The 72089-nt window shown below is 36.9% G+C and overlaps 1 protein-coding gene and 1 pseudogene across 1 annotated transcript; one reads left to right on the forward strand and one right to left on the reverse strand.

Annotated features, from left to right (window-relative positions):
* Positions 1 to 3603: 3603 nt before the first annotated feature.
* On the forward strand, positions 3604 to 4551 carry LOC136157544 (olfactory receptor 5V1-like). Its single transcript, XM_065919400.1, has one exon. It carries the CDS (start codon positions 3604 to 3606, stop codon positions 4549 to 4551), a length of 948 nt encoding a protein of 315 aa, XP_065775472.1.
* A 9397-nt stretch (positions 4552 to 13948) lies between these two features.
* Positions 13949 to 17045, reverse strand: LOC136167330 (serine/threonine-protein phosphatase 4 regulatory subunit 3B pseudogene; annotated as a pseudogene).
* Positions 17046 to 72089: the final 55044 nt, after the last annotated feature.

The following is a 72089-nucleotide window of genomic DNA, read 5'->3' on the forward strand; positions in this document are numbered from 1 at the left end:
TTCAAAAGGACTTATGGCAGCATGCCACACCTCCCAGGACCACTAGTGTCAGTGCCCCGACCACCATCACCCTTGCCACTATCAACCCACGCCTCTGCCAGAGACTCCCAAACAGTCACAAGCAAGTCTGGTTCAGTCTCTTGTGGGGTCACTACTCCTTTCTCCTTGGTCTCCAAGGTTTTGTTTGTTTCCTCCAGGTGTCCATTGTTAGGTTGGTAGTAATTTAGATTATGAAGAAGAGAAGTATATGCTCTCTATTGTCCTTATTATTGTTTTTTCTCCCTAAGGAAAAAGTGGGCATAATATAAACTATAAAGGAAATTGCAATATGCACCTATGTAGGAGTGAGTAGCTTGCTTATATTTACTGAACTTTTTTTCAGCTAGTTCATTTTACTTTCTTTTTAGTGAATGTTTGGATTTGTAATGAGCCTTCTGAAACTGAAAAGGCTTGAAAATTGTACATTAAATTCTAGACTTTTTAAGCTAAGATTAATAATTGGATGTTGAGAAAATGTATACATTTAAGAAATTAGTTAAAACTAAATACCATATGAGTAAGATTAAGAGTAAAATTTCAAATATAATAGAATGAATGTCTCTATAAATACTTTAAATTAAGTCATAAAAGTTGTGCATACCCACATAAGTGTGCATCCAAACCCTCTGTATGTGAAATGCTGCTGTATCTAATCAGTGTTTCTGACTCATATACCTGAAAGAACATTCTCTAGAACTGGGTCCATGAAACCATAAGGAACAAAGATGTCATAAAGCCGGTGGAGATATTATATGTAACAAGAATATTTTTTCTTTATTATTTTGGCTATTACTTCAGGTGTTAAAAATGAAGGCTATAGAACTTATTATTTAGCAATACAGCTTTAACAAATATATTATTTTTCTTTGTAATTGATGTGCTAAATAATTTATAAATTTTGAATTTTCTTGAGCTAGCATTTTTCAGTGATTATTCCTGAATAATTAACTATTTTTTTTCTGTGTAGTTGAAACTTGAAGTGATTATTTGCTAAAGAAAAGACCTTCATATATGATGCAGTTGATTTCACCATATGCAAAAGGGTAAGCCATATACAAATAATAATAAAGATTTTTTCTAGGAAATTTCCAAAGAAGACTAATCTTATGACATACATCTTAGTTCCTGTTCTCACTATGTTTGGCTGCTTATGACAAAAATGTAATTTCAACATGTATTCTCTTCATGTACTCATATACTTATATTTACATCAATTAACTTCACAAACCAGGTGACAGATCACACTTCATGAGGATTTCTTTCTTTTTATTAAACCAATCTCCTAGATTAATACAAAATGTTACAGAACTTCATCCTCAGCAATATATTACTTAAATTTAAAAACTCACTTATTTTTCTATTTAGATATCAAACACCTAAACTTTAAATATATTTGATTTAAAAGGAGTGTATTGTTAAAATGAGCACAAGTTCCCTTCCCAAATGAACAAATTCTGCATTCTATATGCCAAGACCCTAAGCTTGACTTAACGTACTTAAATGATAAAGTGCAAAGTTTAGCAAAAATCCATTATGTTTTAATGGAAAAGGAAATGACAACCCACTCAAGTACTCTTGCCTGGAAAATCCCATGGACGGAGGAGCCTGGAGGGCTATCGTTCATGGGGTCGCAAAGAGTCGGACATGACTGAGTGACTTCACTTCACTGCACTTCATTATGTTTTAAAAGATGTATGTTGATTATGTATCCTTATGTAGAACTATCTTATGTGCTTGTCAGGATGATTTTGACTTATTTTTCACAATCCTTGCAAAAAATGAAACAAATTAGTGAGTGTGGATATAAAGAAAAATGAGTACTTAATATAGACATTAATATTTACTATCTCAAAATATTTTCTCATAAAGTTCCTTCAGAAGTTTATTGAAGTGACTATTATTTTTAGAATATTAACTGTAGACTGAAATTGAACAGCACAACAGGCTATTGAAAATTTGAGAATTTGAGAAGTGACACATTAGATGTTTTTGTTTTGACATTTTAACTCATTCATTAAATGTCATCTATAGATTGAAAATTATAGATACTTTGTGATTATCACAGTAATCTTATTTTCTAAATGTCATGATTTGAGAATTATTGATAAAAGTTTTTTTTTTTTTTTTTTTTCCCAAACATGGTATAGTTCTGGTGCTTCTTGTAGAAAGAGTAAAAATATCTCCCAAAGTGTCTCAAAGATTTTTATTTAAACATTGCATGGGGAAAAGTGGCTGAAATAAATTTCATTTAATGCATATAAATAAATCATTGTGTATAATAGTGCTATTTATATTAATATATTTTATTTCAGAAATAAATCAACAGCTTCCAGTTGGTACCATAAATGTGAAGGAGGGAGCCACCAAAAATGACTTTTTATTTTATTTTGTAATCACATTTTTCTATAATATATGCATATGATATTTTAAAAGTTTGCAAAGTGACAAAATCCACAGAGATATTGATTTGTAGATTTTCAATTAAAATAATTGTTGTAAATATCATAAACTGGATAATTATGTGGATTATTAAGATACATAGAAATGAAATTAGAAAATTAAATAAGATGGGCTTCCCTGTGGCTCAGATGGTGAAGAATCTGCCTGCAATGCAGGAGACTTGGTATTAGCAGTATGTTCAAGCATATTTAACTTTTGCAACTTCATAATTCTTTAAATACTCAGACACATGGTCAACTATTTAAACTTTAAAAGGAAAAGAAATTGAATATTAATGAATGCATTTGTTTCTTTTTTGGGTGACAGTCAGACACTATCAACCAAGTCATATTTATATTTTATAGGCTAACTTAATCATATAATGTATACTCTTTCTGGAAAATACATAGTTGCTTGTATTTAAACAATTACAACTTTGAAGTTACAAAAGTGTTTCCATATTTATTTCTTACTTATAGAAACATTTTGTCAGAGCAGGTAAAGCTCACTCGTTCTTTTATTTAAGAACCATTTAAATAAAAATTCTCATACAATACAAGTAAAACATTTATTCCTTTATTCATCAATAATTTAGATAAACATTTTTATATGATATATTTGAGGTTGGTAGCAGATATTAAATTTTACGTACCAAGGAATAATATATAGCTTCTACCCTCAAACAGTTTGTATTGAGATAGTGTATAAAATTATACACATTGAGATAATACAAGGCAAAATAAGGTAAATGCCCAAGGAGATGTGAGAAACAGAACTTTAGTGTTACTAAATTGTGAAATCTCAAGCATTCCTGAAGAATCTACAATGGTATTACTGAAGGTAAATTTTTAAAAGTATTCTTACTTTCTCAGAGGGATTCCTCTTGACAAGGATCCACTGAGGATAAATCTTTCAAGAATTATGAACACAGGAGATATATTTAACAAAATATATAATAATGAAAATCTCTAATAAGATGTTATTTTACATAATTCATGATCAACCTCACACCATGTGTTCTGCAAGAATTTCTCATTGTTTGCCTTTTTGACTTGTTTGACTTTTTGCTCTAATTCATCTTTATTTGTTACATTACTTCCAGAAAGACCGATGTGAATTGAAGAGATGGGCATCTGCAATCAAACCACAGTGACTCATTTTGTCCTCATAGGGCTTTCTGATCGCCCCGAGGTGCGCTACCCTCTCTTTGTGGTCTTTACCATCATCTATCAGGTCACCTTGATGGGAAATGGAGTTATTCTCTCGGCCATTGGAACTGAGAAAAAACTGCACACACCCATGTATTACTTTTTGGCAAATCTGTCCCTCTTAGACATATCCTGCCCATCAGTTACTGTCCCCAAGATGCTGGAGAACCTCTTGACTGAGAAGCACAGCATTTCCTATATTGGGTGTGCTTTGCAGCTTTATTTTCTGGTGGCCCTTGTGGGAACTGAAGTCTTCCTTCTCTCTGTCATGGCTTATGACAGGTATGTGGCCATCTGTTTCCCTCTTCGCTACACCCTCATCATTACCAAGGTTCGCTGTGTTCAGCTGACTGCTGGGACTTGGGTAGCAGGGTTTCTCAATTCCCTCCTTCATACAGTGTCCACATTCCGCCTTTCTTTCTGCAAGTCCAACCAAGTTAACCAGTACTACTGTGACATCCCACCAGTGGTCGCTCTCTCATGCTCATCCACCTATGTGGCAGAAATGCTTATTTTGGTGGAAGCAGGCATCCTGGGGAGCAGTGCCTTCCTGGTCATCTTTATCTCATACTTCTACATCATATCTACCATCCTAAAGATCCAGTCAGCAGAAGGGAAGCGCAAAGCCTTTTCCACATGTGCTTCCCACCTGCTGGTGGTCTGTTTATTTGGTGGCACGACAATATTTACCTATGTACGTCCCTTTTCCAGTCAACACTTCCCAGCAAGAGATAGACTCATCTCCATGTTATATGGAATTATTACACCAATGTTAAATCCCATGATCTATAGCATGAGAAACACAGAGGTGAAAGGGGCAATCAGAAGGCTCTTATATCAGAAAGTATGTTTACAGCAAGTTTAATGTTAAAAGGGAAGGACTCAGTGCTTATTTTAGAATGAATACATAGAATAATTTTTAATTGTTACATATGAAATGCATACTTGCATACACTTTGAAAATTTCACACAGGTCAAATGCATATAATCTTAGTTATACTTCTCTATGGGACTTCTCTGGTCGCTCATTTGGTAAAGAATCTGCCTGCCATGCAAGAGACCTGGGTTTGATCCCTGGGTTGGGAAGATCCCCTGCAGAAGGAAATGGCAACCCACTCCAATATTCTTGCTTGGGAAATCTCATGGACAGAGGAACCTGATGGGCTAGAGTCCATGGGGTCCCAAAAGTCAGACACGACCTAGCAACTTAACCCACCACTACCACCACCATGCTACTCTATATATGGGTATCTCTTCCTTTATTCACAGGATCTTTAAGTTCATCTTCATAAATTTGACATTTTTGAGAGGAAGCAGAGAACTGTTAGTAATTTCACTAATATAAGAGATGTAAATTGAAGTAGTCTTGAATTAACTTGGATATATGGTCTTATCCATATCCATATACCTATATTATCTGTATGTTTGCATCTATTTCTAAGTGATATTTACCTATAGATCCTCCTTACACTTCTTTCCCTTATTTGATTGACTGCTTATGCTCTTACTCCCTTTTGTTTTCATTTCATTCTTCCTCTTCAACTTTTGCTTCTACTTACTCTATATTTCTCTGTTTCTCCCTTTTCTGATAACCATATCCATTCTCAGTTCTGCTTGTCCTTGGTCACAGGAGTGCATTTAGTTCTGTGTCAGACATGACTGAGTGACTGAACTGAACTGAACAGATTTAGATCTCTATTTCAGCTCACTATATTACTATCATCATAGCCTCAACTTGGTCAAAACTGAAAGAAACATCATTTAATACACACATACACATACAAACACATCTTCTTATCTTCTACCTAGTATTTTTATGATCAGTTTTCCCCCACTCCTCAAACTAAAATTCATGAAACTAGACTCTGCTTTGTCTTAAAGTGCAGCACTTCCATTCAGTTTGCCTAGACAGGGATAGTCTCTGACTGTGGATGGGATGCCACTCCGTTCCCTCTCCTTGTCACGTAGCAGTAAAATTATTTTCTCTATGTCTTAATACTTCAAAGTCAGAAGTCATGTTTAATTTTCTTAATAATCTTCTGGGCTTCCCCAGTGGTCCAGTGGCCAAGAATCTGCCTTGAAATGCAGGGGACATTGGTTCAATCACTGGTCTAGGAAGATCCCACATGCTGTGGAGCAACTAAGCCCATGCACCTCTAATGCTGAGCCTGTGCTCTGGAGCCCAGGAGTCACAGCTACAGAGCCCGTGTGCCACAACTACTGAAAACCAAGTGCCCTGGAGCTTGTGCTCTGAAACAAGAGACATCATCTCAATGAGCAGCCCTCACATGGCAACTAGAGAAAGACTGCAGTAGCAATGAAGACCCAGTGCAGCCAATATAAATGTAAAAATAATTTTTTCCCTATCATGGACATCTAAATAGCTAAAAATTTAATCTTCAGTCTGGTGATCACAATTAATAAGTATATCCCCACTCTCTGCATTTCTGATTCTTCGTTCTCTGGCATTCAGTATCTTCTCTCTTTCTCTTATCTGCATTCTACCTTTCCATTATCACTATGTGAGGTAGTCTTATATTACTCAAAAACATCTATCAGTTCCTCCTCTGGATTGTCATTGGTCTCTTGGTCATTTTCAAAATTATCGTTTAAATTATATTTCAGGCTATCAAATGATAGGCTGATCATATGTACTTTTTGTTACATGAGTTAGAGTAAAAATACATTGAGATATCATGTTTTTGGATTAATTACATTTTGCAAAATTCAGAAAAGTCCTAATATACATCTTACACAACATACAGGGCTATTCATAGTTGTGATGAGTCATTTATATGTCACTCAATTTTCAAAAGAGTGGGAAAACTTATGCATACCTGAAGAATAAAATGAAATAATAGCATTATTATTACAGACTTGAGATTTGTTGTTTTTATTCCATTTTTTCTAAAGTTTGCATGTGGCATGAAAGAATCAAGCCTTCGTCACATAAAAACAGAATACATGGGACATGTTAATGTAGCACCATGTAAAATTGAATAAAATAATACAAGCTCAACAAACTGTTTGTTTTACATACCAGATACCAAAACATTTATTTTCTACTTCACCACTTATTTGAGTGCAATATTCTTAAAGATACTGGGATTGATATCTGTGTTAGTAAACTATTCTGAAATTTAATTCTGTCCTATTGAAAACAGTGGGTATTTCGCCAAGTTTTCCATGAATCAGACCTTGGCAAATAATGGAAAATTTTTGTAATCTTTTTTTAAAAAGGAAAAAAAAAATATGTTCTAGAATTTTCTATGCTTATTTGTTTCAATATGAAATAATACTGTCTCTCCATATCAAGTGAAGAAAACTATTTTTAAAGTACAAACAAAATTGTCAACTTTGTATTCACTCTATTAAGTTTTGAGTGAAGTGTGCAGTACAAGATCTTAAAATCATGACATATTTAAATGAGATGAAATCGCTATATTTCCTGCTTGGAAATATAGAACAGTTCAAATTTATGGCTGCTAATATTTTAATGAAGGTGTATCTCTTCTGTTGAACATATATTAAGGCTTGTTGTCCTTTAAAAGAATAAGGGATGAGTAATTTTTTTTTTAATTCTTCTTTTCTCTAAAAATTACAATCATCTGAGATGACCTAAACAAATCACTTGACAGACATCTGAGCAGTTTCTAATGGGATATAGGTGAGATTTTAGCAATAGTGTAAATGTCTAGCTAAAATGTGAATATAAATGTATATACATATGCAAAGATGGGCTCAATAAAGGACAGAAATGGTATGGACCTAACAGAAGCAGAAGATATTAAGAAGAGGTGGCAAGAATACACAGAACTGTACAAAAAAGATCTTCATGACCCAGATAGTCACGATGGTGTGATCACTCACCTAGAGCCAGAAATCCTGGAATGTGAAGTCAAGTGGGCCTTAGGAAATATCACTATGAAAAAAGCTAGTGGAGGTGATGGAATTCCAGTTGAGCTATTTCAAATCCTGAAAGATGATGCTGTGAAAGTGCTGCACTCAATATGACAGCAAATTTGGAAAACTCAGCAGGGGCCATAGGACTGGAAAAGGTCAGTTTTCATTCCAATCTCAAAGAAAGGCAATGCCAAAGAATGCTCAAACTACTGCACAACTGCACTCATCTCACATGCTAGGAAACTAATGTCAAAATTCTTCAAGCCAGGCTTCAGCAATACATGAACTGTGGACTTCCAGATGTTCAAGATGGTTTTAGAAAAGGCAGAGGAACCAGAGATCAAATTGCCAACATATGCTGGATCATCAAAAAAGCAAGAGAGTTCAAAAAAAAAAAATCTATTTCTGCTTTATTGACTATGTCAAAGCCTTTGACTGTGGGGATCACAATAAACTGTGGAAAATTCTGAAAGAGATGGGAATACCAGACCGCCTGATCTGCCTCTTGAGAAACCTGTATGCAGGTCAGGAAGCAACAGTTAGAACTGGACAGGGAACAACAGACTGGTTCCAAATAGCGAAAGGAGTATGTCAAGGCTGTATATTGTCACCCTGCTTATTTAACTTATATGCAGAGTACATCATGAGAAATGCTGGGCTGGAAGAAGCACAAGCTGTAATCAAGATTGCCGGGAGAAATATCAATAACCTCACATATGCAGATGACACCACCCTTATGGCAGAAAGCAAAGAAGCACTAAAGAGCCTCTTGATGAAAGTGAAAGAGGAGAGTGAAAAAGTTGGCTTAAAGCTCAACATTCAAAAAACTAAGATCATGGCATCTGGTCCCATCACTTCATGGGAAATAAATGGGTAAACAGTGGAAACAGTATCAGACTATTTTTTGGGGCTCCATAATCAGTGCAGATGGTGATTGCAGCCATGAAATGAAAAGACGCTTACTCCTTGGAGGAAAGTTATGACCAACCTAGATAGCATATTAAAAAGCAGAGACATTACTTTGCCAACAAAGGTTCATCTAGCCAAGGCTATTGTTTTTCCAGTGGTCATATATGGATGTGAGAGTTGGGCGGTGAAGAAAGCTGAGCACCGAAGCCTTGATGCTTTTGAACTGTGGTGTTGGAGAAGACTCTTGAGAGTTCCTTGGACTGCAAGGAGATCCAACCAGTCCATCCTAAAGGAAATCAGTCCTGAATATTCATTGGAAGGACTGATGTTGAAGCTGAAACTCCAATACTTTGGCCACCTGATGCGAAAAGCTGACTCGTTTGAAAAGACCCTGATGCTGGGAAAGATTGAGGGTAGGAGGCGAAGGGGATGATGGAGGATGATACGGTTGGATGACATCACTGACTCAATGGACATGAGTTTGGCTGAACTCCGGGCACTGCTGATGAACAGGGAGGCCTGGTGTGCTGTGGTTCACAAGGTTGCAAAGAGTCAGACACGACTGAGAGACTGAAGTGAACTGAACTGAACTACAATGAACAATGAACTTGGGGGTGCAGATATCCTACAAGATTCTGTTTTCATTTTCTTTAGATATATCCCCAAAGTGGAATGCCTGACTCATATGGTAGTTCTATTTGTAACTTTTAAGGAACTTTCATACATTTTCCCACTATCTCTAACCAATTTGCATCCTCACCAACAGTGCACAGAGTTTCAGGGAGTCATTCTATTTAGTGCATATTGAGTGTGTTTATGTTTTGCACTTATTAAATATCTGATGTTCAGTGATGTTGGTCACTTTTTCAGGTACCTGTTGCCATTAATATAACATCTTTGAGTAAAAAAGTATATTCAGTTATTCTGCACTTTAAAAATATTAGATTGGTCTTATTGCTATCAAACTATATGATATGTTTATATATTTTGGATATTAACCCTTTATCAAATATATAACTTACAAATATTTTCTCTCATTCTGTAGGCTGATTTTTCATTTTGTAGATTGTTTCTTTTGATGCATAAAGGAATCTTTCAGCTTGATGTTGTCTGCTTTTTTATTTTTGCTTGTGTTGCTTGTACCATTGGTGTCATATCTTTGAATTTGCTGCAAAGACAAATGTAAAGAAGGTTTATTTCATATTTTTCCTTCTAGGAGTTTTAAGTTCTTATGTTTAAGTATTTAATTAATTACACATTTATTTTAGTGAGTCTTATAAGATAGTTACCCAATTTCATTTCTCTGCATGTGGTTATCCATTTTTTCAACACTATTAAGTATACTGTCCTTCTCTCACTGAGTACTCTTGTTGTTGTTGTTTAGTCATCAAGTCATGTGTGACTCTTACGACCTCATGGACTGTGACCCACCAGGTTTCTCTGTCCATGGGATTTTCCAGGTAAGGATGCTGGAATGGGTTGCCATTTCCTTCTCCAGGGGATCTTCTCAAACCAGGGATTGAACTCACATCTCCTGAATTGACAGGCAGGTTCTTTACCACTCTTGGTGCCCTCCTAAATATTAGTTGAGCATATTTATGAGAGTTTATTGTGGACTCACTTTTGTTCCATTGGTCAATGTGCCTATTTTTATGCCAGTATGCTGCTGTTTTCATTACTGTAAATTTACAGTATACTTGCAATCAGGATATGTGATATCCCTAGTTTTGTTCTTCTTTCTCAGGATTACTTTGACTATTCAAGTTCTTTTTTGGCTCCTTAGACATTTCAGAATTATTTATTCTATTTCTGTGAAAAAGGGTATTGGGATTTTAATAGAGATTGCGTTGAATATTTAGATGAATTTGGGTCATATAGATAATTTAACAGTATTAATTTTTCCAATCCATGAGCACAATATATCTTTCTGTTTGCATCTTCAGATTCTTTCATCAAGGTCTTATATAATTTTCACTAGAGATCTTTTACCTCTTTGGTAAATGTTATGCCAGTATGTTATTTATTTTGATGCTACTCATGAATGGCATTATTTTCCTTATTTAATTTTCAGATTTTCTTCTAGTGTACAGAAGTGCAACTGGTTTTTGTACATTGGCAACACACTCTAGTACTCTTGCCTGAAAAATCCCATGGATTGAGGAGTGTGGTAGGTGATAGTCCATGGCGTTGCAAAGAGTCGGACATGACTGAGCAATTTCACTTTTTCACATTTTTTATTTTATAGTTTTTCTGAATTCATTGATTTGTTCTGGAAACTTATTGCAGGGATTATTCAGGATTTTATAGAAGTAAGATTATATCATGTGCTGACAAAGATAACTTTTTTTCTTATTTCTTGTTTGTATACCCTTTTTTTTTTTTCCTCATCTTATTGTTCTAGCCAGGACTTCTATTACTATGCTGGATAGGGATGGTGGCAGTGTGCACATTTATCTTGTTTCTGATCTTAAAGAAAAAGTAAGTTTTCAACCTTTCACTAATGAGTGTAATGTTGGCTGTAAGACTGTAACATAAAACCTTCATTGTGTTGAGGTATGTCACTAGGGGTGTTACACATTCTGATTGCAAGTGATACTGTAAACTATAGTAATCAAAACAGCAGGGGTCCATAAAAATAGACTTATCAACCAACGGAACAGAATTGAGAGCCCAGAATAAACTCTTATATACAAGCTCAATTAATACCTAAGAGGGTACCCAGAGTGGTAAAGAATCCACCTGCCAAGGCAGGAGATGCAGTTTCAATCCCTGGTTTGGAAAGATGCTGTGGAGAAGGAAATGGCAACCCATTCCAGTATTCTTGCCTCAGAAATCCCATAGACAGAGGAGTCTGGTGGGCTACAGTCCATGAAGTCACAAAAGAGTTGGACAGGACTCTTTGGGAGTGTTTTTGTGATGAAAAAAATGTACTTTGTCAAATATATTTTCTGCATCTATTGAGATGACCATATGATTTTCTTTCATTCTATTAATGTGGCATAACACATTTATTGACTTGTGTATTTTCACTCATCATTGAATCCCAGATATACATCCACTTAATCATGAATGAACCATTTTAATGTGCTGTTGAATTCAATAAGTCAATTTTGGAAGGAGATTTTTTAAATCTATATTCATCTTGGATATTGGCCTATATGTTTTTTTCTGTAGTGTCCTTATCTGGCTTTAGTGTTAGGGTTATGTTTGCTTCTTAAAAGTTAGTTTGGCAGGTTTTCTCTCCTTAAAAATTTTTGTTGTTGTTGTTGTTTGGTCACTCAGTCGTGTCCATCTCTTTGGGACCCCATGGACTGCAGCATGCCAGGCTTCCCTGTCCTTCACTATTTCCTGGAGTTTGCTCAAATTCGTGTTTATTGAGTTGGTGATGCCATCAAACCATGCTATCCTCTGCCGCCCCCTTCTCCTGCCTTCAATCTTTTCCCAGAATCAGTGTCTTTTCCAATGAGTCAGCTCTTTGCATCATGTGGTCAAAGTATTGGAGCTTCAGGATCAGTCCTCCCAAAGAATATTCAGAGTTGATAGGAACTCTCTAGAGTCTTCTCCAGCATAACAGTTTTGGAAGATTTTAAAAGCATTAATGCTTTAAATGTAGGATTCACCAGTAAAATCATCTGGTTCTGGGATTTTCTATGTTGGGGGGAGTGGTTATTTAAGATTAAAACTTAATATAATGACATATATAAATGAGCTAAACATTTTAAACATAATCTTTATTGAGATATACTTTACAGACCAAAATTTTCACCCTTTTAAAATATTTCAATGATTTTGAGTAAAGTTACAAAGCTCTGCAACCATTCTCACTATTTTTATTACAATATTTTTGTTACTCCAAAAAGATCTCCCATGCTAATTTAAATTATCTTACCATCCTTGTACAAAATCAGTTGAACATAAATTTAAGGGTTTACATCAGTTTGCAATTCTATTTCATTGACCTATAAGTCTACTTTCAGGCCAATGACAAAGTCTTCTTTTTTCCCTCAAATATTTTGAGATTAATTGAGACACTGTTCTGTACAAATTTAAGGTGTACAGCTTAATGATTTGACTTTCATGTATCATTAAATGATTACAACAATAATTTCAGTAAATATCTATCATGCCATATAGATGCAAAATTAAATAAATAAAAGAAACGTTATTTGTCATGAGAACTTAAGATTTAGTCTCAATAACTTTCATATATAACATAGAGTAGTGGTAATTAATTATATTTGTCACACTGTACATTACAGCTTATCTTATTACTGAAGCATTGTAATTTTTGATTACCTTCATTCAATTTCCCCTCTCTCCACTTCCTGCTTTTGGCATCTTTTTCTGAGTCTACTTACTTGCTTGTTTTTGTTTTTTGAATTACAGGGTCACATTTTAATTCCTGAATTTTACAGGTCAGCATTAATATCACCACATGTATACAAATGGTGTAAAACAAGTACAGTGGTATTTTTAATACAAAATAAACATGTTTTATGGAAAAACTATACTTCATATCTACACAACAGCCCATCCTCCAAACAATAGCCAAAATTAAAATTAACTACAAAATCTCCAAAACAGGGGAAACTGCTTCAGTTTAAGCTATTCCAGGAAAAATGGACCCATATCACATTACATGGGGGATCTGAAGACTGTAGCTGGAATTACTAATTTTAGTCATTTTTCCCCCCCAATGTATTACAGTTTGCAGGATGTTTTTCTCACTTCAGCATGATCTCAGATCAGCAAACTAACATTAAAATATTTAGTTAACTCACTGTTCTAAAAATAAAACCTCTTAACTGTTTGCCTCAGTTTATTATTTTAAATTCATTTTTGTACATGGAATGTGCTTTTATTCTTTAAAAAAAAAAGCAGCTTTCATATTACACCCTTTTTTATGGAAAAGCTTCAGGTGCTGCATACTGACTGACACTGAAGTAACTTCTTGGACCAAAATGGCCTGTAGGTATTAAATGCCACTTAATTCAGCACTATTCTTTGTATGCTAGTCTTTATAAATTACACCTTAAAACTTGCCTGCAGCTTTGCAGAGAAAACTTTACTAATGAAGTAGAAAGTGACTTTAAAGTATCTTCCACAAAAGATTGTACTGGTAGACAGTTGAAAACGTTCTGTTCAATATACTCCCGTTTCTAGAGAAAACCACTTTGGAATACTACTGTACTGATTCTTGGCATTTGTTATCTCTAAAAGTGCTGACTTTAAAGTTATAGTAATAAAACCGTCCATTTTTAATCCAGTTTTCATCAAAATACACACTGAAATTTCCTGATGGAGAAAACTCAACATGTGCTGTAACACGGGGTGTTATTTCCCTCCAACTACCAATAAAGGCTGAATTTCTGTTAGATCTTCAAAGAAATGGTCCCAACTGCTTAACTTCATTTTTTAATGATAGTTGAATGTTTTCCATAAAAGTGAAAGGCAACTGATTAAAAGAACAACATGGCCAGCACCATTATACAAGTAATGTATTGGGTTTGCAACTGAAGTTTTGTAACTGTTTCTAGATCAGAAACCCCCCTGGAGCAACCCTGCATTAATAATACCTTACCAATATTATCCCTTCCCTAAACCATCCCCAAACCTGAGAGTTTCCTTGCTGAGAAGCTACCTCCCAGGTTACTAACTTTTTTTTTAAAACATCCTGAAGGGCAAATCTCTTAATTACTAGCAAGCGATAAAGTTCCTGGGAAGCCTGTTTTTGTGTTTTTTTTTTTTACAGAACTAAACTCTCCAAGCTCATATACTGAGTGTCTTTTGCTATTCCTTGTATACTTATAAGTTCAAGTGAGAAAGCTTCCTGATTCAGATTTTCATGTCATTGAACAGTTGCAGCATTTTTGTTCAACCACATGTTGAGGGCCCCCAGTAAATATTTCATGAGCCAAGACGAGGTCTTTTCCTGGGAGATGTTTCTTCCTCTTCCTCTTCCTCTTCATCATCTGGATAATCCACTAAACCAACCAAACTTCCCTTGGTGGCTGTTACAGATGTGGCCAAGTTTGTAGTTTTGGAAGAGGATCCATTAGAACTTGCTGGTGGTGTCTGAGTCACTACAGATTTGCTGTTTGTACTGTTTGTTCCATTAGCAGCACTGGTGGAGTGGGAGAAAGTAAATTTGAAGCCACCAGAAGATGTCCTTTTTGGAAGGTTTTCCTTATCTTCATTTTCCTTTGCTTTTTTAGTCTCCATGAATTTTTCATAACTATCTGGAAAGTCATCTTTGTCTTAGATTTTTCCACTGGTGCCACAACTGTTTTTCCTTCCTCCTCATCATCTTCATTAAACCACATTGCTTCATCCTCTTCCAAGGCCTTTGCATCTCTGCGAAATCTGTTACTACGTAATATAGATGGTACACTGTTCAGTTTCTGATTTTGTCTGTCTTTTTCTTGCTCATATTTAGTCTTCAATCCTTTGAATGTCTGAACATATTCAATCGATTCAAGTGCTTTATAAAAGTTTTCAACTATATGTGCAGTAAGAGACTTGATATCTTCCACTCTTATAAATTCAAATAACTCAATAACAGGTGAGTTCAATAGATTGTACTGAGTTCCATTATCCAGAAGAGCATTTACAACTGGCTCAAAAAGATTTCCCTTGGTGATATAACGATTGTAAAATTCATCTTTAAGGCCAATTATTCGCCTCATAAAATGAAGAGCACACAAGGCCAGGAAAGTGTGCTTTGAATTCATCCAGACCAAGACTCTTCTTAGCAAGTCCTTGTTCATAATATAGTTTTTTATGTGATACGTGTGATGTTCCACACAAAATGTGAGTAGTTCTAAAATTAAGGCAAGCAGCTGTGCTGTTTGGTAATTATCAGGACAAATCGTGCTGCTTTTGGTAGATCCAACTATATTATCCTTTTCACGTCTGTCTTCTGAAGTATTGGTCAAAAGTGGTGCTGTGAGGACATGCATACAATGGTTGTAGAAGAAATTCAGAAATTCACTTTTTTCAGTTTTATTGGTTGCAGCCAGCATGTTCTCTGGATCAATTAGAGTAGGGAGAAGTCCCATTAACTGAACAGCACCTCCTAGCTCAGGATCAGTGTCACAGATCATCTGTTCAGTTACGACATTAATGTGAAGGATATCGTCATCACTCTGCTGGGCTTCTTGCATTACAAATTCTTGGACCATGGATGGACTACACTCTGCTAGATAAGAAAATATATCTGTTGCAGCTGACCCGACTTGCAAATCGTCCATGCCCATTACAATTTCAAGAGCAGGAAGAATCCCCAACTTTGCCAGAGTTTTGAAAAATGCGTCTCTGTTTTGAGGTTGTAATGTCTGAGAAAATGCACAAAATTCCTTGAAAAAATTAACCAATTCACGTCATTTATCATCATCTGTGGCCTCATCTGTTAATTGTGCAGAAACTTCAGACAAAAATTTTTAATCTTCCTGCAACATGCTGACTATTTCAACGTTGTTGAAGAAAATAAAAGACGTAAGAGTAGAAAGAAAATTCTCTTCAAAAACTGATGGTGTAGGCAAAAGATGTCCTGAATGTATTGTACCCTGTAAGTCTGATGTATTTTTTGCCTTAGTTCAGAGTCTGTTATTGGTATAACTTCCTTAAACTTTGCAGTTTTGGTCAAGAATTCTCGGTGCCTTTTTGGCTGAGCCAAAGCAGGGTCATATTCAAGACATCCCACGACATCCATGACACACTCATCAGAAAACATAACCTCAAACAGAGTTGCCTTATTTAGGAATAAGATTCCTCTAATAATTTCATACAAATGGTGTAAGCCTTCAGTGTTTTCCAGGTTCTCACAAGCTTGGAATAGCTGTAGTAGTTTTTTAATATAGCCTTCATTTTCCAAGACCAGAGCCAGCTTTTCCCTACGGATAGGTGAGGAGGGAACTGAGGTAACTAAGTTAGCAATCTCTTCAAGTTTATTGAGTTCACATGTGGGTAGGTCAATCAGATGACTGGTTTCAGGCATTTCTTCAAATCGTTCTTCTGATTCATCAATAAGGTGCTGTGTGACTTCCACTGATGGATCCTTACCTTGAACCTGACAATTTTTTCCCCAGATTTCATCACAGCCAGCTTTTTCCTGGAAACTTAGTGCCAGATCATAGTTTTCAGCTTCTGACCAAACAATTAATGTATCCTGCTGTTTTTGAAATGCAGTATTTGGATTTATCTTTGATTCCAAGAGTAGTGATCCGTCGGACTCTGCCCGAACCAGCAGCGACATTCCCTTGAGCTCCTTCACATAGGTAGAGGAGACGTGCCCGGTGCCTCGGTCGTCCCATTGCCGGTCTTCCTTCAGGGTATAGACCACTCGCCGCCGCGTATCCGACATGGAGACTGCTGTCCCCACTGTTCCAGCCGCCGCCTCCTTGCTCACCTCCTTTACGCCCCTCACTCTTGAGAGATGGTAACGGCGGTGGCGGCAGCAGCGGCGGCGGCTCCGGAGAGGCCCGAGTTCACCATGGCTCCCAGGTTCAGCCGCGGGAAAGGGCAACAGGAGCCACTGAGACCTTGCCGCCCAGATTCCCAGTTACTTCTCACTTCACCCCCAAACACACCCACCCTCCCCACCTTTTACCCCCAGAACTCGCTCGCTCTCCCGCCGCCGCCGCGGTAACTACTAAAGACCCGCCATCTTGTCACTTGCTTGTTTTTGAAGATCTGTGTTAGTTCATGATGCACACATAGTGGTACAGTATTACTATACATTTCCAGAGTGACCACCACGGTAATTCTAATTATCATTTGTCATCATATAAAGATATAATTTCATTATTGACTATATTCCTCACAGCTCATACATGTAACTCACTTACTTTGTAACTGAAGGTTTGTACTTCTTAATCTACTTCATCTCTTTACAGATGTATCCCACCTCCTCCCCTCTGACAACCAGCTATTTATTTTTTATATCTATGACTTTGTTTCTGTTACGCTTGTTTATTAGTTGTGTTCTTTAGAGTCTACATATAAGTGAAATTGTATGTTTTCCTTTTTTTGTCTGATTTATTTCACCTGTAGTAACACTTTCTAAGTCCACCCATGTTTTCACAGATGACAAAGTTTTTTTTTCTTTTTTGCAGTTGAGTAACACTCCACCATATCGATTTTCTTTATCCATATGCTTATCAATAGATACTTAGATTGCTTCTATAGCTTGTCTATAGTAAAAAAAAAAATGCTGCAAATGGGGGTTTATACATATTTTAAAACTGCGTGTGTGTGCTCAGTCGTGTCCAGTTCTTTGCAACTCCGTGGACTGTAGTCCTGCAGGGTCCTCTGTCCATGGTATTTTCCAGGCAAGAATACTAGAGTGGGCTGCCAAGCCCTCCTCCAGGGGATCTTCCCAACCCAGGGATCAAACTCTCATCTCTTGCATCTCCTGCATTGGCAGGCATATTCTTTACTACTAGCACATCCTGGGAAGCCAGGAGGATGGGGAAGATATCCTGGGATAGGAAACTGAAACCCACTCCAATATTCTTGCCTGGAAAATACCATGGACAGAGGAGCCCGGCGGACTATGATCACAAAAAAGTTAGACATGACTGAGATGCAACATATGGTAGTTTTTTTTTTTTTTTTAATTTAGTGAGATGCCTCTATTTTCTTTTAAACACTGACTGCATAATTTACATTCCCTTCAATGGTTCACAGGGTTTCCATTTTTCCACATGCTTATCATTATTTGTTATTTGCTGTCTTTTTGATAATAGACAGTCTAACAGGTATTAGGTGATATCTCATCATTGTTTTGGCTTACATTTACCTGATGATTAAGGATGTAAGCATCTTTTTATTTGCATGTTGGTCACCAATACGTGTTCATTGGGAAAATGTCTATGAAGATCCTTTGTTCAATTTTAATTGAATTGTTTGTGTTTTTGTTTGTTTGTTTGTTTTGGTTTGATGTTGAATTGTGTGAGATTTTTGTATATTTTAAATATTGAGTCCTTGTAAGATACGTTGTTAACATCTTCAGTTCAATAAGTGTTCTTTCCAGCTTCTTGATGGTTTTCCTTTTTACCATGCAAAAGGTTTTTAGTTTGATGTGAAGTGAAAGTCAGTCATTTGTGTTTAACTCTTGATGACCTCATGGACTATACAGTCCATGCAATTCTCCAGGCCAGAATACTGGAGTGGGTAGCCTTTCCCTTCTCTGGGTTTAATTTGATGTAAGCATATGAAAAATTTTTTTGAATTTTGTTCCCCTAGACATAGAACAACAGACTGGTTCCAAATAGGAAAAGAAGTATGTCAAGGCTGTATATTGTCACCCTGCTTATTTAACTTATATGCAGAGTACATCATGAGAAATCCTGGACTGAAAGAAGCACAAGCTGGAATCAAGATTGCCAGCAGAAATATCAATGACCTCAGATATGCAGATGACACCACCCTAATGGCAGAAAGTGAAGAGGAACTAAGATGCCTCTTGGTGAAAGTGAAAGAGGAGAGTGAAAAAGTTGGCTTAAAACTCAACATTCAGAAAATTAAGATCATGGCATCTGGTCCCATCACTTCATGGAAAATAGATGGGGAAACAGTGAAAACAGTGGCTGACTTAATTTTTGGGGGCTCCAAAATCAGTGCAGATGGTGATTGCAGCCATGAAATGAAAAGACGCTTACTCCTTGGAAGGAAAGTTATGACCAACCTAGATAGCATATTAAAAAGCAGAGACATTACTTTGCCAACAAAGGTCTGTCTAGTTAAGGCTATGGTTTTTCCAGTAGTCATGTATGGACTGTGAAGAAAGCTGATCGCCAAAGAATTGATGCTTTTGAACTGTGGTGTTGGAGAAGACTCTTGAGAGTCCCTTGGACTGCAAGGAGATCCAACCAGTCCATCCTAAAGGAAATCAGTCCTGGGTGTTCATTGGAAGGACTGATGTTGAAACTGAAACTCCAATACTTTGGCCACCTGATGCGTGTGATGAGTTGATTCATTGGAAAAGACCCTGATGCTGGGAGGGACTGGGGTAAGGAGGAGAAGGGGATGACAGAGGATGAGATGGTTGGATGGCATCACCAACTCGATGGACATGAGTTTGAGTAAACTCCGGGAGTTGGTGATGGACAGGGAGGCCTGGTGTGCTGTGATTCATGGAGTCATAAAGAGTCAGAGATGACTGAACGACTGAACTAAACTGAACTGATCCTGGCCTCAGGAGATATACCTTAAAAAGAAATTACTAAGTCCAATGTTTTCTTCTAGAAATTTTATGGTTTCAGGCCTTCTGTTTATGTATTATTCAATTTTGAGTTTATTTTTGTATGCAGCACAAGATGAGAGTCCAGTTTAATTCTTTTGCATGTTGCTGTCTAGTTTTCTCAATACTATCTTTTAATATTAATTTTCTTTTAAATTTTATTTTATTTTTAATTGGAGGATAGTTGCTTTTTGTTATGGTTTCTATCATACACCAACATGAGTCAACCACAGGCACACATATGTTCCCTCTGTCTTAAACTTTCTTCCCACATCCCTCCCCATCCCGTAACTTTAGGCTGTCCCAGAACATGGGCTTTGGGCTCCCTATATCATACGCTAAATCCCTAATGTCTTATCTGTTTTACATATGGTAATATATATGTTTCAATACTACTCTCTCAAGTCATCCCACCCTCTTTGCCCCCCACTGTGACCAAAAGTCTGTTTTTTACATCTGTGTCTCCTTTGCTGCCCTGCAAGGAAGATCAGTGCCATCTTTCTAGATTTCATATATATGCATTAATATATGATATTTGTGGGACTTCCCTGGTGGTTCAGACAGTAAAGAGTTTGCCTGCAATGCAAGACACCTGAGTTTGATCCCTGGACCAGGAAGATCCTCCGGAGAAGGGAATGGCAACCCACTCAGTAATCTTACCAGGAGAATTCCGTGGACAGAAGAGCCTAACAAGTTCATGGGTCTGCAAAGAGTTGGACACAGCTAAGCAACTAACACACATACACATATAATACTTGGTTTTTTCTTTCTGACTTACTTCACTCTGTATAATAGGCTCTAGGTTCATACACCTCATTAGAATTGACTTAAAGGTGTTCATTTTTACAGCTGAGTATTATTCCATTTTGTATACGTACCACAACTTCTTTATCCATTCATCTGTTGATGAACATATAGGTTGTTTCTATGTCCTGGGTATTTTAAATAGTACTTCATTGAACACTGGGGTACATATATCTTTTTGAATTATGATTTTTTGAGAGTATATGCCCAGTAGTGGATTACTTGGTCATATGGTAATTTCATTCCTCGTTTTTTAAAAAGAATCTTCATAGTGTTCTCCATAGTGGCTGTTGCAATTTGCATTCCCACCAATGGTACAATATGGTTCCCTTTGCTCCACACTGTCTCTAGCATTTATTGTTTGTAGACATTTAGATGATGGCCATTCTGACTAGTGTGAGGTGTTACTTCATTGTGGTTTTATTTTGCATTTCTCTAATAATGAGTGATGTTGAGCATCTTTTCATGTGTTTATTAGCCATCTGTATGTCTTCTTTGGAGAAACGTCTGTTTAGGTTTTCTGACCACTTTTTGATTGGTCATTTGTTTTTCTGGTATTAAGATGCATGCGCTGCATGTATATTCTGGAGATTATATCCTTTGTCAGTTATTTCATTTGCTATTATTTTCTCCTATTCTGAGGATTGTCTTTTCACCTTGTTTGTAGTTTTCTTCTTTGTGCAAAAGCTTTTAAATTTAATTGGGTGTCATCTGTCTATTTTTAAAAAATATCCATTACTCTAGGAGATGGGCCATAGAGGATCTTGCTGTGATTTATATCAAAGAGTATTTTGCCTATGTTTTCCTCTAATAGTTGAAAAGTTTCTAGTATTACATTTAGGTCTTTAAACCATTTTGAGTTTATTTTTGTGTATGATGTTAGGAAGTGTTCTAATTTCATTTTTGATGAGTAGCTGAAATTGAAAAACATTTCATTTTTTCTTCAACATTACTTATTGAAGAGACTGTCTTTTTTCCATTGCATATTCTTTCCTCCTTTGTCAAAGATTAGGTGCTCATCAGTGTGTGGGTTTATCTTTGGGCTTTCTATCTTGTTTCCTTGGTCTTTATTGCTGTGTGTGCCTGTACCATACTGTCTTGATGACTGTAGCTTTGTAGTATAGTCTGACATCAGGAAGTTTGATACCTCCAGCTCCATTCTTTTTTAAGAGTGCTTTGGCTATTCAGGGTCTTTTGTGCTTCCGTATGAATTGTGAAATTTTTTGTTCTAGTTCTGTGAAAAATACTATTTGTAGTTTGATAAGGATTCGTTGAGTCTGTAGATTGCTATGAGTAGTATAGTCATTTTCACAGTATTGGTTCTTCCAACCCAAGAACATGGTCTATCTCCCCATCTGTTTGTGTCATCTTTGATTTCTTTCGTCAGTACCTTATAGTTTTCTGCATATAGGTCTTTGTCTCTTTAGGCAGGTTTAACCCTGGGTATTATATTCTTGCAGTGGTGAGTGGGATTGCCTGCTTAATTTCTCTTTCTGGTTTTTCATTGTTAGTGTATAAGAGTGAAAGAGATTTCTGTGTATCAATTTTATAAACTGAGATTTTCCTATATTTATTGATTAGTAATTTTCTGGTGGCATCTTTAAGGTTTTCTGTGTATAGTATCATGTTGTCTTTAGTAAGAATTTTACTTATTCTTTTCCAATCTGGATTTCTTTTATTCCATTTTTTCCCCCTCTGATTGCTGTGCTTAGGCTTACAAAATTATACTGAATAATATTGGAGAAAATGGGCACCCTTGTCCTGTTCTTGATCTTAGAGGAAACTCTTTCAGTCTTTCACCACTGAGGATGTTTTCTGTGGATTTGTTGTATATGGCCTTTATTAAGTTGAGGTACATTTCTTCTATGTCAACTTTCTGGAAAGTTTTATTATTATTATTATTATTATAAATGAATGTTGACTTTTGTCAAAAACTTTCTCTGCAACTACTGAGGTGATCATATGGTTTTTGTCATTCAGTTTGTTAGTATGGTATATCAACATGGTGTATATTGAAGAATTCTTGCATTCCTGGAATAAAGCCCACTTGATCATGCTGTATAATCCTTTTAATATGCTGTTGGATTCTGTTTGCTAGAATTTTGCTGAGGATTTTTGCATCTGTGTTCATCAGTGATACTGGCCTGTAATTTTCTTTGCCCGGTTTTGGTATCAAGGTTATAGTAGCCTCATAGAACGAGTTTGGGAGTTTTCTGTGCACTTTTCTGGAAGAGTTTGAGCAGGATAAGTGTTAGGTCTTCTCTAAACTTTCAGTAGAATTTGCCTATGAAGCCATCTGGCCCAGGGCTTTTGTTTATTGGAAGATTTTTGACAATAATTTTGATTTCTGTGCTTGTGATTGGCCTGTTTATATTTTCTATTTCTTCCTGGTTCATTTTTGGAAGGTTATACACTTCTGAGACTTTGTCTATTTGTTATAGATTGTCCATTGTATTAGTGTATAGTTGTCTGTAGTAGTCACAGAACTTTTTGTATATCAGTGGTTTTGTTTGTAATTTCTCCTTTTTCATTTCTGATTTAATTGATTTGGGTGCTTTCTCTTTTTTGCCTGATGAGTCTGGCTAAAGTTTTATCAATTTTGTTTATCTTTTCGAAGAAGTAATTCTTACTTTTTTTTAATCTAAAATATTGTTTTATTCTTTAATGGTAAAAAGCCATTAACATTCAAATGAAAATATCACATTAAAAAACTTATGTAAGAAACGGCCTCCAAGTTTATTCAAGTAGCAGTGAGAGGGAGGGAAAAATGCTTCAATAGCCCATCGACTTTCTTCAAAATATTACTTGACAGAATACAATTCAGTTCAGTGGCTTTGACTATTCATATAGTTTTTCATTGTTTTCTTGAGACACAAAAGTTCACCATGCAGTGTGTGTGTGGTTTTTTAAATATATTATTTATTTTTAATTAATTGATGATTGGTTTACAATATTGGTTTGATTGCTGTCATACATCAACATGAATTAACCTTCAGTGTGCCTATGTCCCCTCCCTCTTGAATCTCCTTCCCACCTCCCACCCATTCCCACCCCTCTAGGTTATCACAGAACCCCAGTTTGATTTCCCTGACTCATAGAGCAAATTCCCATTGACTGTCTATTTACATATGTTAGTGTATATGCATCCATGCTACTCTCTCCATTCATCTCACCCTCTCCCTGTTCTCCTCCACCCTTGTCTGTAAGTCTGTTCTCTATGTCTGCATCTCCATTGCTGTTCTGAGATTAGATTCATCAGTGCCATCCTTCTAGGTTCCATATAAGATAAGATAAATCAGTTGCTCAGTCGTGTCTGACTCTTTGCGACCCCATGGACTGTAGCCTGCCATGCTCTTCCATCCATGGAAATTTCCAGGCAAGAATATTGGAGTGTGTTGCCATTTCCTTCTCCAGGGGATCTTCCTGACCCAGGGATTGAACCCAGGCCTCCAGCATTGCAGGCAGGCTTTTTAGCATCTGAGCCACCAGGGATGCATTAATATACAATATTTGTTTTTCTCTTTCTGACTTACTTCACTCTGTATAATAGGCTCTAGGTTCATCCACCTCATTAGAACTGACTCAAATGTGTTCCTTTTTATGGCTAAGTAGTATTCCATTGTATATATGTACCATGGCTTCTTTATCCATTCATCTGTCAATGAACATCTAGGTTGCTTCCATGTCCTGGCTATTGTAAATAGTGCTGCAATGTATTGTAGTGTTTTCAAATGACCAGTCAAGTGTTATTTCTCAGTTAAAAAGGCCACTGGTAGATTCCTTGGATTGGAAAAGATGTTCCTTCACTGCGGGAAAATCAACTCCCAAGAAAAGAAAACTAGTCTGTGCAGAGCCTCTCACAACTTATTTTTCTCCAGGTTGTCCAGATCCACATCACTCAGAGCAATGTCTTGTTCCATAGGAAGCTCACCATACTTGCCTTTCCAGGGCTTCCTGGTGCTGATGGCAGGGAGAGCCCCAATGATTTTCTATTGTACTTTCATCTCTATTTCATTTATTTCTCTCTGATCTTTATGAGTTCTTCTGAAACTTCTACTAAATTTGGGGTTTTTCCCCCTAGTTTCTTTAGGTGTAAGGTTAGGTTATTTGAGATTTTTCTTGTTTCCTGAAGTAAGCATATATTGCTATATATTTCCTTCTTAGAACTGCTTTTGCTACATTCCACAGATTCTAGATCATTGTGTTTGTGTCTGTTATTTCCCTCCAGGTTTTTTTTTTTTTTAATTTTTTAAAAATTTCTTCTTTGATGTCCGCAGTGACCCATTTGTTGTTTAGCAGCATATCATTTGCCTTCATGTGTCTGTGTTTTCTGAAGATTTTTTTTTTTTTTTTTTGGTAATTGATTTCTAGTATCATAGTGTTGTGTTCAGAAAATATTCTTAATACTATTTCAATTTCCTTAAATTTACAGAGACTTAATTTGTGGCTTAGCATGTGGCCTACTCTGTGCTCTTCTAAAGAATGTGTATTCTGCTGCTACCGAATGGAATGTTGTATATATAGTTTTTAGGTCTTTCTAAGTGTCATTTAAGACCAGTGCTTCCTTATTGATTTTCTGTCTGGATGATATGTCCATTGATGTATGAGGTGTTAAAATGTCTTGTTATATTTGTGTCACTCTCAATTTCTACCTTTATGTCCACAAATATTTGTCTTATGTATTTAGGTATTCCTATATTTTGGCTGTGTAAATATTATAATTTTTTAATCTTCTTATTTGATTAATAATTGTGTAATATCCTTTCCTTATCTTATAATCATCTTTATTTTAAAGCATAATTTGTCGATATAACTATTGCTATCCTCTGTTTTTTTGATTTCCACTTTCATGGCACAGCTTTTTCCATTCCCTTGCTGTCACTGTGTGTGTGTCTTTGGATTATAAGTGAGTCTCTGGTAGGCAGAATAGAACTGGGTCTTATTTTTGTATTTATTCAGCCACTTTATGTTTGTTATTGGATCATTTATTCCAATTATATTTGAAGTAATTATTTCTATGTGTGTTCTTATTGCCATTAGTAATAGTTTTACAGTCTTGTCTGTAATTCTTTTTTGTTTCTTTCTTCATCTTTTGTTCCTTTCTCTTGTAATTTGACTGATATCTTTAGTGTTATATTTCAGTTCAGTTTTCTTTGTGCATTCCTACTGCAACCAGACATGGAACAATGGACTGGTTCAAAACTGGGAAAGGAGTACATTGAGGCTGTATACTTTCACCTGCTTATTTAACTTCTATGCAGAGTACATCATGCAAAATGCTGGGCTATATGAATCACAAGCTGGAATCAAGACTGCCAGGAGACATAGCAACCTCAGACATGCAGATGATACCACTATTAACGGCAGAAAGCAAAGAGAAACTAAAAAGCCTCTTGATGAGGGTGAAAGAGGAGAGTGATTTAAAAAAACAAGATCAGGGCATCCAGTCCCATCACTTTATGGCAAATAGAAGGGAAACTGAAAACAGTGATGCACTTTATTTTGGGGGGCACCAATTTTAAAATAGGTGCTGCCAAAGCAAACACTACTTTAGCTCCAAAATCACTGTGAATGGTGACTCTAGCCATGAAATTAAAATTTCATGCTTGCTCCTTGGAAGAAAAGCTATGACAAATTTAGACAACATATTATAAAGCAGAGACATCACTTTACTGACAACAGTCTGTCCAAACTATGATTTTTCCACTAGTCATGTATGGATATGATGGTTGGACCATAAAGAAGACAGATTGCCAAAGAATTAATGTTTTTGTATGTGGGGCCAGAGAAGACTTGAGATTCCCTTTGGCAGCAAAGAGATCAAACCATCAGTCTTAATGGAAATCAACCCTGTATATTCAATGGAAGAATTGATGCTGAAACTGAAATTCCAACACTTTGGCCACCTGATGTGAAGAGCTGAAACTTGTTGGAAAAAATCTTGATGCTTCCAAAGACTGAAGGCAAGAGAAGAGGTGACAGAGGATTAGGTGGTTGGATTGCATCACTGATTCAATTGACATGAGTTTGAGCAAACTTCAGAAAATAGTGAAGGATAGGGAATCCTGGTACACTGCAGTCCATGGGGTTGCAAGGAGTCAGACTTGACTTAGCAAGGGAAAAACAGCAACAATTTCAATCTTTGGGTTGTGATTATCATGAGTTTTATATAAAGATATATAAAGGCATTTATATATGGTTGTTTAGTTGCTTAGGGCTTCCCTGGTAGCTCAGCTGGTAAAGAATCCACCTGCAATGCAGGAGACCTCTATACTCCAAGATCCCTAGAGAAGGGACAGGCTACCCACTCCAGTATTCTTGGGTTTCCTTGGAGGCTTAGATGGCAACGAATCCACCTGCAATGCAGGAGACCTAGGTTCGATTCTTGGGTTGGGAACATGCCCTGGAGGAGGGCATGGCAACCCACTCCAATATTCTTGCCTGGAGAATCCCGAAGGACAGAGAAGCCTGGCAGGCTACAGTCCATGGGGTTGCAAAGAGTCAGACATAGCTGAGCGACTAAGCACAGCACAGTATATGTGGCTGCTGCTTTTTTTTTAAGGTACTTTAAATTTGTTACATTTTTTAAAATTTATTTTTTATTGAGGGATAATTGATTTATAGAATTTCGTTGTTTTCTGTCAAACCTCAACAGAAATCAGCCATAGGTATACATATATCCCCTCTTTTTTGAAACTCCCTCCCATCTCCTTCACCATCCCACCCCTCTAAATTGTTACATAACCCCTCTTCTGAGCCATATGGCAAATTCCCATTGGCTTTCTATTTTACATATGCAATGTAAGTTTCCATGTTACTCTTTCCATACATCTCACCCTCTACCCCCTCTCACTATGTCTATAAGTCTATTCTCTATGTTTGTTTCTCCATTGTTCCCTGTAAATAAATTCTTCAGTACCATTTTTTTTTATACTCGGTGTATATGCATTAGAATATGATATTTATCTTTCTCTTTCTGACTTTCATCACTCTATATAATAGGTTCTAGGTTCATCTACCTCATTAGAACTGATTCAAATGAGTTCCTTTTTATAGCTGAGTAATAGTCCATTTTATATATATACCACAACTTCTGTATCCATTCATCTGTCAATGGACATCTAGGTTGCTTCCAAGTTCTAGCTATTGAAAATAGTGCTGCAATGAACATTGGGATACATGTGTCTTTTTCAGTTTTGGTTTCCTAAGAATATATGCCTAGGAGTGGGATTGCTGGGTCATATGGTGGTTTTATTCCTAGTTTTTTAAGGAATCTCCATATCATCTTGCATAGTGACTGTATAAATTTACATTCCTACCAACAGGGCAGGAGTGTTTCCTTTTCTCCAGCACTTACTGTTTGTAGACTTTTTGATGATGCCAATTCTGACCAGTGTGAGGTGATATCTCATTGTAGTTTTGATTTGCATTTCTCTAATAATAAGTGATGTTGAGCATCTTTTCATGTGTTTGTCAGCCATCTGTATGTCTTCTTTGGGCAAATGTCTCTTTAGGTCTCTTTCCCACTTTTTGACTGGGTTGTTTGTTTTTCTGGTATTGAGTTGTATGAGCTGCTTGTATATTTTGGAAATTAATCCTTTGTCAGTTGTTTCATTTGCTATTATTTTCTCCCGTTCTGAGGGTTGTCTTTTCACCTTGCTTTTACTCTCCTTTTCTGTGCAAAAGCTTTCAAGTTTAGTCAGGTCTCACTGGTTTACTTTTGTTTTTATTTCCATTACTCTAGGAGGTGGGTCTTAGAGGATCTTGCTTTGATTTATGTCATAGAATGGTCTGCCTATGTTTTCCTCTGAGAGTTCTATAGTTTCTCGTCTTACATTTAGGTCTTTAATCCATTTTGAGTTTATCTTTGTGTATGATGTTAGGAAGTGTTGTAATTCTTTTACATGAAGCTGTCCAGTTTTCCCAGCACCATTTATTGAAGAGGCTGTCTTTGCCCCATTTGTATATTCTTGCTTTCTTTGGCAAAAATAAGGTATCCATAGGTGCATGGGTTTATTTCTGGGCTTTCTATCTTGTTCCATTGGTCTATATTTTTGTTTCTGTGCCAGTGGCATACTGTCTTGATGACTGTAGTTTTGTAGTATAATCTGAAGTCAGGAAGGATGATTCCTCCAGCTCCATTCTTCTTACTCAAGACTGCTTTGGCTATTAGGGGTCTTTTGTGTTTCCATATGAATTGTGAAATTTTTTGTTCTATTTCTAATTTGATAGGGATCACATTGAATCTGTAGATTGTGTTTGGTAGTATATACATTTATATAGTATATGTATATATATGTATATAGTATGTGTATATATATGTATATATGTATATGTACATATATATGTATATAGTACATACATATATACATTTTCACAATATTGATTCTTCCTACCCAGGAACATGGAATATCTCTCCATCTGTTTATGTCTTTTATTTCTGTCATTAGTGTCTTATATTTTTTTGTGTACAGTTCGTTTATCTCCTTAGGTAGGTTTATTTCTTTTTGTTGTAAGGTGAATGGAATTGATTCCTTAATTTCTCTTTCTGATTTTTCATTGTTATTATATAGAAATGTAAGGGATTTCTGCATATTGATTTTATATCCTGAAACTTTGCTAAATTCACTGATTAGCTCTAGTAATTTTCTGATACTATCTTTAGGGTTTTCTATGTACAACCTCATGTCATCTGCAAATAGTGAGAGCTTTACTTCTTTTTTTTTTCCGATCTGGATTCCTTTTATTTCTTTTTCTTCTCTGATTGTTGTGGCCAGGACTTTCAGAACTATGTTGAATTATAGTGGTGAAAAAGGACACCCTTGTGTTATTTCTGATCCTAGGGGAAATGCTTTCAGTTTTTCACCATGGAGAATAATGTTTGCTGTAGGTTTATCATCTATGGTCTTTACTATGTTGAGGTAGTTTCCTTCTATGCCCATTTTTTGGAGTTTTAATCATAAATGGGTGTTGAATTTTGTCAAAGGCTTTTTCTGCATCTATTGAGATTATCCTGTGGTTTTTATCTTTCAATTTGTTAATATGGTTTATCACATTGACTGATTTGCATATGTTGAAGAATCCTTGTATCCCTGGAATACACCCAACTTGATCATGGTGTTTGAGCTTTTTGTTGTGTTGCTGAATTCTGTTTGCTAAAATTTTGTTAAGGATTTTTGCATCCATGTTCATCAGTGATATTGGCCTGTAGTTTTCTTTTTTGGTGTTGCCTTTGTCTGATTTTGGTATCAGGGAGAGAGTGGCCTTATAAATGAGTTTGGAAGTATTCCTTCCTCTGCCATTTTTTGAAAGAGTTTTAGAAGTTTAGGTATTAGGTCTTCTCTAAATGTTTGAAAATATTCTCCTGTGAAGCCATCTGGTCCTGGGCTTTTGTTTTTTGGGAGATTTTTGATCACAGCTTCAATTTCAGGGCTTGTAATTGGGTTGTTCATAATTTCTATTTCTTCATGATTCAATCTTGGAAGATTGAACTTTTTTAAGAACCTGCTGTTTCTTTCAGGCTATCTATTTTATTGCCATATAGTTGTTCATAATAATCTCTTATAATCCTTTGTATTTCTGCATTGTCTGTTGTAACCTCTCCTTTTTCATTTCTAATTTTGTTGATTTGATTCTTCTCTCTTTTTTTCTTGATAAGTCTGGCTAAAGGTTTCTGCTGAAAGATCAGCTGTTAAGCTTATGGGGTTTCCCTTGTATGTTACTTATTGCTTCTCCCTTGCTGCTTTTAATATTCTTTCTTTGTGTTTAGTCTTTGTTAATTTGATCAGTATGTATCTTGGCAAGTTTCTTCTTGGGTTTATCCTGTATGGGGCTCTTTTTGCCTCTTGGAATTGATTGACTATTTTCTTTCCCATGTTGGAGAAATTTTCAACTATAATCTCTTCAAAAAATTTCTCATACCCTTTCTTTTCCTCTTCTTTTTCTGGGACTCATATAATTCAAATGTTGGTGTGTTTGATATTGTCCCAGAGGTCTCTGAGATTATCCTCAGTTATTTTCATTTTTTTCTACTTTATTCTGCTCTTCAGAAGTTATTTCCACCATTTTATCTTCCAACTCACTGATTCATTCTTCTGCTTCAGATATTCTGCTGTTGATTCCTTCTAGAGTATTTTTAATTTCAGTAATTTTGTTGTTTGTCTCTTCATGTTTATTCTTTAATTCTTCTATGTGCTTGTTAATTGATTCTTGCATTTTCTCCATTTTGTTTTCAAGGTTTTTCATCATCTTTACTATCATTATTCTGAATTCTTCTTTAGGTAGTTTGTCTATTTCCTCTTCATTTATTTGGACTTCTGTGTTTCTAGTTTGTTCCTTCATTTGTGTACTATTTCTATGCCTTTTCATTATTTTTTTTTAAACTGATTGAGTTTGAGGTCTTTTTCCCCCAGGCTTCAAGGTTGAATTCTTTCTTCCTTTTGGTTTCTACCCTCCTCTTGAGAAACCTATATGCAGGTCTGGATGCAACAGTTAGAACTGGACATGTAACAACAGACTGGTTCCACATAGGAAAAGGAGTACATCAAGACTGTATACTGTCACCCTGCTTATTTAACTTATATGTAGAGTACATCATGAGAAGCGCTGAGCTGGAAGAAGCACAAGCTGAAATCAAGATTGCCAGAAGAAATATCAATAACCTCAGATATGCAGATGACACCATCCTTATGGCAGAAAGTGAAGAGGAACTGAAAAGTCTCTTGATGAAAGTGAAAGAGGAGAGTGAAAAAGTTGGTTTAAAGCTCAACATTCAGAAAACTAAGATCATGGCAACTGGTCCCATGACTTCATGGGAAATAGATGGGGAAACAGTGGAAACAGTGTCAGACTTTATTTTGGGGGGCTCCATAATCACTGCAAAAGACCTTGATGCTGGGAGGGATTGGGGGCAGGAGGAGAAGGAGACGATAGAGGATGAGATACCTGGATGGCATTTTTTTTTTTGCTTGTTTTTCCTCTGATGGGCAAGGCTGAGTGAGGTGGTAATCCTGTCCTCTGATAATTGGATTTGTACTTTTGTTTTGTTTGTTATTTAGATGAGGCATTATGCACAGGGTGCTGCTGATGTTTGGATGATGCTGGATCTTGTATCCAAGTGGTTTCTTTTGTGTGGGTTATCACTTTTTGATACTCCCTAGGGTTAGTTCTCTGGTAGTCTCTGGTCTTGGAGTCAGTGCTCCCATTCCATAGGCTCAGAGCTTGATCTCTGTCCAGGAATGAAGATTCCACAAGTGGTTTGTTATGGCATTAAGTGAGATTAAAACAAATATCCAAAAATGAGAAACCAAAGATGAACCCCAGACAAATGGCAGTTGCAAAGTCAGGCAAATAATAATTAAAATAATGGAATATACACGCATGAGCAAAGTGAAAACAGTCCAACAAAAATAAAGTACATTAGATTGATCCGGTGAACAAAGGAAATAAAAAATTATGTTTACCAGTCAAGAACAAAACTAACTAAAGCACAAACCAGAAAACAAAACTAAAGCAAGGTGCAAAGTGGGGAACAAAGCAATCAAGACTAAAAAATATGTTGAGAGGAAAGAAAGAATAGATATGCAAACTTAAATGGAGGTAGATGAAGAAGATTTATATATATTAAAGACTAAGTGCAAGTGGAAAGGAACAGTAGGAAACACAAAGGAATACATGTAGAAAAATATAATAGGTTTAAAAAATTAAAAATTGAAATTATAAAAAGAAAATTTAAAAAATGGAAGAAGAAAGAAAAAAAAAAAAAAAAAAGGAAAACTCCACAAAACTGCCAAAGCCCAATGTAGAGGCAGAGGTTTATAACAATAATAAAAAATGTGACTGAATATACAGATATGCATATACACCCATAAGCAAAATCAAAACAGTCCAACAAAAATAAAGTACAATAGACTGACCCAGCAAACAAAGGAAACCAAAAATTATATCTACCAGAATAAAACTAACTAAAGCACAAACTGGAAAACAAAACAAAAGCAAGGTGCCAATTGGGGAATAAAGTAGTGAAAATAAAACTAACAAATATGTTGAGAGGAAAGGACAGAAAGAAAAGAAAGAATAGATATGCCAAGTTAAGTATAGGTAGATAAAGAAGATTTATATATGTTATATAACATGTTATATGTTATATGAATGTTGTATGAAGATTTATGTATGTTATATATGTTATATGTTAAAGAAGATTTATATATATATATATGTTAAAGATTAACTGCAAGGGGAAAAGAACAATAGGAAAAGCAAATAAAGGAATAAATGTAGAAAAAATAATAATAAGTTTAAAAAAATTTAAATTAAAATTAAAAAAGAGAGAAAAGGAAAAAAAAAAAAAAAAAAAAAAAAAAAGGAAAACACCCCAGAACTGCAAAAGCCCAACATAGAGGCAGAGGTTTATAACCACAATAAAAAAATGTGACTGAAGGAAAAAAAAAAATCCTCAAAAGCTTAATTGGATTTCATAGTGCCAATAAAATCAACAACTACAAAAGGGGGGGAAGAAAAAAAGAATCTAAAAGATTCTACAGAACAAGTTAAAAAATAAGAATAATAAGTGTTTTTCTCGAGTCACTGCTGTCAGAGTCCTTTCCCTCACTGGGAGTCATATTTCACCTTACCTGCCTAGGATGCCCTCCAACACTATGCTGATCTCTGGGCCTGCTGTGGGGGCAACTCATTTTAATTTGGTTCTACTCCTGTGCGTTCTTGCCTCCAATGTCCACAGCTATCAGAACAACTGCATTTTGTTTTGTGGGAGCTCTCAATGACTTTTGATATATTCCATAGACACAGAGTCTGCCTAGTTGATGGTGTATTTAATCTGCAGCTTGTACTGATGGTGGGAAGGTTTTGGGTCTTCTTCCTTAGCCACACTGCCTCTGGGTTTCAATTGTGGTTTTATTTTCACCTCTACATGTGGGTCGTCCACTGGGGTTTGCCCCTGAGGCTGCCCTGGAGGACTTGGGTTTGCCCCTGTGAGGGCCAGGTGTGGAGGTGGTGCAGCTGCTTGGGTCGCAGGGGTTCTGGCAGCACCAGGCACTCAGGGGAGTTGGCAGCTAGGGCAGCAGGGAATATAGTGCTCTAGAAGGGTATGGCTGGAGAAGACAATGGCAACCCACTCCAGTGTTCTTGCCTGGAGAATCCCAGGGACGGGGGAGCCTGGTGAGCTGCCGTCTATGGGGTCACACAGAGTCGGACATGGCTGAAGCGACTTAGCAGCAGCAGCAGGAGCAGCAGAAGGATATGGCAACCAGTAGTGACCCATATGCTCCAGTATTCTTGTCTGGAGAACCCCCTTCCTGACAGAGAAGCCTGGCAGGCCACAGTCTACAGGGGCAGAAAGAGTCAGACACTACCAAAGAGACCCTGTGCGCAGAGATGAAAGGCTTTTTTTTGCCTGTGGCAGCTTTGCCCCAGTGAGAGTTGAGCATGAAGGTGGCACAGCTGCTAGGCGCCTGGCGGTGCCAAGTGTTCAAGAACACAGGCAGCTTCCGCCACAGGAGTCATGGCCCTATCAGAGTCTTTTGTCGAGCCTCTTGTAGCTGGCAATCAGAAGGTTTCTTTGGGCAGTCTTTCTCCTTAGCTCCACCCATTCAGGCACTTAGGGGGTTCCCTTGCCTGGGGACCTTCTCTGTTGTTTGGCATGTCAGCACTTAGAGGGGCCCCCTGGCTGGGGTCCTACTCTGTAGTTCAGTGCATCAGTCACTTAAAGGAGCACCCTGGGTGGGATCCTACTCTGTAGTTCAGTGCATCATGCATTTGATGGGCCAGCCTCCCTATTGTTCAGCTGCCAATGCTGGCCTGTGGGGAGAGAGAGGCTGTGGTGATGGCTCCACCCCTTACTTGTGACTCAGCACTATCGCCTTGCTTCCATGGCTGCCTACCTTTCCTCCAGTGGCATTTCCCACCACAATCTCCTCCCTCACCTCCCCTGATCCGTCTCTCCACAGTCAACAGCAGTCCTTACCCTGGGATTGCTCTACAATCCCTAAACTCCAGCTCCCAGCTACTGCACCTTCCAGTGAACCATCATTCCTGTCCAAAATATGTATGGTTGAGGCAAAGACTGTCTGATTCTCATTCTATTTAGGCTGCCACAGATCAGCTGTTTCACCCTCAGCCTTAAATGTTTCTCCTCTGACTCAGTTGCCCCGATGGGGGATTCATACCCCTGCTTCAGTTTCCCCACCCACCGAGGGCAGGTCCAGGCCTACTAACACTTTTGTTTTTCCCCCTAGTTCCTTCATTCTACCAAGTTTTGCATGGTTCTATGTTTTTTCCCCCCCACTGGTCAGGCACTCCTGTACTCTCTCAGCTGGTGTTCTGCATGCACGTCTGTGTCTGAAGGTGTATTCCTGATATATCCATGGAAAGAGATGTACTCGACGTCCACCTGCTCCTCTGCCATCTTGTTCTTCTTTGGCTTATTTCTTAATTTCAAACAAACCCATTTTAACACCTCAACATTTGTACTTTTCTCTACTCACAATTTTGACATCTTATTTTACAATGTATTTCACAACTTTTATTCAACAAAGTACTACAGGTCCTAGAGATATCAATCAGACAAGAATAAGAAGTGAAAGGTTTACAAATCAGAAAAGAAGAGGTAAAATTGTTATTGTATATTTGTTGTTGCTTTATTGATAAGTCATATCCGATTCTCTATATGTAGAAAATCCTAGACTCCACACAAAGATTATCAGAATTGATAAATGAATTCAGCAATGTAGCAGGATGTAAGATTAATATATAGATATTAATTATATATATATATTATATTATATATATATTATATATATTATAATATATTATATATAATATATTATATCTATATTAATATATAGATATTAACTTTCTCTCATAAAGAGAAAGTTAAAAAAAATTAAAATCACATCAAATAATATAATTAGGAATATACTTAATTAAGGAGGTGAAGCATACTGAGAAATATACTGAGAAATATAAAACATTAGTAAAGGTGATTGAAAATGATTCACGGAAATGAAAAGATATTCCTTTCTCTTGAATTGGAAGGACTATTATAGTTAAAGCAGCCCTGTTATTCCAGTCTACAGATTAAAACTTGAGGGGAAAGCAATCTTGAGGGAAAAACAACAATGCTGGAAACAAAACTCTTCCTGATTTCAGACGACACTACAAGGTTATAGTAATCAAAACATTGTGACATTGGCATGAAAACAGACATATGGATCAAAGGAATGGAACAGAGAGCTCAGAAATAAATCCACACATTTACAGTCATTTAATCTTCATCCAATGATGCAAGAAAGTACAGTGGAGAAAAGACAGTTTATTCAGCAAGAGGTATTTGGAAAGCTGGACAGTTTGCATGTAAATGAATGAAGGTAAACAGTCCCTCATACCACATAAAAATAAACTAAAGATAACTCAAAAGTTTAAATATAAGACATGCTACCATAAAGCTTCTAAAAGAGTATTTTGGTAAAATATTCCCTGATATAAATGATAGCAATATTTTCTTAGGTCAGTCTCCCAGGGCAAAAGAAATAAAAGCAAAAATAAGTAAATGAGACCGAAGTTATAAGCTTTTGAACAACATGCTCCATCACAGTCATGTCACAGTCTTTTGAGTATTGTTTCCACTTGGTCACTGGTGCAGACCCACTGAGGTTAGGTCCCAGTACTGCAGTAGTCATGCTCCTAAACTTGCTGTGGGAACTATAGAGGCAGCTTAAACTCTGGTCTGGCCCTAGTCCCATGTGAATGTGCTCACAGAGCCCATAGCTGCTAACGTCAGATCTGCCCCAGCTGCAAAAACATTTGTCTTTCTGGATATTTTGCAGGTGCTGAATTTGGAATGCCACCAGTGGAGGAATAACTCCACAGTTCATGCAGCTGTGAGGAATGATTTTGGCTCTTATTTCTTAGTCACATAGCCGCTGGGGCTCAGCTGTGGTTTCAGACCCTTCTCTGCCTGAATTCCTACTGGGGGGAGCTATCTGTACTCTCCCAGGACAGTAGGGTGGGTCCTGGTACCCACTGGCAGATTTCCTATTTACAGAATCTCCAGCCCTCCTTAACAGTGGGGCAGGCCCTAGCACCCAGTGACAGGTTTTGCAGTAGTGAGAGCTATCTGCACCCTCCTGGGCGCTAGGGCAGGTTCTGGCACTCACTGATGGATTTTCCAGCTGCAGAAGCTTTCTGTGCCCTTCTGGGACAGCACGGTGGATCCCATCACCTACTGGTGGGTTTGCCAGTAGTGAAAGCTAAGTGTGTTCTCCCAGGACTGCAAGTCATATTCTAATATCCTCCAAAGGAGTTCCTAGTCATGGAAGCTATCCGCACTTTCCCAGGATAGCATGGGCAGGTCCTGGGGCTCCCTGGCATAATCCCCAGTAGATAGATCTATCCACGCCTCTCTGGATCATCAGGGCAGAACCTGGGTCCTGCTGGAAGAATTGCTAATGGCTGGATCTGTCTGTGCCCTTCTGGGTCAGCAAGGGTGAGGTCTGGCATCTGTCTCTGGCCTGGAAGAGGTGGCCAGTGCCTGCCTCTGGAGCCAAAGATGGCAGTGGTGTGTTGTACCCACCCTCAGAGCTTCTGTAGATGATGCCCTGTTGGCCTGGGAGCCCTCACCCAGAAAGAGTTCTTATGCTGCTCCAACCCCTCTCCTCATGCGCTTCTCAATAGTGGTACCTTATCCATCTGGGCAAGGAGATCCAACCAGTCCATCCTAAAGGAGATCAGTCCTGGGTGTTCATTGGAAAGACTGATGCTGAAGCTGAAACGCCAATACTTTGGCCACCTCATGCAAAGAGTTGACTCATTGGAAAAGACCCTGATGCTGGGAGGGATTGAGGGCAGGAGGAGAAGGGGACAACAGAGGATGAGATGGCTGAATGGCATCACCGACTTGATGGACATGAGTTTGAGTAAACTCTGGGAGTTGGTGATGGACAGGGAGGCCTGGCGTGCTGCGATTCATGGGGTTGCAAAGAGTGGGACACGACTGAGAGACTGAAATGACTGATCCATCTGGTGGGCCCAGGCTTCTTCCTAGTACACTTTCAGCTGGAATGGTCCAACCTCTTCAGGCTGTTTCTACACCTAACCCTGGTACTCTCCCTGGGACTAGGCTTCAGAGTGAGCTTCAGCACTGCACTCCCACCTTAATGACTGAAAAGTGTCTCAGGTTGGGGAGCGCAGTGTTGAGGTACCGACACCCGGTACAGGTTACTTTCTATTTTACCTTTCACAGACTGGTTGCTGCTATCACCTTTTAGGTTCTGAGACTCCCCCTCCATCCAGTCTAATTTCTCTGCTGGTAAGGAGCCTTCCCAAGGTGAAGGAAATGTTCCTCCTTCACAGCCCCCTCCCTGGGGCACAAACCCTGTTTGATTCCGTTTTTCTTTCTCCTTTTTTCCTACCCAGTTACATGGAGGTTTTCTTTTCTTTTTTAAGACATCTGAGGTCATCTGCTGGCAAAATAGCTGTTCTGTGTTAATTGTTCCCCAATGGCACTAGTGGTAAAGAGCCCACCTGCCAATGCAGGTAGATGTAGAGATGCAGTTTCGATCCCTGGGTTGGGAAGATCCCCTGGAGGAGGAAATGACAACCCACTCCAGTATTCTTTCCTGGAGAATCCCATGGACAGAGGACCCTGGCAGGCTGCAATCCATAGGATGGCACAGAGTCAGACATGACTGAAGCAATTTAGCATGCATGCATGTGAATAGTCTCACTTGTAGGTGTATTTTCAATGTTTCTGTGAAGGGAGTTAAACTCTGATTCCTACTACTCCAACATCTTGATCTTGACTCCTTGATTTTTTATTTATATCTTTAATTGTAGATGATTTTTCCACTAGGTTTTGGTATTGTTTTATTGCTGGTTGTTCTATAATTTGTTGCAATTTTGGTGTGCCCATGAGGGGAAGTGAGTTCAGGGTCTTTCTACTCTGCCATCTTGGCTATCTCTTCTTTTGATGGTATCTTTATGATTTTCTTTAAATAGTATCATGTTATCTGCACATAGACACTGTTTTACTCCTTCAAAAATTTGGATTCCTTTTATTTCATTTTATTATATGACTGTGGTTATATATGACCTACATATGACTTATGGTTTATTATATGACTGTGGTTAGAACATCCAATGTGATGTTGAATATAAATAAGAGTGAACTAAAAGTTTTCATTATAGACCAATGTTGAATTTTTTCACTTTTTTTTTCCGCATCTATTTATAATGATCATATGATTTTTGTTCTTCAGTTTGTTAATGTGCTGTATCACTTTAATTGATATGTGGAAATTTCATCAACTTTGGACTTCCCTGGTGGCTCAGATGATAAATAAAATGCCTGCAATGCAGGAGATCTGGATTTGATACCTGGGTTGGGAAGATACCCTGAAGAAGGGAATGGCAGTCCATTTCAGTATTCTTGTCTGGAAAATTCCATGGACAGAGGAGCCTGGTGGGCTATGGTCCATGGATTCACAGAGTTGGACACAATTGAGCAAGTAACACTTTGCATCCTTGGGATAAACATTACTTGTTCATAGTGTTTTCTCCTTTCAATGTATTGTTGAATTTGGTTTAGCAATAATTTGTTTAGGATTTTTACATCTATGTCTATCAGTGATTTTGGCCTATAATTGTCTCTTTTGTGTGTGTATAGTATCTTTGTTTTTGGTATCAGCATGATGCTGGTCTTGTAAAATTAGTTTAAAAGTGTTTCTTTTTCTGCCATTTTTTGAATAGTTTGAAAGGGATAGATGTTAGCTCTTTTTTTTTTTTTTTTTTTTTTTTTTTTTATTTTTGCTTCAAATAAATGATTTATTTTTACTATTTTTTTATATTGTAGTGGTTTTTGCCATACATTGACATGAATCAGCCATGGATTTACATGTGTTCCCCATCCCAATCCCCCTCTTGCCTCCCTCTCCATCCCATCCCTCTGGGTCTTCCCAGTGCACCAGCCCTGAGCACTTGTCTCATGCATCCAACCTGGGCTGGTGATCTGTTTCACCCTTGATAGCATACTTGTTTCAATGCTATTCTCTCAGAACATCCCACCCTCGCCTTCTCCCACAGAGTCTAAAAGTCTGTTCTGTACATCTGTGTCTCTTTTTCTGTTTTGCATATAGGGTAATCATTACCATCTTCTTAAATTCCATATATATGTGTTAGTATACTGTATTGGTCTTTATCTTTCTGGCTTACTTCACTCTGTATAATGGACTCCAGTTTCATCCATCTCATTAGAATTGATTCAAATGAATTCTTTTTAATGGCTGAGTAATATTCCATGGTGTATATGTACCACATCTTCCTTATCCATTCGTCTGCTGATGGGCATCTAGGTTGCTTCCATGTCCTGGCTATTATAAACAGTGCTGCGATGAACATGTGGGTGCACGTGTCTCTTTCAGATCTGGTTTCCTCGGTGTGTACGCCCAGGAGAGGAATTGCTTGGTCATATGGCAGTTCTATTTCCAGTTTTTTAAGAAATCTCCACACTGTTCTCCATAGTGGCTGTACTAGTTTGCATTCCCACCAACAGTGTAAGAGGGTTCCCTTTTCTCCACACCCTCTCCAGCATTTATTGCTTGTAGACTTTGGGATAGCAGCCATTCTGACTGGTGTGTAATGGTACCTCATTGAGGTTTTGATTTACATTTCTCTGATAATGAGTGATGTTGAGCATTATTTCATGTCTTTGTTAGCCATCTGTATGTCTTCTTTGGAGAAATATCTGTTTAGATCCTTGGCCCATTTTTTGATTGGGTCATTTATTTTTCTGGAATTGAGCTGCAGGAGTTGCTTGTATATTTTTGAGATTAATCCTTTTGTCTGTTTCTTCATTTGCTATTATTTTCTCCCATTCTGAAGGCTGTCTTTTCACCTTGCTTATAGTTTCCTTTGTTGTGCAAAAGCTTTTAAGTTTCATTAGGTGCCATTTGTTTATTTTTGCTTTTATTTCCAATATTGTGGGAGGTGGGTCATAGAGGATCTTGCTGTGATTTATGTCGGAGAGTGTTTTGCCTATGTTCTCCTCTAGGAGTTTTATAGTTTCTGGTCTTACATTTAGATCTTTAATCCATTTTGAGTTTATAAAAAATGTCTTTATTTAAAGATATCTAGTTGACACCCTTCTAAATAGGTTGAAAAATTCTGATAAGGGAGATAGTTGAGCCCTAGCCTCACTCAGCTGAAGGTGCTGATGACTGGACATCAGCAGACATTTCTCAGAGACACCCCACCATACATGTTCCAGAGTGAAAGCTATGGTGCATTGGAGAACCTGAAGTAACTCAAGTTGTTTTCTCTGGTGGCCCTAGCCAGCCTGCTGACCAGCTCTGCTCCAATTGACCTGTCTGCTAGCTGCCAGCTGATTTTACTCCTCACCAAATAAGTAAATTAATTAAAACATACATATTTATATTATGTATGTATTTGTAAAGTAAGACTCGCTGATTCCAGAGAGTCTGGAATATTCTTTCCCTTTTATCTCTGTCGGTCAACTCTCTCCTATGAATACCTTCACTGGTGCTTTGACTGTAGCCCTACATTGGGATCCTTCACTGAAGCTACCTTGATCTGGTCATGCATCTTCTTTAGCTCTCCACTGCCTGCTCTCTTGCTGTTAGCTCTTTTTTAAATGTTTGTGGAATTCATCTGTGAAGTCATCTGTTCCTGGGCTTTTTTTTGTTGAGAGTACTTTTATTACTGATTCCATTTCATTACTGATAATTGATCTGGCCATATTTTCTATTTCTTCCTTGTTAGGTCTTGGTAGATTGTGCATTGATAGGAGTTTGTCCATTTTTTTTCTGGATTGTACATTTTATGGGCGTATAATTGTTCATTATAATCCCATGAGCCTTTGTGTTTCTGTGTTGTCAGTTGTAATCTCTTCTTTCATTTCTGAATAAAACCAGTAATAATGATGAAAAAAGACAGAGAACAAATTACCAAATACCAGAACAAGAAAAAGAATATTACTGTATAACCTATAGTCATCCAAAAGATAATTAATGGATATGATTTTTAAAAACTGACAATAAAATTGACAATTTAGATAACACAGATAAAATTTTCAAAGAGCACAACTTAAAAAATTTGCAAAAGAAGAAATAGATAATTTGAATCCTCTGATATTCATATAAAATATTGAATCTATTATATTTTGAGCCCTGATGGCTTTCTTCATGAGTTATTCCATGATTAAGAAAATATATATATAACAATCTTACACACATTGAGAATATGAAAAAGACAACATAATCTCCAACTTCTTCAGCAAACACAATCTTTGCTTATTGAAATATAGTAAATTTGTAATATATTAGTTTCAGGTGTACTACAGTATGAGTTGACACTTGCACATGTTATGAAATGAACAATTCTTGATATCTATGCTTAACAAGAATATTTAAGTAAGTAAAATTATACTGTAATATCACTGAAGAGCATAAATGAAAAATTAACCACCCATTCACTGGCCATAGTGAATTAGGGGGAAAAATGAGAACGCTTTTCCTCTCTTACTAGTTCCTACCTTTCAACTTGACCTATGTGGTCTATCTTGTATATTAAATCCTTGTCAGAAATATCATTTGCAAATGTTTTCTCCTATTCTATGGAGATCCTTGCCCATAATCAAACTGATGGCAATACTTTCAAGATAACAATAAGGAAACTAATAAAAACTACAATGTCCTCAACACAATTAAGGAATAAAAATAAGGTTATGAAGATTGTACCCTAACATATGTATTGTTTTGTATACAAACAATGTTATGTATCTACTTTCCTGTTGGCTCAGATGGTAAAGCGTCTGCCTTCAATGTGGGAGACCTGGGTTCGATCCCTGGGTGGGGAAGATCCCCTGGAGAAGGAACTGGCAATCCACTCTAGTACTCTTGCCTGGAAAATCCCATGGACAGAGGAGCCTGGTAGGCTACAGTCCGTGGGGTCGCAAAGAGTCAGACATGGCTGAGAGACTTTACTTCTTTCATGTATTGTTGTAATAATTAAAAAATACAAAAAAAAATACAGTTTCATTATGGAACAGTTATAGACACTGCTACCTTTTGTTTAATAATGAAAGGTAACTTGCACACATACACATATTACGTATTCTATTTGCTTATAGCTCCATACTACATATTATAAAACATGGTTGTATTGAAAAATATCCAGGAATTATATGAAAAAGTAAGACTAATAGGAAACACATGGCACAAAAATTAACCATAGAGCAATACTAACTTAAGAAGAACGGTACTGGTATCAAAACTTCAAGTCAGAAAAATAGAGCAGGTAGCTAAATATCAACATATGAACATTTCATATATGTCAAATGAAGCATATTTTAATAAAGTTTTGCTTATTTTGCCACATATACATGAGATAACTACATTGTACACTTTCAATTTATATAGTCTCGTGTTATATCTCAGGAAAGCTGGAAAAAAATAAGAAAGCCATATTATTTAAATCTTGCTGTATATACCTCAAGTTCCCTTTTCCCAAATAGCTACAGTTTACCTTGGGATCCCGAGAAAAACTGTCATTATATGGTTGGCATTACAAGTGAAAAGAGACACATTTGCCATGACACTGATAATATCTGTACTCTTCACTCCAAAATAAATTACATTTAAACAAAATTTTAAGTGTAGATATTAACATCATAAGAGAGCTAAAATAAAAAGTAATGATATTTATAAAATATTAGGGGCAGAAGCACCTGTCTAAATATTGGCATTTGTTGATACTAAAACTTGAACTCTGAGGGCCATTTCTAACTTAATTCTTAGAGGAGCTTGTTAAGATTGGATTTATGTATAAAGGAAGCTTCCCTGGTGGCTCAGATGTTAAAGAATCTGCCTGCAATGTGAGAGACCTGGGTTCAATGCCTGAGTTGGGAAGATCACCTGGAAGAGAGCATGGAACCCACTCCAATTTTCTTACCTGGAGAATCCCCATGGACAGAGGAACCTGGCAGGCTACAGTCCCTGGGCTTGCAAAGAGTCAGACGCGATTGAGTGATGTGGTTTCCCAGGCAGTGCTAGTGGTAAAGAATCAGCCTGACATGCAGGAGACTTTTGAGAGAGGGGTTCTATCCCTTGGTCAGGACAATCCCCTGGAGAAAGGCATGGCAACCCACTCCAGTATTCTTGCCTGGAGAACCCCATGGACAGAGGTGCTGGGCGGGCTACAGTCCATGGGGTCACAAAGAGTCAGATATGACTGAAGTGACTTAGCGTATGTATAAAAAGTTCCCTGTTGAATACCTCTAGACAGAATCTTATGGTGTCCAGAGGAATACTGCTGCTGCTGCTGCTGCTAAGTCGCCTCAGTTGTGTCTGACTCTGTGCGACTCCATAGAGGGCAGCCCACCAGGGTCTCTGTCCCTGGGATTCAGGAAAAATTAAAACATTGTTTATCAGTCAGTTCAGTCCTGTCTGACTCTTTGCAACCCCATGGACTGCAGCACACCAGGCTTTCCTGTCCATCACCAACTCCCGGAGCTAACTCAAACTCATGTCCATCCAGTCGGTATACCATCCAACCATCTCATCCTCTGTTATCCCCCTCTCCTCCTGCCTTCAATCTTTCTCAACATCAGGGTCTTTACAACGAGTCAGTTCTTTGCATCAGGTGGCCAAAGTATTGGAGTTTCAGCTTCAGCATCAGTCCTTCCAATGAATATTCAGGTCTGATTTCTGTTAGGATTGACTGCTTTGATCTCCTTGCAGTCCAAGGGACTCTCAAGAGTCTTCTCCAAAGACTCCAAATTGATGTTCAAAAGCATATTCTTCAGTGTTCAGCTTTCTTTATAGTTCAACTCTCACATCCATACATGGCTACTGGAAAAACTATAGCTTTGACTAGGTGGACTTTTGTTGGCAAAGTAATGTCTCTGCTTTTTAATATGCTGTATAGGTTGGTCATAGCTTTTCTTCCAAGGAGCACATGTCTTTTAATTTCATGGCTGCAGTCACCATTTGGAGCCCCCCAAAATAAAGTCTGTCATTGTTTCCACTGTTTCCCCATCTATTTGCCATGAAGTGATGGGCCCAGATGCCATGATCTTAGCTTTCTGAATGTTGAGTTTTAAGCCAACTTTTTCACTCTCCTTTTTCACTTTCATCAAGTCTCCTTATTTCTTCTTTGCTTTCTTCCATAAGAGTGGTGTCATCTGCATAACTGAAGTTATTGACATTTCTCTTAGCAATCTTGATTCCAGCTTGTGATTCATGCACCCTGGCATTTCACATGATGTACTCTGCCTTGAAGTTAAATAAACAGAGTGACAGTATACAGCCTTGACACACTCCTTTCCCAATTCAGAACTGGTCTGTTGTTCCATGTCCAGGTCTAACTGTTGCTTCTTGACCTGCATACAGGTTTCTTAGGAGGCAGGTAAGGTGGTCTGGTATTCCCATTTCTTGAAGAATTTTCCACAGTTTGTTGTGATCCACAAAGTAAAAGGCTTTGGCATAGTAAATAAAGTAGAAGTGGATGTTTTTCTGGAACTCTCTTGCTTTTTTGATGATCCAACATATGTTAGAAATTTGATCTCTGGTTCCTCTGCCTTTTCAAAATCCAGCTTGAACATCTGGAAGTTCATGGTTCATGTCTTGTTGAAGCCTGACTTGGAGAATTTTGAGCATTACTTTTCTAGTTTGTGAGATGAGTGCAATTGTGAGATAGTTTGAGCATTCTTTGGCATTGCCTTTCTTTGGGATTGGAATGAAAACTGACCTTTTCCAGTCCTGTGGCCACTGCTCAGTTTTCCAAATTTGCTGGCATATTGAGTGCAGCATTTTCACAGCATCATCTTTGAGGATTTGAAATAGCTCTACTGGATTTCCATCACCTCCACTAGCTTTGCTTGTAGTGATTCTTCCTAAGGCCCATTTGACTTCACATTCCAGGATTTCTGGCTCTAGGTTAGTGATCACACCACTGTGGTTTTCTGGATCATGAAGATATTTTTTGTATAGCTCTTCTGTGTTTTATTGCCACTTCTTCTTAATATCTTCTGTTTCTGTTAGGTCCATACCATTTCTGTCCTTTATTTTGCTCATCTTTGCATGAAATATTCACTTGGTATCTCTAATTTTTTTGAGGAGATCTCTAGTTTTTGTCATTCTATCGTTTTCCTCTATTTCTTTGCATTGATTACTGAGGAAGGCTTTCTTATCTCTCTTTTATATTCTTTGGAACTCTGCATCCAGGTGGGTATATCTTTCCTTTTCTCCTTTGCCTTTAGCTTCTCTTCTTTTCTCAGCTATTTGTAAGTTCTCCTCAGTCAACCATTTTGCCTTTTTGCATTTCTTTTTCTTGGGGATGGTCTTGATCACTGCCTCCTGTACAATATCATGAACCTCTGTCCATAGTTCTTCAGGTACTCTGTCTATATTTTTTCAAGATAAAGTTTAAATATTCCATTTTGTACACATTCAGTTTGTCAGACTTGTCCTATGCTAGGGAATTAGGGACATTCACTTTTCTTCATAAAAAATTCTACCTCAGCAATAACATTGGTGGTAATGCTGTACTTTTAGATGATAGTATCTAAGTGAAAGTGAAGTTCACTCAGTTGTGTCCAACTCTTTGCGATCCCATGGACTATACAGTCCATGGTATTCTCCAGGCCAGAATACTGGAGTGGGTAGCCTTTCCCTTCTCCAGGAGATCTTCCCAACCCAGAGATTGAACCCAAGTGTCCCACATTGCAGGCAGATTCTTAACCAGCTGAGCCACAAGGCAAGCCCAAGAACACTGGAGTAGGTAGCCTATCCCTTCTCCAGTGGACTTTCCCAATGCAGAAATCGAACTGGGGTCTCCTACATTGCAGGTGGATTCTTTACCAACTGAGCTATGAGGGAAGCAATAGTATCTAAATCCCATATTTTTGAAACATGAAGACAAGAGTACTGTCATTTTGGGAAAGGATGAGGGGATGGCCTTGGGCAAGTGGGCTTGACAAACTCGGTAACACAAACCTAAAAGCATGGGTTTCTGAGACAATAACCAGCTATCCACAAGAGTAAATGGTTAGCTCTCCTTCTGTTGCAATGTTGTACAGATGTACATAATTTCCAATGAAGAAAAGTGGGACTATGAATCTTCCACCTAGAAGAATCACCCAATTCCCAGTTCCCTGAAAGATACAGATAAAAGCCTTGGCACATTCCTATTTTTACAGGAGGCAGTAGCACACCAGATAAAATCTGTTGACAGCAAGCTTGTAGACACCCGACACGTTGAAACCAGAAGACTGATGATGCTTGTAAGATCGTCTTGATACCAACCAATCTGAGATGAGTACAAACTGATTAGGCATCCTGTGGTCCCCTTCCTCACACTGTGTTTAAAGCTCTTTCCCTTAAATTCTACCAGAGTTGATACCCTTTTTCTCCTTCTCTCTTGTGCACAAGCTATCTTTTTTAATAAAAAAGTTTTGCTTTCCTAAGAATCTTGTGGGAGTGATATTTATTTCTATTATGCTGTACAAAATTTGAAGAATTTTCTTCATTTGGGATCTCTCATAGGTGAGAACACAAAATCTTCACTAAAATGCTTGAAAATATATTTTTCATGAGCATAATCTTTTTCTAAAATTGCAATCAAATATGAGCCAGTAAATAATTCTCCTGCAATACAGGACACGCAAGAGAGGAGGGTTCAATCCCTGAATCAGGGAGATTCCCTAAAGTAGGAAATGGCACCCTACACCAGTTTTCTTGCCTGGGAAATCCCATGGACAGAGGAGCCTGGCAGGCTACAGCCCATAGGGTCACAAAGAGTTGGACACAGCTGAGCATGTTTTGGATGGATAGATAGATGGATAGATGGATGTTTTGGATGGATGGATTGGAAGTATATTTGAGACTATGAGATATAATTAGCATGGAGTTGTCTGACAAAACATGATTTATTAATTAATCAGGAATACAATTAAGTGCTTACTTTTATTATTTTTCCACTGGTTCTCAGGCTCTTCTTCATCCTCGCATGCACTCAATCTGTCTTCATATGAGCTTGCTGGGGATTTAGTTAAATCAATCTTTTGTAGGAGTAGTCATATAACAATGTCTACATACTTGTGTCATCAAACCCCATTCAGTATCATGTGACCTTAGTTAGAGGAACTGAAGAACCTTTTGATGGAAATGAAAAAGGACAGTGAAAAAGCTGGTTTGAAACTCAAGATTCAAAAAACAAAGATCATGGCATCTGGTCCCATCACTTCATGGCAAATAGATGGGGAAACAATGGAAACAGTGACAGACTTATTTTCTTGGGCTGAAAAATCACTGCAGATGGTAACTGCAGCCATGAAATTAAAAGATGCTTGCTCCTTAGAAGAAAAGCTATAACCAACTTAGACAGCATATTAAAAAGCAGAGACATTACTTTGCCAACAAAGGTCCATCTAGTCAACTGAAGAAGAAGTGAAGTGAAGTCACCCAGTCGTGTCTGACTCTTTGTGACCCCATGGACTGTAGCCTAACAGGATCCTCCGTCCATGGGATTTTCCAGGCAAGAATACTGGAGTGGGTTGCCATTTCCTTCTCCAGGGGATCTTCCTGACCTAGGGATCGAACCAGGGTCTCCTTCATTGTAGGCAGCCGCTTTACCGTCTGAGCCCCCAGGGAAGTCCATCTAGTCAAAGCCATGGTTTTTCCCATAGTCATGTATGGATGTGAGAGTTGGACCATAAAGAAAGCTGAGCACCAAAGAACTAATGCTTTTGAACTGCAGTGTTGGAGAAGACTCTTGAGAGTCCCGTGGACTGCAAGGAGATTCAACCTGTCAATCCTAAAGGAAATCAGACCTGAACATTCATTGGAAGGACTGATGCTGAAGCTGAAGCTCCAATTTTGAAGCAAGATTGAAGGCTGGAGGAGAAAGCGATGACAAAGGATGAGATGGTTGGATGGCATCACCAATTCGATGGACATGAGCTTGAGTGAGGTCCGAGAGTTGGTGATGGACAGGGACGCCTGGCCTGCTGTTGTCTATGGGGTCGCAAAGAGTTGGACATGACTAAAAGACTGAACAACAACAGTCTTTAATAAGATATGTATCTGGAGAAAGCAATAATTTGAAAAGATACATGTGCCCCGGTGAACTAACCTTAGTTCTGAGTGTAAACCTATGAAAATATACGTTAATATAATATATAAATTTATAAACTTTAAGTTATATATAAAGGGTCTTATATATAAATATGCAAATAAATTTAAAATGTAAACTTATATTCCTATATGTCCTATATATCTTATCCTGAGTGATTTCAAATGGTGTGAGGCAAGAAAGCCCCCTTGGCCTTTGCCTATCTCTTCATAATGGCTCTTTGTAAGTCTGTGCTCTTTACTTTTAATGAAGTAAGTTCTTGTGTAAGATCTTCTTTAAGCAATGTCTTAGATCAGGTGGGGAGAAGTAAGCAGCTTGGCTGGGGAGAAAATATCACATTTTATAAGTAAGAAATTTAAAAAATACATCGTGAAAAACCTGTCTCAGAAGTATGCTTATTAACATGTACCTAAAAAAAGGGCAAACCTAAGATATCAAATTTTAGTGAAAAATATTTAAACACTATGCACTAAGTCTATCCAAATAAGGAACCGTTTCATTTCAATCATAATCTTAAAAATGCATATAAGATTTTTAAATGTATTTAACTTTTTCAAAGGAAATATGTGAGGACAAATGAATATAGTCACTTCTACAAAACAGTGGAAACAGAAACTCCTAGATGGACTCTCAATAACTACAAGGAAAATTTTGTGTTGCAACTGTTAAAAAGTGGTGGTGGTGGTGCTGGTGGTTTAGTTGCTAAGTCGTGTCTGACTCTGGTGACCCATGCACTGTCGCCTGCCAGCCTCCTCATTCCATGGTATTTTCCAGGCAAGAATATTGGAGAGAGCTGCCATTTCTTTCTCCAGTTAAAAAGTTGAAATACATAATTCATCATGTGCACTGATTGGCCAGTTGTTAAATTCCAGTTCTATTCATGATAATCAGTTATTTAAATATTTTAGCCGATGTCTAGTAGAACTTTTTGTTTGTTTTGAGGTAGTGTGTAGGAAGAGGATATGAAAAATGTGTGGCATAAAATAAAAATTGTCTTTCTAGTGCTTGTTGGATTGATGCATACTAGCATCTTTTCTTCTGAAGCTTGTCTATTAAAGGCAGACTCAATGATATATTGATTTTCAAAGGTAAATTCAGGAGCATGTGATAAAAACAGCAACAAAAGCAAAGAACTTTTGTTTGAGAACAAATAAAAAGCCAGAATTGCCAAATAATTTGAATTCAAAGTGTGATTGCTTTGTTTTGATGGAGATGCTTCACAGAGAGCTCCCTTGTGGTGGTTTGATTTTATTAACTTGATAATCACTTGGTGTCCCAGTGAGACTAGTTATTAAAAAAAGGTCATGTTAAATGCATAGGAGATGAACAAATATTTATTTAAATCACTGTCTCAGAACTTTTTTTTTTTCAAAGGGTTTAAAGCAGACTTGTTTTCATTATTTAAGAACTTCCTGGAATTGCGAGTCCTGCCAGTTAAACTCAGACTGTGCCAAGGGACGGTGCTCTGGACCATGCCAAGGGGCTTGTTAGAGTGTTACAATGTAACAATTAAAAAGTTATAGTAAAATAGAGGAAATTGCAAACACTTATCTCTGTAGTTTGGATCCCAGGAGAAGAAGAGCTTGTTCAAACATCCCTTGGGTTTCTAATTCAGTTCCCCCTGCACTCTAGATATTACTGAGGCCTCAAGTTCACTTAAGGGAAACTTGGCAACAGTGAAATCAAAGAGAAACTTTGAGAAAAAGTTTTAGGTTTCTCTGGGATCAGATAGATTCTTCATGCACAATGTATGAATCATTTGCCTATCATTAAGTACCTGTGTTTACAGGTGTATTGAGACTTGTAGGATAATAGTGTACTCTTTTATTTGCAGTAGCAGAACAGCAGAAGGAATTGGTGCCTGTGGGCTTGCTTAATTCCAATGCTCATGTTTCATGAAGCTTTTCTATTTCCTAGAATAAACTAATCATTCCAAGTACAAACTCTTTTCCTTGACAGGCCACTTATTTCATATCTTGAAGGCATGACTCTAGACTTGTAACTTAGCTTTATTTTATTATTTTTACTATGTCACAGCATTTATGGTAAAACTGTCACTGGGTTAAAAATATAAGTGGATATTTTATTGGGTGTGGAGACACATGCTGTTCAGCTCTCTTACTTCACAAGAGTTCTTCGATTGTTTAAATCTTACACAAAAATTTCACTTATTCATAGAGCCCAATAACTGAGGTTAGACTATTAAAAAGTAAAAAATTATGAATGGTATCAATATGGTAAAACATTTAGTCATCAGTGAAAAATACAAAAATTATTGGGTAGACTGGATTGGCTTATTTTAGTCACAGCACTTCAATTTCAACTTTCTTATAAAAAATAAAAGTATTATTATCTTGGAGAAATTCTAAGATAAAGAAAGCTCCATGAGCTTTCTCACCCTCCTGCTACTTTGATGACTATGCTCCAGTGCAAAACTAGTTTTATTATTCTCTACTTAGTGTTCTAGCTTCCCAAATAGCTTAACCACGTCTTTTAAATTGAAACATGCCATAGCCTTCCCACATTCTCTGTACCCCCATGTTTTTCTTGTACTGATTTTAACAAGGTATTTCAATCCTATAAATGTTTAAGATAATAATATAATTATCATTACTATATCATTATACAACAGATGTTAATGCTTCAAATATTTAATTATCATTTGGAAAATCATAAAATTTTCAAACACACTACATGGTGCGTTCTTTGTGTACCTTATTAAAGATTGTAAAAAACCATAGCTGTTGTTGTCATCCATTATCCATATGCTTGCCTCATTCTCTCCACATCGTAACAGCTTTCCATATTTCTTACCATTGTTTGTTCGTTTTATATGGGCAAATATCTCATTATTATCTTCTAATAAGCTAAATTGCTCTTTGTCTAATATTGATTATAGAATGTCTTTTTTGTTTTATTTTTTTAGTCGAGTAAATGTATTTTGTTTCCAAGAGTTCTGGTTTTGTTTATTTTATATTCACTTATCTTCCTTTTGCCCTTCCTGATTTGTTTCATAATTTCTTGCTTTTTTAAAATAAAAGTTATGCTTCTTTTAAATTTAAAGTGGATATTTTAAGTGTATGTGTGGAGAGACTGTACTTATCCAAAATATATCAGTAAATTCCAACTATAACAGGTTCCTACTATATTAGTTCCTACTAATATATTAGTTTTTCTTAATGTTAGGCTTAACAATGTGGAGATTCTCTCTCTCTCCTTTTGTAACATGAACACACATATGCACACATACATCTGTCTAGCAGCTGGGTAACTTTCTCAAGTAGCCATCTGGGATTCCAACTGAGAACTGCTTCCTGTGGTTAATTATTGTAATTTTGCACACCATTCAGGTATTGTGGATACAACAAGTCAAGAGCCAGAGGCATTTTTGTCTCACCCTTTTTAGCAGCAATACTGAGCTTTTCTCCTCAAATTCCCAACCACGAGTTTAATGGGAATAACAAAACTTCACATTAAAAGGGTAAGCACAGACAGTAACTTGACTGCTTTGGATTAGCCCTTTAAAGAGGCCAGAAATCCATGTCCTCTAGCTTCACATCAAAGGTCTTATTCCAGTCCATCATTTCTTGCATGAACTCTCTATCTTCTTTATCCCTGGGAAACTACTACTCTCCCGTAGTGACAGAGCCTGTGATTAAGCCCCACACACTCTGCACTATGTCACCTGTTTTAGATCTTCAGATATATTCTGAACTTCCTGTCAGAGGAAAGTTTTGTTTTAATGTGTAAATATACACATATCTGATATGCATATTATATGTCTTTGGTATATGTTAGGAGCAGTTTTTAACATCCTTATGTAAGTTGATCCAAATGTGTTCACTTTTTTTTTTGTCACGTCTACAGTGATATATCCTCTGTTATTTATTTATTTATCTGCTTGTTTTGGAGTCCAGCAGCATGGTATTAAATGTATCATTATTTTGATAGAAATAAATTAGTATTTTATTGCTATTTAAGTTTCTGTCTAAGGATTAATTATGGAATAAATCATCTCTTCATATATTTTTATACATTGGACTACCCATTGCTTTGAATGTTCTAATTAACTGCTGATTTCTGGTCTATTCTAATAGAAGCATTATTGAATGTTTTGCTCTTTTAAGTGACTCTCAGAACAGAATTCATGGGCCATTTGCTTATTAGAAGCATGTCAGGGTTTGCAAATATATTGGGAGTAGAATGATAATAATGTACTTGTTACTGTGATGCAGTAGAATAACAAAATGAGGTCTCCTTGGTGGTTTTGTGCTATTTTTGACAGTTCTAAAAGTAAAATTGCATACACAAGGGTATACATTCTGTTAACATTTATACGTTTAAAATTAAAGGAAGTAACCTGTGGTCACCACACATTTAGGAAATGTACCTCAGCAATGCGTTCAAACTCCTGGTGGTTGCCTCCTATCTTCCTCAGAGAGCTACAACATCCTCAATTTTGTTTTAGTCAATTCCTTTTCTTTACAATTTTATCATAAATATTTGTGTCTTCAAATGTGTGTTTCTCTTTTGAGCTTTATATTCAGAGAATCATACTGCAAGTGTTGTTTGTCTTTTTTTAACTCAAAGTTTGGCCTTGGAGATTTATTCATGCAGGTGCTGATGGTTGTAAACCACTTAAAAAATAACTGATATATAGCAATACATTTTTAAAACATGACCTTTTCTGTTTTTTCCCTCCAATTTTGTGCTATTGCGAGTAACATTTCCATGAGTTCAATTTTGAACCAGTCCGTTGTTCTATGCCTGGTTCTAAGTGTTGCTTCTTGAACTGCATACAGGTTTCTCAGGAAACAAGTAAAGTGGTCTGGTACTCCCATCTGTTGAAGAATTTCCCACAGTTTGTTGTCATCCACACATTCAAAGGCTTCAGCATAGTCAGTGAAACAGAAGTAGATACTCTCTGGGACTCCCTTGCTTTCTCCATGATCCAAAGAATGTTGGCAATTTGAATTTTAGTTCTGCTGCCTCTTCAAAACCCAGCTTGCCCACCTAGAAGTTCTCAGTTTACCTACTACTGAAGACTAGCAGGAAGGATTTTGAGCATAATCTTGCTAACATGTGAAATGAGCTCAATTGTATGGTAGTTTGAACATTCTTTGGCATCACCCTCTTTTGAAATTGGAATGAAAATTGACCATTCCCAGTCCTGTGGCCACTGCTGAGTTTTCCAAATTGCAGACACACAGATACACACACACACGCACACATTACATGTTTGATAATATTTGTTATCTTTGATGCTTTGAAATTTATTGAGAAAAAATTTATTGAGATTCATTTCATGGTAAAATATGTGACGCATTTTAAAATTGTTTTATATTTGCTTGTAAAGAAACTCCACTCTCTTTCTGGAGAGGGCTATATGTGAAGTGAAATGAAGTTAAAATTGCTCAGTCATGTCCGACTCTTTGCTACTCCATGAACGTCCATGGAATTCTCTAGTCCAGAATATTAGAGTGGGCAGCCTTTCCCTTCTCCAGGGGATCTTCCCAACTCAGGGATCGAACCCAGGTTCCCTGCATTGCAGACAGATTCTTTAACAACTGAGCTATCTGGTGAGCCCAGAGATGGCTCTATATAAGAGTATATACACTGTTCTAGTTCAATGTTTCTATGGTCAAGCTTATTCAATTATTTATATGTTTGACATTTCTACACCTGGTGTATTGCTGGCTCATTTATTTTGTTAGGTTTATGTGATTTGTTGATGATTTACCTCTTTTTATTTTTCCATTAGATAGTGCCTTTTCTCTAGAGGTTCATTTTAAAGTTCACTTGTCATTATAAAAGGAACAGCAAGAAGGTGAGAGAACTCAAATTAGCATTATGTGTAATAATTATGTGTATTAATTAGCCAAAGTCTGAGGAAAGAAAAGTGGCAGACTAATCGGTTCTGTCAAATAGAAAAAAATTTTTAAAACATTAAAATATTAAGATGATTAATCAACATACAGGTTTACTCTGGGAGAAAGAAATGGCAGCCCACTCCAGTATTCTTGCCTGGAGAATCTCGTGGACAAAGGAACCTGGCGGGCTTCAGTCCCTGAGGTGTCAAAGAAAGGTACACAACTGAAATGACTTAGCACTCATGCACACTCTGTTGTTAGCAATGAACTTCTACTTAACCATGTAATTGCTTCACAATGTCAGTTGGTGTTAGTGTACAGTTATCACTGGTAGGAAAAATCATTAAAATTAATCTTCCAGAACAAAGAGACCAATCTTAAATTTTATCACATCATAACTTATTTTTTTACAGTTAACAGATTCATGCAATTTAAAAAGATGTATAGGAATGACACTTCATATTTGGATGCAGCCTTTGAGGTTTCTTATATGAAAGCAAAAGAAAAAAAAGAAACAAAATTTTATAAAAGAACTACTTGTTTTTGTGATATTGATAAACATGACTGAAACAAATAACGGAAGAAAGAAGATGAGAAACTAAACTTTCTCAAATGTCAACATATACTTGCAAAATAACAGGAAAAAATGATAAAGTTTTAGAAAAATAAATTTAATAACAAATTAATCACCAGAGGAGATCTTTTATAATATTATCTGATATTTGTAAATTCTATTTTAAATAAAGAAATATTCAAAGGTAATTTTTGTGAGTGAAGGAAATATAAATCACTGAAGATATATTCTTAAGAAGAAATTCAGTCACAAAAAGAAAAAAAAATGTATAGAAAAATACATAATATTAACCATTAGTTAAACAGCTACCTTTAGTGGATTATTACTAGTACTTTAAAATCCCTGTATCAAAGCTAAATTATACAGCAGATATCTGCTGAACAAAACTTCAAAATTAGCAAGTGGCTCATTTTTATGAAGAAAAAATGTTTGTGTGCTTTTTATTTAGTTGAAATATTGTTGATGAAATATACTACACTAGTTTCAGGTGTACTGCATAATGATTTTACACTTTCATAGGACTTCCCTGGTGGCTCAGATGATAAAGCATCTGCCTACAATGAGGGAGACCCGGGTTCAATCCCTGAGTCAGGAAGACCCCCTGGAGAAGGAAATGGCAACCCACTCCAGTATTGCCTGGAATATCCCTTGGATGGAGGAGCCTTGTAGGCTACAGTGCATGGGGTTGCAAAGAGTCGGACATGACTGAGCGACTTCACTTTTCACTTTCTTTTTTCTCATTATGACATAATCATCATAAGTGTATTAACCATTATCCATGCAAAGCTATTACAATATTATTGATCATATTTCTTATACTGTTATATCCCTATGACTTATTTATTTTATAACTAGAGGTTTGTATCTCTTAATTTCCTTCAACTATTTTGCCCACCCTCAAACTACCCTCCGTTCTGGTAACTAGCCCTTTTGTTCTATGTATTAACAAGTCTGTTTTCATTTGTTTCTTCTAGTCCACATGTGAGATCATGTGGTATTTTCTTTCTCTGTCAGACTTATTTCACTTAGCATAATACCCTCTAGCTCCATTTATGTTTTGGAAACTGGTAAATTTCATTTTTTATGTCAGAGTAATATTTTTGCTATATATATAGTGAGACATGTATATATATATATATATATATATATATATATATACAGATAAAGTGAAAATACATATTTCACTATATATATATGCATATATTTCACTATATATATGGCTTTCTTGGCGGCTCAAACAGTAAAGAATCTGTCTGCAATGCAGGAGACTTGAGTTTGATTTCTGAGTCAGGAAGATACCCTGGAGAAGACAATAGTTACTCACTCCAGTTTTCTTGCCTAGAGAATTCCGTGGACAGAGGAGCTTAGAGGGCTACAGTCAACAGGATCTCAAAGTGTTGGACGTGACTGAATGACTAACACTTTCACTTTCACTTCACACATATGTTTATATTTTCTTCACCCACTCATGTATTGATGGATGCTTAAGTCACTTCCATACCTTGGCTATTATAAACAATGCTCCAATAAACATAGAGGTGCATATGCCTTTTCAAATTAGTGCTTTTTCCTTCTTTGGATAAATACCCATAAGTAGAATTGTTGGATTGTACAGTAGTTCTATTTTTTTTTAATGGAAAAACCTCCATACAATGTTCTATCATGTTTGCATCATTTTACAATTCCACCAATAATGCGCAAGTTTTCCTTTACTTGATATCCTCACCAACACTTGTTATGTATTACGTGTTGTCTTTTTGAAAATAGCCCTTTCTGACCAGTATTGAAGGGTATCTCATTGTGAGTTTAATTTGCATTTCCCTGATGATTATGGAGCTTTCTTGGTGGCTCAGATGGTAAAGAGTACGCCTGCAATGTAGGAGACCCAGGTTCGATGCCTGGGTTGGGAAGAACACATGGAGAAGGGAATGGCTACCCACTCCAGTATTCTTGCTTGGAGAATTCCAGGGATAGAGGAGCCTGGAGATCTACAGTTCAAGGGGTTGCAGAGTCTGACATGACTGAATGACTAACAAACTAATGATAGTGATGTTGAGCATCTTTTCATGTGTTTGTTGTCCATCAATATGGCTTTCTTGGAAAAATGTATTCAGGTTTTTAATCTATTTTTTCATTCAGATTGTTTTTTGAAATTGAGTTGTATGAGTTCATTATATATTTTAATACTAATCCCTTATCAGATATATAAGTTGCAAATATATTCTCCCATTTAATGAGTTTCCTTTTGCTTTGTTGGTGATTTCTTGGCTTGCAAAGGATTTTTAGGCTCAGGCAGGTTCATTGTTTTACTCTCATTTTCATTGCCCTTGCCTGAGGAGACACTAAATCATCCGTCAAAGAATGTACTACCTATATTTTCTTCTGAGTTCTATAGTTTCAGTCTTACATTTAAGTCTTTAATCTACTTTGAGGTGATTGCTGTATGTGGTGTAAGAAAGTTGTCCAATTTAATTCTTTTGTATGTAGCTGTACAGTTTCCCATAATCAAGAGTGTTTCCAATAAACACTCTTTATTGAAAAGACTGTCTTGTCTCCACTGAGTATTCTTACTCTCCTTCTCATTAATTGATTGAACAAAAATAAATGTGTGGATTTACTCCTGGATTCTGTATTCTACTCTATCCATCTATCCCATCTATCCATTTTTGTGTCAGTATTACACAATATTTGATTACTACTATGCTGTATAATTTAAAATCAGGGAGCATATACCTTTAATTTTATTCTTTCTCAATATTTCTTTGGTTACTCAGCATCCTTTGTGTCTAAATACAAATTTTAAGATTATTTGTACCAGTTATGTGAAATTGTCATTAGTATTTATAGAGAGATTATAATAAACCTATAGATTGCTTAGAGTAGTATGGAGATTTTAACAATATTTATGCTTATAATCCATGACCTTGGTATACCTTTACATTTGCATCTTCTTCAAGTTTTTTTAATCAATGTCTTTTCAATCTCAGAGAAGAGGCCTTTTATCTCCTTGGTTAAATTTATCATTTTATTATTTTGGATGAAATTGTAAAATGGATTGTTTTATTAATTTCTCTTTCTTAAAATTCATGATTAGGGTACAAAATTACAACAGATTTTTGTATACTGGTTTTGTATCCTGCAACATTACTACATTTATTAGTTCTGATTTTTTGTGTGTGTGGAGTTTTTAGGATTTTCTATATGTAGTATTATGTCATCTGCAAATAGTAGCAGATTTCCCTTTCATTTAAGTTTGCTTGCATTTCATCTCTTTTTCAGTTCTGATTGTTGTGGCTAGGACTTCCAATACTTTGTTGAATAAAAGTGACTAAAGAGTGTATCCTTCTCTTGTTTTTGATCTTAGAGGAGATGCTTTCAGCTTTTCACTCTTGAGTATGATGTTGGCTGTAGGTCTGTCATACATAGACTTTATTATGCTGAGGTACTTTTTTTTCCCATGTTGCTAGAAATTTTTAAATCATAAATAGATGTTAAATTTAGTCATAAACTTTTTCTGTATCTATTAAGATGATCATATAATTTTACAATAAATTTTTATTGGAGTATAGTTACTTTACAATATTGTGTTAGTTTCTACTGATCATATAATTTTTTTATTTTTCAAATTTTTAATGTGATGTGTCACATTGATGGATTGATTTGCAGTTATTAAACTTTCCTTGCATCCCTGGGATATGTTCCCCTTGAACATTGTGTATGATCCTTTTAATATATTGTTGAATTTGGGTTGCTAGTGTTTTGTTGAGGATTTTTACATCTATGTTCATTAATGATATTGACCTTTAATCTTTCATTGTTTCTTTGGTTTTGATAGCAGGTTGATTCTGGCCTTATAAAATAAGTTCAAAATTATTCCTTCTTCTCTTTTTTGGGAATAGTCTGAAAAGGATAGTTGTTAAATATTTTTAAGTGTTTAGTAAAACTTAACTGTGGAGTTGTCTGATCCTGGATTTTGTTTGTTTTTTACTACTGACTCAATTTCATTACTAATAATAAGTCTGTCCTTTTTTACTTTCTGATACAGACTTAGGAATATAAGATTTATAGGAATTCATCCATTTCGCCTATGTTGTTCATTTTATTGATGTATAATTGTTCATAGTAATCATACATGAATTTTTGTATTTTTGTAATGTTAGTTGCAACTTCTATTTATTTTACTAATCTGGGACCTTATAAATATACATATACATTTTTTATTGAAGTATCATTGACTTACATTGTTTCAGGTGCACAGCTAGGTGATTCAATTATACAAATACACATATATTATTGTTGAAATTATTTTCCAGCATAGGTTATTACAAGATATTGACCAAAGTTCACTATGCTGTGCAGGAAACCTTTGTTGCTTGTTGAATATCTATTTTTCAATTAAAAATCTAGCATTCTATTCATACTGAGTGAAATAAGTGGAATCAAAATATCATAATATTTTTGTTAGACAAAAATTCAAGTTTTCTAAAATATATACATTATCTACATTTATAATATGTTTACAAAATCCATATCTACTGCAATACATATATATTACACATATATTCAACTACACTTGATAAAGGCTTGAGAAAGAATATCAGTAAAAGAGAGAAGAGATGGAGAAATTGGAGAACATAAACTAAACAAAATGTAAGCCCTGAATATGAAATATAAAAAGTGAAACAAACTAGATAAAAGTAAAAGATTATCATATAGCTCAGTGTTTTTTAAACATGATTGTTCATTAGAAACTTATCTGAAGCTCTGGAGAAAAAAAAGCAATACTTGAGAATTTGTATTTTTCAAAAGATTTCAAGATAATTCTGATATGCATCTGGATTTTAAAAAGTGATTACAGGTTTTTCTATTAGATCCTAGTATTGCCAATAGAGAGTTCTATTATTTTTCTGTTGACCAATTATAATACAATGGTATTGAGAAATAATTACCTGACACAATAGTAAAGGGTGTTTAACAGTTTTCACAATCAATAGCAAGACAAAAAATAAAAGATAGTTACAATTACAAGCCATAATGGAAACATGATTAATTAACAATATGAAAATATACAATTTGGGGAGGATCAAGCAGAGTGATGTGTTAAGTGGAAGTGCATATAAGTACATGTCTGCATCCACCCAGTCAGTCTATGTCTTTTGGTTGTTGCATTTAATCCATTTACATTTAAGAAAATTACCGATATATATGATCCCATTACCATTTTCTTAACTATTTTAGGTTTATTTTCTATAGGTCTTTTCCTTGTCTTGTGTTTCCCGCCTAGAAACATTCCTTTAGCATTTGTTGTAAAGCTGGTTTGGTGGTGCTGAATTGTCTTAACCTTTGTTTGTGTGGAAAGCTTTTGATTTCTCCATCAAATTTGAAGGAGAGTCTTGTTGGGTACAGTATTCTTGGTTGTAGTTTCTTCCTTTTCAACACTTTTAAATATATCATGCCATTCCCTGCTGGTTTGTAGCGTTTCTGTTGAGAAAGTAGCTGATAATCTGTTGGGAGTTCCCTTGTGTGTTATTTGTCATTTTTCCCTTGTTGCTTTTAATATTTTATCTCTGTCTTTAATTTTTGTCAGTTTGATTACTATGTGTCTCGGTGTGTTCCTCCTTGGGTTTATCCTGTCTGAGACTGTGTTTCCTGGACTTCATTGACTATTTCCTTTCCCATGTTCAGGACTTTTTCAGCTATTATCTCTTCAAATATTTTCTCAGGTCCTTTCTCTTTCTATTCTCCTTCTGGAACCTATATAATGTGAAGGCTGGTGAGTTTAATGTTGTTCCAGTGATCCCTTAGGCTGTCTTCATTTCTTTTCATTCTTTTTTCTGTATTCTATTCTGCAGCAGTGATTTCTACCATTCTGTCCTCTAGGTCATTTATCCATTCTTCTGCATCAGTTATTCTGCTGTTGATTCCTTCTAGTGTATTATTCATCTCTGTTTGGTTGTTCTTTAGTTCTGCTACATCTTTGGTAAACATTTCTTGCATCTTTTCAAGTTTTGCCCTCATTCTTTTCCCAAGATCCTGAATTATCTTCACTATCATTATTCTGAATTTTTTCTGGAAGATTGCCTATCTCCACTTCATTTTGTTGTGTTTTTTTTTGGATCTTATCCTGTCACTTTATCTGGGACATACTGTCTGCTTTTTCACTGTGATTAACCTTCCATAATATGGTTTTAGTTTTAGCTTCTGTGAGACTGTGCTTCTTGCTGCTTCTGTCTGCCCTCTGATGGATGAGACTAAGACTTGTGTAAGCTTCTTGATGGGAGGGACTGGCAATGGGGAAAACTGGGTCTTGCTCTGGTGGGCAGGGCCTTGCTTAACAAAGCTTTAATCCAATGATCTGCTGATGGGTGGGGTTTCACTCCCGTTCTGGCAGTTGATTGGCCTGAGGTGACCCAGCCCTGGGCTCTGGGGCTTGATGGTAGGGTTAATGGTGAACTCCAACAGGGCTTACACAAGGGGGACCTTCCAGTGCCCCCGTCCCTATGGTGAGATCCTGCTGACCCATGCCTCCATAGGAGGCCCTCCAACACTAGCAGGTAGTTTCATCTCAGTCTCCTCTGGGGTCACTGCTCCTCTCCTCTGCATCTTGATATGCACAAAATTTTGTTTGTGCCCTCCAAGACCAGAGGCTTTCTTTTACCCGCTCCTCTAAGAGGACTATTATCAAATCACATTGACCCTCAAGGCAAGATTCTCTGGGGTCCCAGTCCCTTTGTTGGATCCCAAGGCTGGAAAGTCTGACATGGGGTTCAGCACCTTCACAATAGTGTGAGAACTTCTTTGGTATTATTGTTCTCCAGTCTATGGGTCACCCACCCAGTGGGTATGGGATTTGGTTTTATCGTGATTGAGCCCCTCCTACTGTCTTGATGTGGCTTCTTCTTTGTCTTTGGATGTGAGTTATCTTATTTCAGGGGGTTGTCTGCTCTATGAGTGGCCCCATGTGGGCTGCATGGGTCTTTCTGTTTTGATGCGGTCAACTATTATGGGTGCACTGGTAGGCAAGACAGGGCACTGGACTGGTTGGCCGTTAGGTTCTGATTTTTGTGGTGACTGCCATCCCACTGATTTGTGGGGCCATGTCCCTAAGTGACTGACTACTGGGCCTGGAGTGGCCGAGACTGAAGCTGGTTCACTTATGGGTGGGTAATTTTCTCACACTAATAGGCTAGAGAGGGGACTCCGAAATGATGCTTGCCAGGGCCAGTGTCCCTGATGCAGAACCTCTTCTCCAAAATGTCTATTGCTGGCATCTCCAGCCCCAAGGTGAGTTTCAGTTGCCACCTCCCCCTCTGAGCTGCTCTTCAAGATCAGCTCTTTTCAAACTGCTGTCTCTGTGCTACTGCATGTAAATGTCTTCACACGTCTTTTAAGATTAGAGTCTCAGTTTTGTAAGGTCCCCCAGCTCCCCTGTATGCAAGCCAGATGTTCTGGAGACTCTTCTTGATATATAACACCTAGGCTGGTGAACCTGATGTCGGGAGATACCCCTCATCTTAGAGGAAAGTTCTGAAATTTTGAATATCCTTCTGCTTGTGGATCGCCTAACAAAGGGTGTGTCTTTTGTGATTACTATGTCTTCACTCCTCCTACCACTCTTTTGTGCTTCCTTTCTTGTATCTTTAGCTGTAAAAAATGCCTATTGCTAGCCTTCAGGTTCTCATAGATAGTTGCTCTGTAAACAGTTTTAATTTTGCTGTGCCTGTGGACAGAGTTGTGTTCAGGGTCTTCATACTCCACTATCTTGGCCAGACATCAAGAAAAATACATTTAAAGTAAAATGGAAATTTTGAAAATATAGTATGAAATACAAAAGTTTGCTTTTTTAGCACATAAACAAATTTCAGGGGGTAAAGGTCTGACACAGATAGTAGACATATTTCTTTTTCTTGCTACACTTACAAACCTTCCCGCCAATTTTCAAGAACAGTACAATGTGCCTAATTTCTATAGTTAATGTATATAACATATTTTGTTTAATAGTGCCTTCACCTTGTTGTTGTTTAGTCACCTGGTCATATCCTACTCTTTTTGACACCATAGACTGCAGCACGCCAGACTTCCCTGTCCCTCACTATCTCCCAAAGTTTGCCCAAGTTCAAGTCAATTGGATTGGTGATGCCATCCAGCCATCTCATCCTCTGATGCCCTCTTCTTCTTCTGCCCTCAATCTTTCCCAGCATCAGGGTATTTTCCAATGAGTCAGCTGTTCACATCAGATGACCAAAATACCAGAGCTTCAGCTTCAACATCAGTCCTTCCAACCAGTATTCAGGGTTGATTTCCCTTAAGATTGACTGGTTTGATCTCCTTGCTGCCCAAGGGCCTTTCAGGAGTCTTCTTCAGCACCACAGTTCGAAGGCTTTCTTTACAGTCCAGCTCTCACAACCAAGGTTATGGGAAAACCATAGCTTTGACTATACAGACCTTTGTCAGCAGAGTTATGTCTCTGCTTTTCAACACACTGTCTAGGTTTGTCATAGATTTCCTGCCAAGAAGTGACCATCATCTGATTTCATGACTGCAGTCACCATCCACAGAGATTTTAGAGTCCAAGAAGAGGAGATCTGTCACTGTTTCCACATTTTCCCCTTCTATTTGCCATGAAGTAATGGGGCTGGATACCATGATCTTAGTATTTTTAAAATTTAGTTTTAAGCAGCTCTTTCACTCTTCACCTTCACCCTCATCAAGAGGCTCTTTAGTTCCTCTTTGCTTTCTGCTATTAGAGTAGTATCACCTACAGGTCTGACGTTGTTAATTTCTCTCCCACCTATCTTGATTACAGCTTGTAACTCTTCCAGCCTGGCATTTCTCATGATGCTTTCAGCATGGAAGTTAAACAAACAGATAACAGCTGTGGTACTCCTTCCTCAAACTTGAACCAACCAATTGTTCCATATGGGGTTCTAACTGTTGCTTCTTGATCTGCATACAGGTTTCTCAGGAGACATGAAAAACAGTCAGATATTCCCATCGGTTTAAGAGCTTTCCATTGTTTATTATGATCCACATAGTCAAAGGCTTTAGCATAGTCAATGAAACAGAGATAGAAGCTTTTCTGGAATTCCCTTGCTTTCTCTATGATGCAGCAAATGTTGGCAATTTGCTCCTCTGCCTTTTCTAAACCTGGCTTGGACACCTGGAAGTTCTTGGTTCACAAAATGCTGAAGCCTAGGGTGCAAGATTTTAAGCATGCCCTTACTAGCATGGGAGATGAGTGCAATTGTCCGATGGTTAGAACATTCTTTAGTACTACCCTTCTTGGGAATTGGGATGAGGACTGACCTTTTCCAGTCCTGTAGCTATTGCTGGGTCTTCCAGATTTGCTGGTATATTGAATGTAACATCTTAATGACATCATCCTTTAGGGTTTTGAATAGCTCTACTATAATTCCATCATATCCACTAGCTTGCTTCCTATGTCTCACTTGGTTTCACACTGCAGAATGTCTGGCTCTCAGTGACTGACCATGTCATCATAGTAGTCTGGTTCATTAAGTTCTTTTTTGTACAGCTGCTCTGTGTACTCTTTCCATCTCTCTTGATCTCTTCAGCATCTACTATGTCTCTACAGTTTATGTCCTTTATTGTGCCTATCTTTGGATGAAATATTCCCTTGATATTTCCATTTTTCCTGAAGAGATCTCTAGTCTTCCCCCTTCTGTTGTTTTCTTTCTAGTTTTATGCACTGTTCATTGAAAAAGACCTTCTTGTCTCTCCTTGCTATTCTTTGGAACTCTGTGTTTAGTTGGATGTACCTTTCCCTTTCTCCCTTGCTTTTTGCTTCTCTTTGTTCTTCAGCTACTTGTAAAGCCTCCTCAGATAACCACTTTGCCTTCTCGCTTATCTTTTTCTTTGGGATGGTTTTGTTCTCTGCCTTCTTTACAATACCATGGACTTCTGTCCATAGTTCTTCAGGCACACTGTTCACTAGATCTAATCCCTTTAATCTATTCCTTACCTCCCTGCATTTTCATAGGGGATTTGATTGAAATCATACCTGACTGATTTAGTGGTTTTGCCTGCTTTCTTTAGTTTAAGTCTTAATTTTTCTACGAGAAGCTGATGATCTGATTCACAGTCAGCTCCAGTGATGTTTTTGTTGATTGTATACAGCTTCTCCATCTTCAGCTACAGAGAATGTAACCTGCTTCATTTTGTTCTCCAAAGCCAGTTTTGCCTGTTACTCCAGGTATCTCTTGACTTCCTACTTTTGCATTCCAATCCCAAAGATGAATGGAACATCTTTTTTCGTGGTAATTCTAGAAGGTCTTCTAGGTCTTCATAGAACTGGTAAACTTCAGCTTCTTTGGTGTTGGTAGGGGTATAGACTTGAATCACTGTGATGTTGAATGGTTTGCCTTGGAAACAAATGAAGATCATTCTATAATTTTTGAGGTTGCATCAAAGTACTGCATTTTGGACTTTCTTGTTGATTATTGGGGCTACTTAATTTCTATAGGATTCTTGCCCACAGGAGTTGACATAATGGTTGACTGAAATAAATTCACCAATTCCCATCCATTTTAGTTCACTGATTCCTAACTTATTTTATTTTTATTGTTTCCTGCTTGATTGAATCCAATTTACCTTGATTCATGGCCCTAAAATTCCAGGTTCCTATGCATTACTGTTCTTTGCAGCATCAGATTTTACTTTCATCATCAGACACTTCCATATCTGAGCATCATTTCCTCTTTGGCCCAGCTGCTTCCTTCTTTCTGGGGCTATTAGTAGTTCTTCCCTGTTCTTCCCCAGTAGCGTATTGGGCATCTAACCTGGGGGACTCATTTTTCAATACCATATTTTTTTTTGTCCTTTTATACAGTTCATGAGGTTCTCACAGCAAGTATACTAGGGTGGTTTGCCAATCCCTTCTCCAGGGGATCACATTTTGTCAGAACTCTCTGCTATGACCCGTCCATCTTGGGTCACCCTACATGACATGGCCCATAGCGTCATTGAGTTATGCAAGCCCCTTTGCCACAACAAGACAGTGATCTGTGAAGTGGGATTGCTTCACCTACTTCCTTTACATATTTCATATTGTTTAATCTATACATTTCTTATATATTCATAGATTATATGTATGTATAGATTTTCAAATATGTGAGGAAATTGGGCTTCACCTATTTCTTCACATATTTTATATCATTTAATCTAAACATATTGGTGAGTCAGCTTATGTTTGTATATAAAAAAAGTACACTATTTCAGCAAAAAATTCACATCTCCTAAATATTATTTTCTAATATCCAGAGTTTATATTTTTGTTATTGACATACTAGTTTTGATGAAATGTATTTATCTGAATTGAGATAAAATAAGGATTAATTTTTCCAACTGACTAATAAGGCTACTAAATCTTATTTGTTTTATTTGTTGTTTATTTATTTATAATCTTGCAATTTTCTTGTTGTAGAACCTGGATAGTTCATAGTGAAGAGTTTCCTATAGTATGGATTTTACTGGATGCATATTGATGGTGTTATCTTCCTATAATTCTACTATTAGTATAAATTGATTGCTAGATATAAAGGATTGATTAAATTGTCTTTCTATTTTTCAAGGTAATGTACAATGACAGCTGTCTCTATTTTAGGGTTATCAGTTGCCTTCTCTTATTATTGCCTACATGGATGCTGTCATTAGAGTTTTCAAACTGATATTTAACTATGTCTTCTTTCTTCATTTATTAATTGAAATCCTTCTTGAAGACTACTCCCTCACCATACATAAGTCAAATTAATTGTCCTGATGTGCAAATTGGATACATATAAAACTGATTCTTTTTATTTTATTTACCATTTTTTAATACAGAGTTTGCATTTTAAAAACAAGTGTGACACATTCATTTGTTTTAGAAAGAAACTAATAATATAGAGATAAAATAAGAATAGATGCTTGAAAATTGTTTACCATTATGTAGTTTCACTGGCAAAACTGATGCAACATATGATCTCTATAATCTCATGTATGTATACTTAACACAATTGGAAAAAAACTACTCTAACTTGTTTTTAAATTACCCCTCCAAATAGACAACATATGTTTATTACTTATTTTAAATAAAACATGCCTACAACATCTACAGACTTACTGTAAAATCCTAACCATGTTCTGTAATGCATGTAGAGAAGTGCAATATATTATTTCTTACAAGCTACATGCATATTGCTATAACTGTAGACATACATTGAAAAAATATCCAATTTGGTAAGTATAGCCAGTAATGGATTTGTTCCAGTTTGATATGTGTGGTGAAATTGTTTACCACACCTGGACTTGAGTCAGCTCCCCCACACTCAGCGAAGTCAATCTATGCCACTGGTTTTAATGAATGAAATTGCAGCATGTACTGCAGGGTACCAAGCAAGAATAGGTAGCTCATGTTCTACAGACAGGGTATTGCTGATGGTTTTCAAGGAAAGGTTTTTAAAGACAATGTGAGGGAATGAGGTGTAGATGCCTGAGCAGCATGTGCTGAGTTCCTAAATTTGTTGGCATCAAAGTGAAGTTTAAGCATCACCAATTGTCTGTTTTCACCTTGTCTGGGATCTGTGTGCTTGAAGTCAGCAATTTTTACCTGGTGGTGGTCTGATTCCTGCAAAAACGACCTGGACTCTATATCTTTCAAGGAACAGGGGATTTGGTAAATCTTCTGTGTGACTGATTTAAAGTCTAAATCGTTTTTGGCTTACTTGTCCAACAGCAGCTCTGTTTCCACATCTTCAGATTTTCTAATCATTAATTCTTAAGTCAGCCCTTTGAGACTCAGGCAAGAACTGGGAGACTAAATCAAAAACCTCTTACTTCAGGACAGGGATACAAGGGCTTGTATGCAAATTCCCCCTTCCTTCAATATTCCTAAATCTTAAGAATAGGTTTGGGACAAGAAAGTGAATAGTGTTTTGGATAGATAGGCTAATCATAAACTCAGCAGAGGAACTTGATTTTAGAGAGACCTGGTTTCAAGGTGTCATTTTTAGCTCTGGTACTCACTGTATAGAAATATTACAGCATAATACAAAAAAATCCAGGTCATCAATTATAAATATTAAATAATGTTTCAAAAATATTGAAATATATTTACTCATATTGCCTTTACTAAAATATTATCATCAAAGTTGAATGATTTTGTTGTGTATTGATGTTAAAGCCTATTAAAAGATTATTCACTGTGTCTTTAACTTATAAGTTTATATTATACAATATAAACAAATACTAATAATAGTAATTGCAACTGGTGACTGCAGCCATGAAATTAAAAGATGCTTGCTCCTTGGGAAAAACTACGACAAACCCAGACAGCATCTTAAAAAGTAGAGACGTTACTTTGTCGGCAAAGGTCTTTATAGTCAAAGCTATGGTTTTTCTAGTAGTCATGAACGGATGTGATAGTTGAACCACAAAGAAAATTGAGTGCTGAAGAATTAATCCTTTTGAACCGTGATGTTGGAGAAGACTCTTGAGAGACCCTTGGACAGCAAGGACACCCAATCAATCCATCCTAAAGGAAATCAGTCCTGAATATTCACTGGAAGGACTGATGCTGAAGCTGAAACACCAATATTTTGGCCACCTGCTGTGAAGAGCTGACTCATTTGAAAAGACCCTGATGCTGGGAAAGATTGAAGGCAGAAAGAGAAGAGGATGACAGAGGAAGAGATGGTTGGATGGCATCACCGACTTGATGGACATTAGTCTGAGCAAGCTCCAGGAAATGGTGAAGGACAGGGAGGCCTGGCATGCTGCAGTCCATGAAATCACAAAGAGTCAGACACGACTGAGGGACTGAACAACAACAATAATAGCTAAAATATTAAAGAATATAATATTTAAGGCAAATTTTTAAACTACAACCAATGGAATTAAAACTTTATAATGGTTTTAGTTTTGTTCTTCTCTTTCCCAATCCAACTTTATTCCACCATTAAGTTTGTGATCTCAAATCTGTATTCATAATATTTTTGTTTACAGACATTAATAGTAACTGACATAATATGAATACTCCTTTCTGCTCCTCCCATGTGTTAACTACAAATTTGTTTGATGCCAAGTGTCTCATTTTCAAATTTGTTCTTCCAATCAGGGCTTATAGCTTGAGAATGTGAATTAATATAAACGTGGTCAAAATAATGTTAAGTAATTATTAATTTAAAAGATCATCATGATATGCACTTTAAGTATCTTACAATTTTATTTGCCAGTTATACTCAATAAAGCTGAAAAGAGGAGTTAAATAATATCAGATCAAGACTCCTTTGCCCCCTCATGTCTTCATCTCTAACCTTCAGTCTGCCTGGATCATGAGTGAGATGTCCGGTAATACAGAAGCCATTCACATCCCCAGGGGAAACAAAGTTGAAAGGAAGAGGAAGAAAATGAGAGAAGCCTAGGTTTTTGCTGGTATCAATGAGTAGCTACAACACTATTGACTGTTTAACCCCAACTTCTGTTGGATGAGGTTTAAGTTTCATGTAGAAGAATTTAAGTAGTATTCTTTATTATTTGCAGCTCAACATATTATAAATTTAGCAAAGATTTGTCCTACAACTACATTTCACTGGGAGAGCCAGTGAAATCTAAAATAACTTACTTGAGGTCTAGAGTCAGAGTGACTGCCTCATTACCACAGTGATCTTAGTAAACTAGTACAGATCATTGTAAGATATTCATTATATGCTATTTCAAATACTAGGTTCAGTTAGGGGCAAATTCATCATACACAGTATTTCTCCCATTGGAGTAGGAAATGGTAACCCACTCCAGTATTCTTGGAATATATTCCGGTATTCCTGGAAAATTCCATGGACAGAGGAACCTGGTGGGCTACAGTCCAGAGGGTAGCAAATGGTGGGATGAGACTCAGCAGAGCGCAGCAATTCTCCCCATGGCACACTCACGCATCAACTAATAAATGGTCCAAAATACACAAAATATTCAAATCATTTATTTCCTTACTTTTAAACCTAAAATGATCAGTATGTTCATGATTTAAGATGAATCTTTGCCCTGGAAAGGAGTATAGCATACTGTGTAAGAAATATGGAGATGATTCAGTTTCAGCTTCACTGTCTATAGTCCCTTGTAAATAACAAATACAAATAGTCTAGACAACTAGCTATACACAGAGTCAATTTTCTTTTACGTTATATGAAAAATAATAATCAGTAAAATTACAGTGGGTAGTAAGTAAAAGTAAGTGTAAGGGATAAAATAAAGAATCACACAAGGTAGTCTGAAATACATTGATGTCATATTCTTTAAAATAAAATGCAATATTGAGCAAGAATAATGTGGAAGCCAAAGCAGAACAAGATTTGAGAGGTGGGAGTTCAGAATCAATATATATTTTAAAAAATTTCCAATTGAAGTAAAAAATCTGAATAAAAATACATTTTAATGATTTAAATAGGTCTTGCTATTTCAAGCCAGTCTTATAACTACCTAATTTCAGAAAAGGGCTTTCCAGTTGGCTCAGTGGTAAAATATCCAAGAGATGCAATTTCAATCCCTGGTTTGTGAAGATTCCTGGAGAAGGAAACAGCAACCCACTCCAGTATTCTTGCCTGGGAAATTCCATGGACAAAGGAGCCTGGCAGGCTACAGAACATGGAGTCACAAAGAGTCAGACACAACTTAGTGACTAAAGAGTAGCAGTAGCAGTCATTTCAGAAAAAAGATCACATTCAGAAAACTATTTGACATTTACCCTCTATAAAACAATTAACCTATATTGTTGACTTGCTTAATCAAGGAACAGAACATAATGAAGAAGGTCATGTAAAAATTTTAAGCAAGTGAGAAAAACAAATACTACCTCTGAGAGCTGTCTACTGAGCTTGTCTGGCTGAACAGGTTATGATGTTCTGTTCATTCTCAAGAAGAAAAAAATCACAGAACATTTTAGCATTAGGAAAAGTCCTTATGAGGGAGTAAAAAGTAACAAGTTCACTTGATTGACATGTGGCATAGGTGAAAATAATGATCTCCTGGAGGAGGACATGGCCTCCCACTCCAGTACTCCTGCCTGGAGAATTCCATGGACACAGGAGCCTGGTAGCCTACAGTCCGTGGGATACAGTCAGTTGGACACAACTGAACAAATTCACTTTGTACTAGTGTCTATTTTCTCTGCCTCCCAGGAACCATTTCCTTTGCTTTATGACACTACTCAATCTAGGGGAAATTCCCCTTTCTTGATTCTTTACCAAATACCCAACACAATACCAAATAAATACCTTCCAAGACCCACTTCGGAGAAGGCAATGGCAACCCACTCCGGCACTCTTGCCTGGAGACTCCCAGGGATGGGAACCTGGTGGGCTGCCATCTATGGCGTCTCACAGAGTCGGACATAACTGACGTGACTTAGCAGCAGCAGCAGCAGAACCCACTTACTGACATATAATATGCTGTCTCCATGAAATACACCTGACCTGTTCACTTAAACATGTGTTCATGGTGATTTTAAGCTAGAAGTCATTGAGAGCAGTCTTTCTACGTTGTCTTTTAGATATTCATTTATTTAGAATTTGACATCAGATTGTCTATACAAGAACACCAAATGTAATATGTTTTTCCTGTATATATAGAGTAAAATACCTAAAGCAGGCAAAAATGACCTGAACAATCTTATTTCAGAATAGTACAAAAAAAAGTCTGCATTAAATTAATATTTTGCAGTGAAGCCTTGATTATAACTTTCATTTCAAGGAAAAACTACTGCTTGTGTCAGACAATGCCTCACTGTGATAAAATATATTTTATTATTACATAAGATGATGGCATGATTAGATCCATAGAGTAATTAATTTTGTAATATTAGAAGTAGAGATTTTTGTGATGTGTATGTGATGTGAGGTGTGCGATACATATATAAGCATTCAGTTCAGTTCAGTTCAGTCTCTCAGTCA

The sequence above is a fragment of the Muntiacus reevesi genome, chromosome 1 (genome assembly GCF_963930625.1).
Source record: "Muntiacus reevesi chromosome 1, mMunRee1.1, whole genome shotgun sequence".
Classification (NCBI taxonomy): domain Eukaryota; kingdom Metazoa; phylum Chordata; class Mammalia; order Artiodactyla; family Cervidae; genus Muntiacus; species Muntiacus reevesi.

Excerpts from the sequence above, each read along its gene's own strand:
- LOC136157544 (XM_065919400.1), top strand. The coding sequence starts at position 3,604 with ATGGGCATCTGCAATCAAACCACAGTGACTCATTTTGTCCTCATAGGG.